Below are 72,089 nucleotides of genomic sequence, written 5' to 3' on the forward strand. Positions count from 1 at the left end.
ATTTTACTTATAGGATATGTACATCTAAATATAAATATATGTATATATTAACATAATATCAAAAACGTAATTTTGATTTTTGTTTCTTATAGGATATGGACATTGTACTTATAAAATATGTAAATTTAGATATAATGTCAAACTTCTAATTTTGATTTGTTTCTCTCCTTATAGAATTTGTATATAATATTTTTATGATATATACATATTATTTATAAGATATGCATGTTGTATTTATAGGATATGTACATCTAAATATAACTATATGTAAATTTCATCAAAATATCAAAATTTTAATTGATCAAATTTATGCTACCATGTACATTGAGCTTATGTTATATGTATATTATTATAAGAAACAAAAAAGAATGATCTAATGTTAGAAGTTGAGTAAATGGGAAAAACATTTTTTTAATGTGTTATTGAATTTCTTATGAATGGATTCTAACATCAACCTTATCATTAATGGAAAGAATAAAGCTTAAATTATATTGTTGTCATGTTCTTTGTTTATCTTATATTATTGTGTTAATTTGCTTATTTGCCATGATTCAAACATCACATTATTATGTTAATTTTGAATGGACGTGAGGAACATAAAAGCGCATTTACCTAGTTAATTTAGGTTTGTGCTCTTCATGTGTTAGAATGTAGGTGGATGCATAGAAATATCATATACAACTTACTGCGAATTTAATTTTGGATTTCCGCAATATTGAAAGACACGAGATTGTGAAGCTTATTTCAAACTAGTTATAGGAATTTCGTGTGTATTAAAAAATCTAATCTGTATGAAGACAATTCATTGCTTTTTGTACTACTTTAAACTTACTAATCTAATTCCCCCCCGCTTTTGGTATTAATCTAGTTCCAGTTTTGAATGACCAAAGCTGAGTGTAATGAAGTTGTTTTCCCCACTTTCGCCCCCTTGAATTGCAAGACTCCACTGGTTAATCATTGCTGGCTTAGTTCAAGAAGACCCTTACATATTTTCGACCATCTGTCTGCATGCATCAAGTGCATTTTGGGAACAATGATTGCATTAAGACGTTCTTAATACACTTTAAAACTTGAGATGGATTGTCCATTTTTAGAAGTAAAATTATCACCTTTTTACAATAAATTTCAACATTACCACACCCTAAAACCAAATAAAAAATTTTCTTATCGAATAATACAGCACATATATTATCCAAGTGCCCATGAATGTATTAAGAAACCTTCTACATTAAAATTCTGACTTTTGCCTATAAGACGGTCATTTGGCACTCTAAGCAATGTCTCCTAACAAAGTAACTGCCAAGCCTACAGGGCATGCAGTTCTAATGATGGTTTACTTTTTAGAAGGGCATTATTTTACATGACATTATCTAGATAAGCCACTTGCCAAATTTAAGGAATAATCCAAATCCAAGCATAAAACTACTATAAAGGCTATAGCTGACAGGTTCAGAAGGGGCCTCAATTTTATCAACAGCCCTGCTCTCCAATACCTTATCATGCGTGAACCATCACTGTGTTTGAAACCAATATCACTAGTTGTAACTGACAACAATGACTCTTCCTTGTTGAATTTTAGTCTGGGACTAGCTTGTAAAAGGATTAAAATGGACAATTGCAACGTCTGCAACTTAACTACTAGTGAAAAGATCATGTAGCAATTCTAACAGGCAACCCGCCATTAGAAAAAACTAAAATCCCACAACCGCGGTAGAAATAAAAGAAAATACGATCAGTTCTTGTAACGTAATGAAGCAGACCAAAAATTTAAGGCATTCCTGAAAAACTGAAAAGTTTCTCAAAATCTACAGCTCATTCTATTTTATAACTCTAAAAAACTATATACAACAACAACAAACTAAATTTTATATACCATAACATTGGATTCGGTTTTGTAAAAGGTCAAAAAAGAGAAATTATATTATGTCATAATTTTGAATTTTCTTGTACATTTCATTTTTATGAAAAATAATATTTTTATTTATTTTCTTAATTCTCATATCATTTTTTACTATTTACATTTATATCTTTCGTGATCTATTTTTAAAAATTTTGATCTCTCTTGAATCTAAAATTTCATTTCTCCTAATTGATGCATAAATATACCTATATTTTATATGTTCAAACAATTTCAAATGACTTTCTAATATTTTTCTCAATTGAGATTATTTTTAATTTTTTTTTCTAATCTCTTCATTTATGATTTTGTCTCTAACTCTAAAAACTTTACAAAAACATAAAACAAAAAACTCAGATAAGAAGGAAAGAAGAAAGCACCTCGTTTGATGAATTTAACTCTCAAATTTCCAGAATGATTAGTCCAATTAATCAATCAAATGGATCACATAAGTGCAATAAACATTAGGACTTATATTATGGAGTCTGGCAAAATTCAATTAATACAGTAAAAACAGAAGTGACACCTATCAGATAGGCAGCCCCATAAAGTTAAGCTCTAAAATTGGACCCACTAAAGATTTCGCTCTTGAGTGGCTGTATCTAAAAAGGCATTCCCAAACTTATATCCACTCGTTCTTAGGTAGTACTGCAACAATCTCGAGCAAAATTGTAACACCACACAAATGTTACTATCAACCTATGCATGTTTGTCATAGACATAGCTGAAATTAGATAAAGATGAGCTCCGAAAGCATCTGAACAAACACTAACAGATATGTCACGGGCCATAGCAAACCACAGTCTAAAAACTAGATTTATTTGAACCACCGATTAAAGATATTAACATTAGGAACTTGAAATGCTAAGAAGACTGCTAGGCTTACTTGAAAGAATAATAAAAACACAAATTGTCATTAAATTTCCTGAAAACAAACAACACAGTTTATAAGCTTCATAATGAATTTCATCTGCACAAAGCAAAGAACTTAATCTCAAAAATAAATTTATCAAATGCTTTCAAATACTCAAACTTAGACCCGAAAACCCTGCTTCCAAACCAAAACGTAACACACAGAACCAGTGCAAATCAAATTAGTAACACTCATAAATGTGATGGCAGTTAAGATCATAATCAACACATTTTGCAAACATAAATTAAGAATATTGACCTTGCATTTTATCTAGCTTGGTTTCTCAGTTGATTCAACCTTTTCCTTGACCTTGTTCTTGTCCTTAACAGCCTTCAAACATCATAATTCCAAAATACCCAAAATTAAAAAAGTCAGCACAAAACGAATAATTATAGGTAACACAAAAAATGAATAATTAACATATGAGCTGAGACAATCCAAGAGAAGTTATGAGAGAAAAAAAAGGGTAACTATAGCTCCCAAAACCCAATGCATATTTTTTTATAATTAGTTATGGGTTAGAAATTTGTAGGCTTTAGGAAAATAGCAAGACAAGGAAAGATTGTTGAGAGTCAATCTGTTTCTTTATGCAGCTAGAGCAAAAGATTCTAAAATAGCAAAAGGGTTGCACTTTGTTACATTGCTGACAGGGATTTAAAATACGGTATTATTGCATTTTTAGGGCGTTTGTAGCGGCCGCAGGTATAATAAATATGATAATGATAGATATATTTATTGTAAATTTTTTTAAATTTTTAAAATTTATTATAAAATAAAAAAATTAATATAATAATATTTGTTTATGATATTTAAAATAATATATAATATTTTAATTTTATATTTATAAATTAAAATAATTTTTTTACATATTTTAGTTATAATTCAAAATTAATATATTATAAAATTAAAAAATATATAAAAATACAAATATTAAATTTAATATTTTATTATGATTATAACTTTTTATTTTACCGCTATTTATAGAAGTAATAAATCATTATTTATGTTGACAATTCACATCTCCATTATAAATGAATAATGTTGATAGAAGATAATCTAACATTAAATAATAACTGCTATACTATTCCATATGGGGAATTTTATTTAAATTTATGTTTAAGATAAAAAGTAGTAATTTTTTTTATAAAAAAAAATTTTGAAGGTAGATAAGGTGTTTGATTTTTTAAGTAAAGATAAGATGTATCGTATTTAATATTTTAAAATAAATAATTATAAATCGTATATTCGAGATGATCTCAATAAATAATTATCAACTGAATTCAAATTTAAAATTTTTTCATAAAAAAAAATAACAATCGATTCAACTAATAATTTTAATTATGATTTCGGTTTCATTCACTTCGTGATAACCAACAAGAATCAATTTAAAACAGTTATATATGGATCTGGTGTACCTCAACCTCAATCAGAAGCAAAATTGCTGTCAAATCACTGCCACGCCCAAGGATAAGGGCGGAAACGGCGGGAGTAGTTTCGGAGATCGCAGTTTCTTCGTGAAATTGTAAATCCACATTTCAAATCCATATCCTGCACAAGCATAAGGATATTCTAAAATTGTCTGAAATTCTCTATTGGAATACGAGATTTCGAAACAAACAAAAAAAATAATATTTCCTCTTTGTTAAAAACCCGTGAGTTTCATAAAAAAAAATTAATAATAAATAAAAAAAGCCCCGTTAGTAGATAAGGCCAAAAAGGTAAAATCAATTTCTTTTTAGTTAATTTAATAACTTGTCATTTCCCTTTTAATAAATACTTATTTTTATAGTCGCAATTAATAAATATTTGTAATAGAGCCCCCTTTTTTGTAAATTCTCCAAATTTAAATCCAACTATTCTTTTTCTTATTGACCCTAATTTTACGAATTGATAAGGGATAAATGTTAAAGCCCTCTCCTCTTCCAAGAAAATAAAGACAGTCTCCCAACCAAAAATTACTATATATGATTAGTTGATTACCAATAAAGAATATGTGTGAAATAAAATTTTTATTATATATGTGAAACAAATATGTATAAAACAAAATAAAATAATAAAAATTTAATTCAAATTTCAGTTTTTTTTTTTTTTTTGCAGACTTCGATTTTTTATGAAAAAAAAAATGATGAATTGATTGAGACTTACAGATTTATCTTATCATGTATCTCCGTAAGCTTTGGTTTGCAAGAAAACAGAACACGAATGATCTTCAATGTTTATGTTTCGGAGGAATGTCTCATCAATCACTATTCACTACATACAGTTTTCCAATTTAATCACATCTCTTAAAAAATTGTTGTATAATATATTTATTATATTCTATATATATTCAACAAATTCATTTAATACCATTTACGCACATGTTTCGTTTGTGAGTGACAATATGCCCTACTTGCAAAATTAGTTAACTTTTAAGGTTTTTTGGCACATGAGGTTGTCTTTGAATTCTTATAATTGAAATTAAGAATACATGATTGTTGGCTTACCCAACTTAATTTACAAAATTACACATTAACCATAATATTCTTACTTTCCTTTTCATCATTTTCATTCATATGTAGCTGAATAATTAATAAAAATATTAGTCATCTTCATTTTTATTCTTTACCAAACAAAGTTATCAATTACAAAAAAATAAAATAAAATGTATACTTAATAATATTTTATAGGATTGTAGTTGAAGATATGGATATAGATATGCATAATCTCAAATTATATCCTAAAAATTTAAATTATAGTTGTATCACGTTATTGTAATTATAAATATAACAAACAAAATAGTGATAATTACACTTATCATAAGTATGAATTTTTTTAATTTTTGTACAACTTATTCAAAATGAAGTAAATAATAATTATAATCATAATAGCATTTATTTATGATATTTTAATTCTTTATTTATATATTAAAACTAATAATTTACATTTTTTACTTATGACTTATAAATCAATATACATATCTAAAATGTGGTTCACTAATATATTTATAAATTTTATGGACATAAATGCTATAAATCAATAATAATGAACATTTAAATTTTGTTTATAAGATACAATTATTGTGGCAAAGGAATCAAAATCTAATTCTTTGAGCATAGATACTTGTTCTTTACCTTTAAATCAAACTAGTATGATGTTCGTGCTTCACTATGGGCTTTTTATTTAGCATAATTGAACATTTAAAATATATAAAATTTTTATTTAATTGAAAAAACAATATACTAAAAAAAAATCAAAATAAAGTCAATCTAAGAATTTATGTATCAAAGAAAAGATATAATACAAAATTTATTGAATTGATCACAATTTGGGAACTATACATATCACATTTTTATAAGGAAAACTTTGTGAATCATAATCATGTCCATGTATTATCAACATGAAAAAAATTGTCTTTTACAAAACAAAAAATTGATTTACAATCTGGTGAGATGTATATTTAATTTTTTTCCAAAACATCATAACCTTACAATTTTATGATTCATTCATTGAAAGAAAAAAGATATTTTGATTAATTTTTTAAGAAATAATGAGATAATAGATTATTGGCATGCATTTATAATAAACTTTATTGAGTCATATATCAAATCTCTTTTTACTATTCATATATACATTTTTAAGTTCTTTTATCTCTAATCCCATTTGACTCAACTATCTATAGTAAACTATTGGAGCATACCTGATTGAGGAAGAGAATTATGCCTCGAACGTTGGCAACCTTCTAGATGCCAATACCATGATATCGCTGAACAAAATACTCATTACCATTCACATGTTTAAAAAGTTGTTATTCATCCTCAAATTCCAATTTCTTTAAATATCTTTTAATATCCATATCCCCCGTAAGCATTACACTCTAAGACACTGAGTACCACTTAGTATTTTATATAAAATTTGTGTGATTACATTAAAAAAAAAAAAAAGCTTAAAAACACTTTTCCAATATTAAATATCACTATTATCAAATTCAAGAAAATTAAATATTATACCAAATAAAGAAAAATCTGTAAATTGAACCTAAGCATTTTTTATGCTGCATCTATTAAGAAGATTAAAGCTATATGATAATATACATCAAAGATCAACTTGGCAGCTATTTCTATCTTAGTTTTTTTCTTGTTTACGATTTTTACTTACAATTTCTCAAGGAAAAGAAAAAACATAAAGGGACTAAATATCAATTAGTTAATGCAAAGTTACCCATGAAACCCGAATTTCATCAATGTTTCAACCTAGTCAAACATAAAACAACTACACATAAAATTTTTTCTATTTATTCCTAGTTCTTTTTCTAAATTGGAAACATTAGCACACACATGTTTTAATAAAACCAATACTGACAAAAGACTGAAAGTGCAATTTATGCTATAGCCACCAATCCAAAGCAAATTACTATTTGGACACATATAGGTAACAAAAAACTATTGCCAATAGTCAAGATTAGTATTTAATAAGCTATTGAGAAATAATCTCAGAAAAAAATATAAATAGACTAAGAAAGAGTTAAAAAATAGATATAGCTCTTAAAATCGACTGCATTTAACCATCAACTGTGTCCATATCAAGGTTCAACATCCAAGCCAATGCAAAACATGAAAGATATAACAACAGGAAATGAAAGTCAAATTGGATGGAGAATTTTACCTACTAGATAAGCATCTTGGTATCGGAACTTAGTTTCTTACATATCAAAGCTATCTTGAAAGATACAAAACTAAAATTAAAAGCATGTGAAAGACAAGTATTTGATTTTTTCAATGCTTACCATACATTATCTCTTGAACCAACAATCAAAGCCAACAAACTTGTAAAAAAATTATCAAATTGATTACTAGCCTTATGTTTAATTTCTTATATCCATGTGTGCATAATCGTTTGCAAATTGTTCGATCCTTTTCTGATAGAATTCACACACTAACGCAACAACGTAGAGAATTTGGACAACAATAAAAGACAATAACATGACCATCAGAAACACACAAATTCTAGCATTTAACTATATACAGTGACTCATAAGAAACATATTCATCTACATTTGTAAATGTGTTTGGTAATTAAAAATAACAATCTAAAATATATGAGATCTAAAGCATAATTAATTAGTTTTAATTCCTTATACAATTCTTGCAATAATGTAAATTATGACTAAGATAAAAAGATTTAGAAAATGAGCAATTTCTTATTCGAGAACTATGAAAGTTGCAATTGAAAACCTTAATAATCACTCTCTACCATAATTTTGGTGGAACATACAAAGTAGCTTGAAAGATTAGAGAGGAGAACTATTAGAAAAAATAAGTTAATAATTAAAAGATACAGATTTTCTCATTTAAAGCCACAAGACAAAAATTGCCGAATGGAATCCTTTCATTACATTGCCATTTCCAAAGCTTGTGGGCAACATTTGAAGCAAGGGCTAAAGAAGCAAGGCCAATTTAGTATTAAGAAACCTCATAACCTATAATTAAGGATTACTAGCCCTTCATCATAAGCATAGAAAAATCTAAAAGTTTGATAAAAAAATACAACAATTAAGTCTCTAAGAATACCAATTGTATATATATTCAGCTTAGAAAGAATAAATTTGATTTTGCAACAAAATATAAATAAAACTTACCAAAAGACAACAAAACCCAATCAAATCGAACATACACCAATTACATTGAAGCATTAATTAATTAAAACAAAACAAAAATTGAAGGACAAAAGTATCTTACAATATTGAGACTCAAAGAGCTCTCTGTTAATAGAAATTACCTTGAGCAAAACAAGAAAAAAAAAACAGTAATTAAAATAAAAAAAAAAAGCTCATATAGAAAAAAAAAAAAAGAAACATGCAGGCTAAATGTTAAAGTTAAAGGCAAAAGAAATTTTGATAGGGAGCCATGAAGAGTAATGATGAATAAAGGAACTGAAAGAGCAAAAGATTTAGGTAGTGTTTGATTTCAAAAAATAAAATCATTTTCTGTTTGCATTTTCTTGGAAAATGAAAAATATAAGTAAAAATGCATTTGCTAATTAAAAATGAAAACAAGCTTTTAGAAAATAAAAATAAAAATAGATTGAAAAATTAAAACAAAAATTTTCAATTGTGAAAATAAGGAAGTTACTACATTTGAACACCGTCATAATAGTTTTGGGATCGCTAAACGTAAGAAATTTTAAAATCGAGAAAAAACGAAAAAGTCACCACCAATATTTTTTAGGGTATGATTGGCCACCTAAAAGTTTATTTTTTTAATAAAACTATAAAAAGCAGGTTTAAAGTTTATCAAAAAGATAAATTTTGATCTACGAAAATAGATCTTGGGTTCAGGAGTCAATTACGTGTGGGAAAAGATAGCACCCCCACAATGCCCATAAATTGGTACCATTTAATCATATGTTATTTTTGTTGTTAGATGAAATGATTTCGATTTGAAATTTAATACTAATTTTCTTCATTTAAAAAAAATATTTTTTGCTAAAATTCTTTATTTAAAAATATTAAGGAAATATTTAAGTTAAAGAATTATCTTAAAATTCTCCAACATCTAGGCAAAATTTAAAATAACTCTTTTCATTTAAGATTTAATGCAATATTCCTTAAAATGAAAATAACATTCTTAGTGAAAGATAATTATTAGTAACTCTCTAACATCTAAGTAAAGTACTGAGAATTATTTCGTTCGAAATGTTATTTTTGTTTTATTTTATAATATCAAAATTTTAACAGAAAGTAAATTAAAAAAAATATTTTGTGTAAAAAAGTAAATGATGATATTATCAGATTGCAAGCAAAAATTAAGGACAAAGAAATGCAAACGAGTGCAAACAATAACAAATATATGCATATAAGCCAATAGGTGTTGTGTATAAAGATGAAATGCAAATTTGAAATTGGATTCTTAAATATAATGAGACCACCTTGACTCCCCAACATCTAGACAGAGCTTAGGTATGACTATTCATATTTAAGATCCCATTTTATTATTATACCTTTTTATTTATTGATTTTAATCCCATGGTTAAAGTAAATTAAGGACTGGCATGAAAACTTAATGAAATAAAGTTTCTTAAATACCCCATCATCTTGACGGCACTCGAGAACAAATTATTTCAAGTGAGATTTTCATACATATCTTTAAGATTTTGAGATAGTCTTAGTTAAAGCTTAGGTTGAAGTTTTAAAGATTTGGTGACTTTTGGGTGATGATTCAGAAATGCGTACCAAATTTGGATTTTTAGAATTTTGGATTTTAAGGTTTTGGATTTTAGAGTTTGGGATTTTGGATTTTAGGGTTAGGGTTTCAAGTTTCAAATTTTGGGGTTTAGGTTTTTTTATTTTAGGGTTTGAGATTTGAGGTTTTGGTTTTAAGGTTTGAGGTTTTGGTTTTAGAGTTTAAAGGATTTAAGGTTTTGATTTTAGGGTTTGGAGTTTATGGTTTTAGTTCTAGGGTTTTGATTTTAGGGTTTGAGGTTTGAGGTTTTGATTTTAGGATTTGAAGGATTTATAGTTTAGTTTTAGGATTTAAGGTTTGAGGTTTTGATTTTAAGGTTTTGGGTTTTAGTATTTAGAGTTTATGGTTTTAAAAAAGCATGAATATTTCTAAAAATCTCCAACATCTAGGTGGATTTTCGAAGCAAATTTGGTTTTTATAAAAATTAATTAAAATTTTTCATATATTTTCTTTTTATAAAAACTTATTATTATTATTATTATTATTATTATTATTATTATTATTATTATTATACTTTTTTTTATCTTCTTATAATTTCCAATATCTAGGTGAAATTATATTTTAAGGTTTGAAGTTTTTATGCCCTCTAATATATAGGATGGGAAAATAATAAAAAAATTTATTCTTATTATCATTATTTTAGATAATTATTATATTTTTAAGCATTTTTAATTTTTTTCATTTATTATCCTACTTGTTTTCATTTTTATGATTATTAAAAACAATCAAATATTTATTCTAACAAATTTAAAAATATTATCATGCATAAATATTAATAATAAAGCTCAAAATAACAAAAATAATAATATATAAAAAATTATAGAATTAAAAAAAATAAAAAAAATAAAAAATAGGTAAAAAAATACTTGAACCGAACTAGTCAACGGTCCAGTTAATGCCAATCTGATCGGCTTGATGGTTCAATGGTTTAGCGATTCTAACCGATTTGAACTGGTTCACTAGCGGTTCTTTTAGACCGATTGAAGGTTGGTTGAGGTGGGTTGCTGTGTCGTTTTGTGCGGATCTTGGGTTGGGTTCAGGTCCATGCATAGATCTTCTTTAGTCTAAATGATGTCATTTTGGGCCTTAGTGTTCTATATAAAGCCAAATTTCTTTTACTCTGTTTCAAACCCCCTTAAAAAAAACTTTAGAGCTCCAAAAAGAGCTTCAGAGCTCTCCCACCGTTCGACTTCCAAACCGCAGCATCAGTTGTCACCTAGGTCATCATTGACGGTCGTTGTTAGTGGATGTTGGTGGTCGAAAAATGCCAAATGCTCCAAAAAACCATCATTGATGCATTCTTTCCAGATATGGTGTCTTTTTCAGTATAAATAGCATCGATTAACATAGATTAAAGCTTAGAGTTTTGATCTTTTTTTTTTTAAAATTGATGATAATATTTTTGTTATTGCAGGCAACTCGGGGCTCGATTCTTCTTGCGGGGAGGACTGTATTTGTCTTTTTTAGGTTTTGTTTGTGTTTTAGGTATGGGTTTGGGATTTCTGGATGCAGGAAACTGGGGCTTATGGGTGGAGGGGAACTCGAGTTTCTGGGTGTGTGTGCTTAGAGTTTCTGAGTATGGGAGGGACTAGGACTTCATGGCACATGAACTTGGGGTTTTTGATGTATTCGAACCTGGTGTTTTTCGAGGTGTCTCCAGATCTATCCAAAAGTTTTGAAGGATGTTTTATAAGGCTAGGGTGTTTACAAGGTGGTGAGTATGAGGTAGTTGTAGGAAGGCTAATCGGGTGGCTGGTCAAGGGTAGGTTATAGTGGCTCATCAGTGGCGGTAAGAGCACCGTACACCATACCCCTACTTTTTGTTTTCTTTTTTTTTTAATTTTAATTTTTTTAAAAAATATTTATTATTTTATTATTTTATTATTTAACCAATATTATCATTATTAATAATAATATTAATATTATTATTATTTACTATTATAATTAATTAATAATTTGATATGCAAGACCTAATCCAGTGTCTACAGCTACCCCTCTTTGTACATTACTGAGAATCAAGAATAAGGCAAAAATAAAGACAACAATTTTGTCCGGAAGCAAATTGAGAATTTTTCAAAAGTTTTTTTTTTTTTTTTTGGGATTGAATCACAAGTCAAAGAACAATTGGGATAACAACGCAAGTTAAAAAATAAAGAATCAATCAAGATAACACCGCAAATCAAAATTATGCCCAAAAGTCTTAGAAATCATGCTCAGAGATCTTATAGAATCGACCAGGGCAATGCTGCAAGTTGAAAAATAAAAAATCAATTGGGATAATACTGCGAATCAAAATTATGCTAGAAAGTTTTAAAAATCATGTTCGGAGGTTTTACAAAATCAACCGAGACAATACCACAAGTTAAAAAATAAAGAATCGATTAAAATAATACTGTAAATCGAAATTATGCCTGAAGGTCTCAAAGAATCAACCGGGACAACATCATAAGTCGAAAAATAAAAAATCAATCAGGATAACACCGCAATTCAAAATTATGCTTAGAGGTCTTAAAGATTATGCTCGGCGGTTTTAGAAATCATGTCTGGAGGTCTTACAAAATCGATAGGAACAACATCGCAAGTCAAAAAATAAAGAATCGATCGGGATAACACAATGAATCGAAAAGTAAAGAATCATTGGGATAACACTGCGATTCAAAATTATGCCTGAAAATCTTAAAGATTATGCTCAAAGATCTTAAAGATTATGCTCAGATGTCTTAGAAATCATGCTCAGAAGTCTTATAGAATTGACCAGGACAACACCACAAGTCAAAAATTAAAAAATCGATCAAGATAACACCACGAATCAAAATTATATCTGGAGGTCCTAAAGATTATGCCCAAAGGTCTTAAAAATCATGCCTAAAGGTCTTAAAGAACTGATTGATACAATATTACAAGTCAAAATTATATCCAGAGGTCTTAGAAATTATGCTCAGAGGTCTTAAAGAATCAATCGGGACAACACTGCAAGTCAAAAAATAAAAAATTGATCGGGACAACATCGCAAGTCAAAATTATGCCCGAAGGCCTTAGAAATCACAAAATCTTGGAATGAACCTCTAATCAAAGGTAATGAAACTTTAAAAATTTAAGATCTTTTGCATAAAAGTCTTAAAAATTATGCCTGAAAGTCTTTAAAATTATAAAATCTTTGAATGCTCCTCTAATTAGAGGCCATGAAACTTTAAAAATTAAAAATTGAAAATGGCTTTTCCTCAATCAAAGTTGATAAATGCAATCATGATACAAATGTCTATTTTCATCAAATGATGCTAATGAAAATGTCGATGTGAATGCAAATGTCAATGCAAATGAAAGAATACAAATGCTTGATGCAAATACATTTAAGAATGACAATGTTCTTTTCATGTAAATGCTCCTATAAATACCTTTTCTTATGATGCATATGCCATGATGCCAATGCAAATTTTTCTCATGGTGCAAATGCAAATGCCTTATACAAGTTTAAATACAAGTGATGTAAATACAAATGTCTTTCTTATGATGTAGATGCAAAATGCAAATGTCCCTTTCATGATGCACAAGCGAGTGATGCAACTATGACTATCTTTCTTTTGTTTTTTTTTTTTCATTTGCAAGTCAAATGTCATTCTCATTATGCAAGTGATGCAAATTCAAAGACTCTTTTTGTCCCTTTTATTTTTTCGAAAAATCTCTGTTCAAAATTTTAATGTTTCATTTTCACCAAAAAAATGATTTCAATATTATGTACAAAATGCTCAAATAATCTCTAAAATTTTTAAAATTGATCAAAAAATTGTCCCACATAAAGTATCTTTGCAATCAATGAAAAATTTAAAATCCAAAACTTTCGAATCTCTTAGAAATTGATGACTACTATTTGGAAAGCTTAAGGGTAGGGGTAATTGACAATTCAATTCTTTTCACTGGTGGGCATATCTCATGGAAAGCTTGATAAGGCTTGGGCTCACAAAAGAGATAATTTTCTAAAATACTCTTCTTTTATTGAAAACGTGATACTTCAATGTGTGTCAAAACTAACCATTACTTTTTGAACAAGGTTTAGGAAAAAAAAGGTTGGCTTTCTCTTTTTTTTTTTTTATGAAATACGAAGTCTTTAATGGGTACTGATCTTTCAAAAGATTTTGCGTTGAGATCTTTTATTCTAGATAAAACCTTGAAACTCTAAAACTCTTTTGGTGCTTTAAGAATGATTTTAGCCCTAAACTGTCCTTTTGAGGTTTTTACCTTAGAGCTATATTTTTTATCAATGAAGAACTTGGTGAAATCTTACCAAATACCAACAAGTATATACAAATTCAAGGACATTACTCTTTAATCCAAGTGTTTACATTTGATCAAAATAAACATTTCAAGGTATGTAATGTAGGCCGAGGTTAGAGATTCCGAAAGAATGGATAACTAGGCTTAAAATATATTATCAGTGTAATTAGATCAAGGATCCCGAGGAGCATTCTCTGACTTTCTTTCTTTGCTTTTTTTTTTTAAAATATCTGGCATCAATTTCAACAACTTTATTCACCCTTTTTTTTGCCCTGAATTTTTATTTTCAAGGTAAATCTTTTCTCTTTTTTTCTTTTTTTTTTTTTGAATTTTTTGGATTTTGACTGAAGCTTCAGACCCTTATCTCCAAGATGCATTTTTTTCTTGAAGACACCTAACTTCATCTTTTTTTTCTATTTACTTTCTTGAACTTTTAAGATTTCAATTGAAGCCTCAGTCACTTTTTATCGGGACTCTCATTTTCGAGGGGTGTGTTAGATTCTTTCAATATCAAACACTTTCATTGAAGTTGGTTTCTTGAAGGTATCCTTATTTTGCCCCCAATGTAGAAAACGATCATTAATCGAGGTACATTTTAGAACAAAAAAATTCAATAGGCTCAAATGGGTAGCAAGTGGATAATTTTTATATATGAAAATGATAGAAAAAGATAACCATTTATCATTTCAAACATTATCACTTAGTTCGATGAACGAATCATTGAAGAATGATATAAAAGAGATTTTTTTTTACTTTTTTTTATTTTTTTTTGTTTTGCTTTTTTTTTAAGCCCTATCTTATTTTTCACTTAAGGTTCTAATGACGATCAATTAGTATAGGATCGATTGCATAGTTCAAAAAGGCTCTTTGGGCTCTAAATTTTTTTTTCTTAGTGAAAAGAAGAGAAAAAAATATAAAAGTATGAAATAAATTGTCTTAGGCAAAAACAGATTTTGTTTTTTTAATTAATGTCCTTTAAGACATGAAACAAGGGTTCCTTAAGAAAAAGGCTCAAGCATTTTTGTGTCTATAGTCACAGTAAAATTTTGACACACATTAAATTATCAATTGAAAATTTAAAAGTGTATCTGATTTTTGAAATTCAAAATGAACTTTCAAAATTAACCTTTTTTGTTCTTTGCCCAATAAAAGGTTATCATCTCTTTATGTCAGAAATCAAACTCACATTCTCTGAAGGGCTATGGTTAATGAGTCAAATCATTTGATTGATTAGAGACATAAAAGTATTCGAACAGAGATGAAGGAATTTGATGACCTTTTTCCTAATAGTAATCACCATTTTCTTCAAGAATTCTCCCATCTTTATTACAAAAGAAAACTTTTTTTTCTTTTTTCTTTTTATCTTAAAAGTTACTTACGTGGGACTTTTTATTCAAACAAATGCATAAAAAAAACTTTTTAAAAAAAAAATCCAAAGCAATCAATTTTTCCAAAATAAGTTAGACAACTTTTAAGGATACTATGCACATATCATACATAAATAGTGAACAAATTCAAAAGAAAATCATCCTATCTTTATTTTTTAAAAACTTGAGACCTTCTTCTTCATCTCAACTCCTCACATTCGGTAATTGAATGGAGTCAACTTTTAATATTCTATCACCTTTAAAGTCAGAATATCATTCTCGATAAGATCTTTAACCTTTTTTTCAGCTATCTGTAATTTTTAGTTGAGTGACCAATTGCCCCCATATAATAATCACACTTGCCATTGGGATCATAGCTTTTGGCCAATGGATTTGGTGTTGTTTTTAAAGGCACAAGAATGAGATAATGACCTTCTGTTAGCAAAGGTAAAAAGTGAGAAATAGAGATTGACAGTTTTTCTCGATCATTCTTTGGTCTCTTTCGATTCTTTATTGGTCGGGTGTTAGGTTCAAATGTAAGGACAAGATCACGAATGGTCATTTGAGGATGGGAATTTGTTGGAAAGCCCAAATGCTAACTTGGTTGGCAAAGATGTGGGCTTTGAAAGATATTGCTTTTGACAGGATAATAAGGTTAATGATAAAGATATGGATTGTTTGAGATGAAGTTGTTAGGAAGATGTCCTTCCATTGTGACTGCTTGCACTTCTCCTTCATTTTTTTTATATACTTTTACTTTTCTCTTTAACATCTATTACATCTTTTAACTTAATCCTACCGCTCTTGATTGTATTTTCTATAATTTCATTAGAAATCACCATGTTAAAAAAGTTTTTGGAGACATTCCCAATCATTCTTTCATAATAAGGAATGTTCAAGGAATTGATAAACAGAATAACGATTTTTTTTTCTGACAGGGGTAGTTGTACTTATTATTATTATTATTATTATGCTTTTTTTTATCTTTTTTTAATTTTCCAACATCTAAGCAGAATTATATTATAGGGTTTGAAGTTTTTATTCCTTCCAACATCTAGGCAGAAAAAATAATAACAAAAAAATTTTATTCTTATTATCATTATTTTAGATTATTATTATATTTTTTAAGCATTTTAATTTTTTTTCATTTATTATCCTACTTGTTTTCATTTTTATTATTATTTAAAAAAATCAAATATTTATTCTAATAAATTTCAAAATTTTATCATGCATAAATATTAATAATAAAGCTAAAAATAACAAAAATAATAATATATGAAAAATTAGAGAATTTAAAAAAATAAAAAAAAAAATAAAGAAGGTAAAAAAACACTTGAACTAGACCGATCAATGGTCCGATCAACACCAATCTAATCGGCTCGATGTTTCAAACTGGTTTGAACTGGTTCACTAGCGGTTCGTCTAGACCGGTTAAAGGTTGACTGAAGTGGATTGCTCGATCGGTTTCTATGGATTCTGGGTCGGGTTCGAGTTTACGTGCAAATCCTTCTTGGTCTAAATGGCGTTGTTTTGGGCCTTAGTGTTCTATATAAAACCAAATTTTTTTTACTCCATTTCAAACCTGCTTCAAAAAAAAAAAAAAAAACTTCAAAGCTCCAGGGAAAGCTCCAAAGCTCTCCCACCATCTGGCCTCAAGATCGTTGTGCCAGCCATGGCCTGGGTCACCACCGACGATTGTTGTCAGTGGTCGTTGGTGGTTGAAAAATGCCAAAACTCTAAAAAAAAAAAATTAATGATAGTATTTTTGTTATTGCAGGTAGCTCAACGCTAGGTTCCTTTATACAGTGATGACTGTGTTTGTCTTTTTTGGGTTTTGTTTGCGTTCTGGGTATGGCTTTAGGATTTTTGGATGCAAGAAATTGGGGCTCTTGGGTGGAGGGGAACTCAGGTTTTTGGGTGTGTGTGCTTGTAGTTTTTTAGTATGGGAAGGACTAGGACTTCAAGGCACGTGAACTTGAGGTTTTTTATGTGTTCGAACTTGGTGTTTTTCGGGGTGTCTCTAGATGTGTTCGAAAGTTTTAAAGGGGAGAAAGTTGGGCATTTTATAAGGTTGGGGTGTTTACAATGTGGTGAGTATGAGGTAGTTATAGGTTGGCTGGTTAAAAGTAGGCTGTAGGTTGGTTAGTCAGGTGGTTGATTAGGGGCAGCAACGGCGTTGTACACCAGGCCCCTACTTTCTATTTTTTTTTTTTTAATTTTAATTTTTAAAAAAAATATATATTTATTATTTATTATTAAACAATATTATCATTATTATTAATAATATTAATAATATTATTTATTACTATTATTATTTACTATTATAATTAATTAATAATTTTAATATGCAGGACCCAAATAAAATCCAATGTCTACAAACACTTTTTAATATCATTAATTAATAAATATTTATTATATTTATAATTAGATGACATTAATAATACTATTATTGATATTTTATTTATTTCTTATTTTTGCAGTTTTAGAAAATAATTTTTATTTTCGTTTACCAAATACATATTTTAGAAAACAAAAAAAGAAAATAAAAGCTATTTTCTAAAAAGTAAAAATAAAAATATTTTCTCAAACCAAACAGGGCCTTAGACTTCCAAGTCTCAAAAGCTACTTTTAGTTTCTTTTGATGTTGCTATGAAAAATGTTTTATAGAGTACATAGGTATATCAAAACCCTTCTTATCCTTTTTTCTAATCTTTGATAAAACACCTAAAAATGAAAACTTTATAAAAGAAAGTCGGCAATGATCTATCCCTTCATTATAATAAGATAGTTTAATTGTGAGTAATATATATTCAATTTAACACCATCACTTGTAAGTCTCACAGTCATTTTGGTTTTCTTGATCACAAATAACTATAAGAACACTAGACTATTTTGTTTAATGACATTTATACTTGAAATAATGAATATTTTGGTAAGGAAATTTATACCTTAACCACCATACGGAAAAACTCTTTATGAGCATTTGCTTGTTGGATCTCCCTTTCCCTATTAACTGTGAACGCCTCACTTCATTTTAACTTTGCCTTGTGATGCTCACTGATTACCTAAATGACATAAATATAAAATAGCAATATCTGAGACCAAATTGGAATTTATAAAAGACAAATAACTATCAAAACCTAATACTAAAATAGAGATAAGGAAGTTAAGTTAGTTGCATTTTAGGGCTTGATGTCCAACAAACAATTGAGCTACAAGACATGCTATAGGTCAGCACCTTAAAACTCATGTTTATTGAAATGTATTCAGTTTCATCTCTACATGGATGGTGATTATAGTCATTACATCACCGTAACATATCCTCTACAATCATTTAATAATAATTGCATAGACTAACATGACTATAGCGTCATAATAATACCTAAACCAAACAATAATAGGATTACGCTACTCAAACTTTTAGTATATATAAATCCAAAAGACAAAAGGGTTAAAGAGAAACCTGGAACTAGTAGTTCGCTGTTCAACAATGACTTTTTTTCAGCTACGACACCAAAAAATATAGTCATGTTAGGTTCACTATGTGAGAGACCAAGAGAGCAAAACAAAGAATAAATAGATCAATAAGTTAGAAATTTATAATATCAAATTATAGTATATATTTTTCCTAGACAATGTTCTCGGCAATTTAGGCTTGAAATCGCAAGATGGTGTCTTTCCCCTGCATTTTTCATCATTAGTGGAGGTATATCCATCCTATCCTGATACCCTTCACCACCAAAGACTCCCACTGCAGTTTGCATAGTCCTATAATGCCAAAATGTCTAAATCCATTATTTCTAGCTGGAGCATAAGAAATCTCAATAAAAACTAAAAAGAAAAAAAAATAGGTATTCATTATAAAAGTAGCACGAATCTTTCGTTTTTTTTTTAACGCAATGAACATTTAGCACTAGACGATAACTATGGTTCTTACATAGATTTAATTAGATGTTTTCAATCTTTCCCAGGTATTCATTATTGATTTTGCACTGAACTTGTTCTTTGAAGCATATCTTTGGTTTTATGATATAGACTATAAATGTATACACATAAATGTAGGCAACTTAAGCATAAACATTAAATTCTATTTGCTATCCTAAAATGTTGTTGAATAAAACTTGGCAATGGAAAGCAAAAGGAAATAGATTGAATATAATTTGATAAAGGATACACCAGTAATGGGGTTCACTAATTAAAATAAGGATAAGACGACAAAGACAGGTCAAAACACTATTATATATATTATAAAAGGCCGCATTTCAAAGATAAAGGAAGGGGTTGCAGAAATCTTGAAAGAGAAACAAACTAATTGAAAAGTTATATACCTTAGCAAAGGGGAAACAATGACCAAATCTATTTTCTTAAAAAGTCCCATTTCTTGAACATGCTTGTGTAGTTTATCAACCTGTTATAATAATATTGGTACAATTACAATTATGCCAAAGCGTTATTCTTCCTACTAGTGCCTAAAAAAGCCTATTTAAAGAATAAAACCAACTTTGATGCACATTCTTTAAAACTCCGAGAAAAAAAAAAAAACTCCAAGTTTAGATTTTTTTTTTTAAGAAATTCCTCATAAACCCAATTGCTGGATATTTCACACCTTTTTGAAAGACCAATAATTTATTTTAACCAATGATTTTCTATGACGATACCTTTTGCTAGCTAAGACGCGTGAGATGAACATCGAAAATGTCTTCAGATAAATAAGTGTTATGATATTTTTCCCTGAGCATGTATCACCTTCATTCCATAACTCCAATATTAAAATCATATTGGCCTATTATTTTTAATTCCAAACCAGTCAAAGAAAAATGATTTTAGAGCAAGATCACAAACCAGATGCAGAGTTTTATGGCATAATCCTGTACTGCTTGTTGCTTCCATATCTGCACTCAATTTGAAAAAAAAAAAAAAAACCTTTTACAAACAACACCTGCCGCATGAAGTTTTGCCACCCCTTGTGTAATGTCTACTCCATATCTACATTTGAAAGCACTCAATAAGTCATAGCAACCTAAAGACAAGCATAGATTTGGTAAAACAGAAAAAACTCTACGTGATTTTCAATTACACAACCAATAGGATTCAAATGCAAACAACCTTAATCAAAAATAAGAAAATTATATTCATGCATAAATAGAGAAGTGAATGACACTTGATAGTTGTAAAAATTAACTCTAATATCAAATTTTAAGAAATTTTATAGATAAAAACATTAAAAAAGGTTGGGCAGGATGCATAATAAATGTTGCATTAAATTTTCTAAGGTCAGTAAAAATGTATACTTCATTTGTAAAGTCAATCCACAAACTTTAACATATCATATTGATGATACCCAACGGCAGTGAATTAGAAGGCAGAATTGTTTTTACTGAACTTGATTCTCTCCACTTTCTTCTTTTTTACTGCGTTTAAGAACTCATTGTACCTTCATTGATTGGCTTCAAGAAGATTATAGAATTGAGATTGAGGCTTGGTAGTTGTTAAAAGGAGGTTTTGAGACAAGGGTGATAAGTTCAATGGGCTTGGCTTGGTTGGCAAGGCTTTGATTTACGGGTGGGGGTGTGCTTGGGATGTTATCAACGATTAGTGCTTGTGGGGTTATTAAAGAGAAGAGTAAGGCAGCTAAAGTGCCATGAGATTTGAGGGTTTTTAATAGGTTGTTTTGAGTTAGATTTCTTGTCAAAGATAGATTGAGTTACTTAGAACTCTCTTCTTATTTTTGGAGTTGGGGTAGATAATAAGAGTTTTGCACAAGCTTCTTTTTTCAAGCTTTTAGAAAAGCTTTCTTCCTAAAATTTTTTTTACATTCCTTACTTGTCCTTTCAAAGCATGTTAGGGGGTAACTTACATATATGTTATAGATACAGAAGCGCAACAATTTAAATAACTAATTGATAAAAATAGTGTAATACGTAATTAGTAATCTAACCTTAATCAAACTCACAAAAAAAGAAAACCAAATAAACAAAAACATTATAATATCAAAATTATATAACAAAATTATTTTTTTCTAAACTATATAAAAAAATTAAATTCACTAATTAAAAACCAACATCCCTCTTCAATTTTGATTTAAGTCATAAAAAATTCTCATGTACCCATTTTTCTCCAATTATTTATTTTTCCCTCCCAAATTTCAACTAAATAAGAAAAGCAAAAATTAATTTTGAGAGTCCAAATACCCCACCTTGACCACATTCTCTTTGGTAAATTAATTTTGACTCCACGTGATATAAGCCTTCCAAATCCCCCACCTTGACTTCCACCCCACTCCATCTCTATTTCTCCTTTCTTTTTTTCTCCTCTATTTTCACCGTTTTCCCAAACCCACAACAAAGCCATGAGTCACCATGATTCAACATATCCAATCATTATATGCCTTACCCAAACCCTCATGGTCTCTCCTTAAGGGAAACACTCAACATCTATCCATCCCTATCAAGGTAAGAAAATGAAGACAAAACTCACTTGAAGCAGATGGGCATAGAATCTAACTCTCTCTTCACACCATCTACAACTCAAATTTTAAAAAAATGTGAAGAAGAAAAATGAGTAGTTGTTTCTTAACATGAATTAAGTTTGCCTTTTGAGGTTTAAATTTGTTGCATTTTGGTTGAATTGTTTGCAGTTGGGCTGGGTGATACACAAAGATTACAATTTGCTATTGATTACGACATCTTAAGTTTTGGTATGATTCTAAATATATGGTTGCTTTAAAGTTTTGAATTATATGCATAAACACAAGTATAATACTGTGGTTGTCTCGATTTTGTTTATCTATTTATTCTGCCATGGTTTTTCTCTATACATACGATATATGCTTCTCTGATTATAGTCATGCATGATGTTGAGACATACCAACAATCTTTTCTCTTAACGTTAAAGGACAATGAAAACGGAGGTAGAAAGCAAAAAGAAAAATTGTCATGACATGGAAGAGGGGAAAAAATCTTTTGGTATTATTTGCTTTGCCAAAGGGTGAATCTTCTCCGAAATTGGCAGTCGATAGCTGAATTTTTTCCCTAACCAAAAAATGCACCATAAACATACAAAATCTAGAAAACTCTTACATTTTACCTTGCTATATTGGAAGATGATCGTACATGGATGTTTTCTGACTTCTAATCACTTTTAAAATTAGCACTCATCCATTTGCACATGATAATGATCAATTTGCAATTAGTACAATGGTATCCTATCTATCAAAATTATTTTACACGTGGGTGCCTTGATTGGTTAATTCACTACCTACCAAATATTGAAATACATATAGGTGACTAATTGATTAATTCACTATCTACCAAAATAAATTTCATCATCCAACATACATTTGTTTGGTATTTCATACTCATAGTGTTTAAAGATGAAAATTCAAAGGACTCGAAATATATAAAGGCAATCATAGATTGGAGCTGACCTACCAACGTTACAAAAATTTGAAGTTTTTTAAAGTAAGTTTGATACAATAGAAGATTTATGGTGAGATTTTCTAGTATTATAGTCCTCATGATACGATTAGCCTAAAAAAGGAGTAAAATTTCAATGGACTACGGAACGTGAAAAAGGTGTCCAACAGTTAAGGAAATGTTTAGTGACAGCCCCTATTCTAACAATACCAAATGGAAATGGACGATTTGCCATATATAGTGATGCCTTTAGGACAGGTTTGGCTTGTGTTTGAATGCAACAAGGAAAAATGGTAATGTATGCCTCTTGGCAACTAAAACCATATGAGCACAACCATCTTATACAGGACTTGAAGCTTGCAAAGGTTATGTTTATGCTTAAAATTTAGAGCCATTAATTATATAGTGAGAAGTGTGATATATAGTTAAAAGTGTGATATCTTCACTGATCATTGTCATAACATTTAGATTTAGAGATCTATCGCTAGATTTAACAAATGAATGGAGTCACCACCAATCTTTTTTATCTAAGTGTGATTAGTCACCTAAGAAATCTATCCTCTTAAGGATCTCCTAAGATTGACTAAGGGTCCCTAAAAGAATAGGTTCATTTCTACTAACTAGAACAGGGTTCGGGAGTTCGGTTACATGTGGGAAAGGTTATAGCACCTTCACATGCCCATCCAAAGGATGGTATCGTATTATTTTGAATTTATCCTATGGTCTTGAGTCTAATGGTTTTAATATTTAATATTAAATATTGAAAATAATTTATAATATTCTCCATCAATCTGGTAAAACTCTTAAAAAATATTTTCTCATCTCAAGAGTATTCAAGCATCCCATTTAATATCTTGAAGAGGCTCCGTTGTCGGAAAAAAAGTTTATTTATATTATTGCCATTTTTTTGTTGAAAATAAATCTAATTATTTCACCATTTGGGCCTATTTAGAAATTTCCTTTTTTTTTCTTGGAAAGAAAATAATATGACAATTATTTCTATTGAAATTTCACATAAATTATTCTACCATTAGGGTCAAATTTAGAGAAAATTTTTTACCTAGAGATTTATTAAAAATTTACCATTTACAATTTCTAAGAATCTCATATTGGATAATTATCAAATATTTTCAAGCCAAATTTTTATGTGGAAAAAAGAACACAATTATTTTTATTGAAATTTTCATCTAAATTATTCCACAATTTGGAACAAATTAGAAGAAATTTCTCACCTAGAGAATTCTTAAAAAATTTACCATTTGAAATTTCTAAAAATCTCATCATTGGATAATTTGTATTTAATTCCAAAATTTTTATATTTTTTTCATTTTTTATTTTTTTAAAAAATAAATATTAATTATTGGTATTGAAACTTTATCTAAATTATTCCACAATTTAGGACAAATTTAGACAAAATTTCTCACCTAAGAATTTTATAGAAATTTACTATTTGAAATTTCTATAAATTCCATCATTGGATAATTAATATTTATTCCCAAAATTTTATTTTTATTATTTTATTTCTTATTAAATTAAATCATGCAAAAATACTCCTAAAATAACTAAACACATAAATTAAAAAATAATTAAAAAAATTAAAAATTAAAAATACAAAAGGAAATGGAAATGGCTCGGCTTGCAGCTATGAACAGCTCGGCTTAAGACAGAAACCACGGCTCAAAAAACGCCTCGAGGGCAATCGGCTCGGCTCAGTAGCAGGGTTTGCGAAGCAGGTCAACGCGACAGGTCGGGTCGCCCGAATGGAAACGGGCGGATCCTGGGGTCTTATTAACGCTGAAGCGACGTCAATTTGTAGAGATATAAAAGGCTAAAACCCGGTCTCCCTTCAGATTTTTCTTCTTTTCTCTCTCTCTTCTCCATTTTTTTCTCTCTCTCTTCTCCCTTTTTTTCTCCCCTCTCTCTAGAACAGAAACTTAGAATTCAATTGAATTTTCACCGAATTTTGGAAAATCATGCCAGAATATGGAAAAACACGCTAGAAATTTTAAGTTTCACCAAAAAAATCACCAAAAAATTGATCGCATTCTAGAAAATTTTTAGAAATTTTCTAGAAAAAAAAAAACCAAAAAATTCAAAAAAATTCCTAAACTGCTTCTACAATTACTACTAACACCTTTGAGTTTTTTGCTTCAGTTTTCTTCTTTCCGTGTCTTCCTTGTGTACTCCAGCATCTATTTATAGGGATTGATCAGAAGAGTTTATGATCAATCCTAATTCCATCTGGGATTGGGATTCAATCTTTGAATCCAATCCCAACTCTGCCAACCCCTAACTCTACGACCAAATCCACTCCATCATTTTTTTACTATTTTTAATTAATCTAATCATTATCTCCTAATTAATCAAGAAAAGAAAATATAACAAAAACTAATAATAAAGATAATAATAATAATAATAATAAAAATAAATAATAAATGGAAAAAAAATAAAAACGTGATAATAACACTAATAATAACAATAAATAAAATAAAACAAAATAAAAATATGGGCTCATTTAGGCTAGGCCAAATTGATCCGAGTCTAGACGAAATTGGTTATTTACAGCAGCCCCTCTTTGCACATTTTTCGTGAAATAGAAATTATGCAAAGATGTAGACACCCATTCAAGACTCAACTCGACACTTTTTGTCGTGTTTTTTTTTTATTAAAAACTTGATCAAAGCTCTTCTAATCAGAGGCTCAATGACTTTTAAAAAATAAACAAGGCTCCTCTAAACAGAGGCTCAACAACTTTGGAAAAATAAACAAAATTCCTCTAAATAGAGGCTTGATAATTTGAAAAAATAAACAAAACTCCTCTAAACAGAGGCTCAATAACTTTTGAAAAGTAAATTGCTTTTTTAAATAGAGGCACCACAATTTTTGAAAAAATAAATTGCTCTTCTAAACAGAAGCACCACAACTTTGAAAAATAAATTGCTCCTCTAAACAGAGGTAATCACAACTTTTGGAAAAATAAATTGCTCTTCTAAACAGAGGTACCACAACTTTGAAAAAATAAATTGTTCCTCTAAACAGAGGCACCATAACTTTGAAAAATAAATTACTCCTTGACAATCATGACCAAAAGAGTTATAGATCATATTTGAGGGAATTTTGTAATGAAAACTCAAAGATTCACAATTTGAGTTCAATATTCAAAGGTTTAGATTCGCAAGAACCTTTCAGCTTCGCAAGAATTTTACTGAAATTTGATTCTCAAAATTTCAGTTTCATAAAAATTCAAATTTACAAGATCTTAAGATTCACATTTGCGACTTGCAAGACTCGCATCCAACATTTAAATATCATCATTTAACTTGAAGATTCACATCCAAAAGTTTAAGGCTTTTTACTCGAATTCAAAGGTTCACCTTTGGCAAACTTGAGATTCACATCCAAAAAGTCTAAATCTTTTCGTTTGAATTTTGGAGATTCACATCCACAAGCTCAAAGCTTCTCATTCAAGTTCAAAGGCTCACATGCAATAAAACTTAGAGTTTCACATCTAAGTTCAAAGGTTCTTACTCAAAAAATTTAGAGATTTGTATCCAAAAGTTCAAAACTTTTCATTCTAGTTTGAAGATTCAAATTCGACTAACTTTAGGGTTTCACACCTGAAAGATTCTCATTTGAGTTCAAAGATTGACAAATTTTGGACTTCACACCTCAAAAATTCTTATTTTGAAACTCAAAGATTCTCATTTGAGAACTCAAAAATTTTCATCAAAATATTCACAATTTGTTTTTCAAGTGACTCAAAAAATTTGCATGAATGAATGATATGATCAAATATGCAAATGCCTTTTTAATGATGCAAATGTAACAACTTAGATTCTCAAAGTGCCATGCATGCCCAAACAAAGCTTTAATTCATCAAATTATGTGCATGTACTATTCAAGCAATGATGCCAACATGATGATTGTAATGCGGATATCAATAATGTCATGAAATCCTAAATAATTATAGTAATATGGCTCTCAAGACTCCATCATTTTGAGTTTCTTAACACTATCCATCTCAGAATAAATTTTATCCTCTGTCACTTGGTCTCAAATCATAGGTTTCTTAGCACTAACCATTTCAAAACAAATTTTATCCTCCATCATTTGGTCATCGTTCATGGCCTTTTAAGCACCAATTTTATCCATTGCCCCATACTATTTTTATCACTCAATCACAACTCATAGGTTATGTCAACCCAGTCATCTCCATATTCATCACTTGGTCATATCACTTTTTTTTCAAAATTTGCCCCATCTCCATTTTATTGACTAATCCATCATTATATTCCTCATTTAGTGACATCATGTGTCCTTTCAAATCATCTTTTTTTTTTAGGTTTATACCATCTCTTCCCTTTTGTTTTCTCTTATCATATTGGATTTCTCTTCAAAAGAATGTAAGACTTTTGTATACACATTGTCATTCATTCATCATCATTTCAAATAATGACAAATACAATGCAATCATTCATTTTCTTGATTTATTCTAGGGATATAATAATAAGAGAACACAAGGTGAATTATGAGAAAGGTAATCAATGAAAAATGAGTTTGGTACAAAACAAATGGGGAAAGAAACAAATTAGATGCATGTCATTGGGATGAATGGTATATCCAAACAATGAATATTCAGACAATTTTGAATATTAATCCCTGATTCTTTTTCAAAAACTCATTTCATTGACTGTTAAAATCATTTTGAGCTCATCAAAATTTACCCCAGTTTTTAAAAATCTTAAGATACCTCGATCCTCCATACGATAGAACTCTCCATCAAACTTTTAGCTCAGATTTTTTTCTATCTAAATCACTCTTTCGGGTTTTCAATTTTCGTCTTTTTTTTCTCTCCTTTTCATTCTTTTTTTCTTTTTTATTTTCATTATTTTATATTTTTCCATCCATTAGTGGTATCTTTCACACTTCAATCTGTAAAACAATGGAGCATGATTCCTTTGTTCCATCATGAGCATGCCTTAGTCCAGCATATGATCCTTCAATTCGAACATTCACACTTGATCCAAATGGACTTTTAAAGGTTGTAATGTAGGTCATGGTGAGGGGTCATAAAAGAAATGGATAAAATAGACTTAAAACCTATGTTTAAAGGGTTTAAAACCAAAGGGCAACTTGGCATTTTACCTTTTTTCACTTCATTTCACTTATTTTTCTCTTTTTCTATCTCATTCTTTACGTGATTCATTTTTTCTCTTTTTTTCTTTTTTCTTGCTTTATCTTGTTTTTTCTTTTTTTCTTTTTTCTTCTTTTTTTAGGACCTTTTACAACAATTTTTTTGCCTTTTTTTTTTTTAAATTGCCCCTTAATGTAAAGGGTGATCCTTAGTCAGGATTCGTTAGAAAAAAAAATCACAATAGGCTTAAAGGGGTAGCAATGAATGGTTTTTCAAATGGTAAAAGAAAGATGGCCATTTTTTGTCTCAAATGTGAATGCTTTCCTCGAACATAAAAAATAAGCTCATGGATCTTTATAACAACAAACCACATATCTTCAAAATATATTAATTTCACATCCGCTAGTAGTTGGCTTCTTTTGTTCAAATAGTCTCTTTAGATCAATGTGAATGAATTCTCAAAATTAAATCCCAGAATTAATGTTATCATTGTCTAAATATTCATCATCTGAAATTTAAGAATGGGAATGAAAAGTTATGAAAGATGACAAAGTATGGAACAATTAGTTGAATGAAAGAGAAAATGTAATGAAATGCATTAACTTCATCTTATTAAAATGATAACAACAAAGTCCTATTACATAAAAGAAATCCTAGCATTACTCTAAAGGAAATCCTATAATGATAAGAAACTTCCAACCAACCTTATCTTTATTTTCCAAAATCATGCCCCTGTGCAGTCAAGTGAAGGATCTTTATTGATATTTTACCCCTTGATTCATTACATCTCTTCAGGCTTTTTCAGATCAACATGTTTTTGATTCTTACTCAAAATATTGACATTGTGATTAGGCAATGGATTGCCACTAACATTATGTATTATTTTTCCTCTTTGATCAAAAATTACCATTCCATCTTTGATCAATCGCTGCACCTTATACTTTAGAGCAGTGTAATTTTCAGTAGAATGGTAAAAAATTTCATAATGGTAATCACAGTGGGCTGTAAGATCATACCATTTAAGATAGGGTGGCTTGAGTGACTCCACATGACTGGGGGTAATCAAGTGGCTATTATAAAACTCTCGGTATAACTCTGTATAAGTCATGAGGATTGGATCAAATATAGGTTTTTCTCGGATAATCCGTTGCTTTCGTGAACCACTTGCTGGGTTAGTAGGACTGGTTAGCAGGACGAGTTTGGAATCTTGCTAGAAGTTGAATGTTAAGGCTGTATGTGGGAGCTTGAGGGCTAAAAATAGGTTGATATATAAATGGGTAAGAGATTGTGATATAAACTAGATGAAGAATTATTCACAGCTGGATAGTATGAGGAGTAACCATGTGGTGGATAGAATTGATAACTCCTAAACTGTTTGCCAAAACTCAGAGCTTGAGTTTCAGTCTCTTTCTTGTCAAACTTCTTCTTGGGTTCTCCTCATTTCAACTTGCCATTCTTGATGGCACTCTCAATAATTTCTTTCGAAATCACCATGTCGATGAAATTATTGGTTGAATTCCCTATCATCTTTTCATAATAAAGAGATTTTAGAGTGTCGATGAACAGTACTATAGTTTTTTTTCAGTTAAAAAAGGTTACATTTGAGTAGCCATGTCCCTCCACCTCTAGGTGTATTCTTTGAATGATTCAGTCACCTTCTTTTTCATATTTTGTAAGAAAAAGTGATTAGGAGCTAAGTTTATGATATACCAGTATTAATTGATGAAGTCATAGGCCATATCACTCTAAGACGAATCCGATTCCTATCCACTTGGACATACGACCTAGCAGTAGAGCCAGTAAGGTTATCTTGGAAGACATGCATTAGTGGTTTTTCATTGTGAGCATGGGCTACCATTTTTCAATAGTACATGATAATATAAATCTTTGAGCATTTTGTACCATCATATTTCTCAAACTCTGGTACCTTGAATTTATGAGGAATGACCATATCTGAAACCAGACAATGCCTAGCAGCATTGACAGAACCATAAAAACCAATTTTTTTCATAGCCCGTAATCTTTGTTCAAGCATACTAATCTTCAAATCTTCTTAAGATTCCACCACATTTGCCTTTTCCTTCTCTTTTTCTTTTAGTTCATCCAAATCTAGAACTTGGATTGGTTCTACTGCCCTTTCAGTAAGACAGGATTCACATAGCTATGGTAATGTCTTGGATTAGAGGTAAATGGCATTCCAGGATATGTAGAATATGTAAATTATTAAGATAGGGCCTCTTGTGTAGGTTGAGCTTGAAGTGGACCAAAACCAGGTAGGTATAGGGGGTCAGTCACTTCTTGTGATGTAAAGCCTTGTTGGCTTGTATTCTCTTCTACTTTTTTCCTTTTATTTAACTTGTTGAGAGCATCTAGAATTTTACTCAACTCATTATCAATTTTTTCCTTTGCTTTTTCCAATTTTTTAAATTGGTGAGAATTTTCTTACTTCATTTGTCTTGCTCTGGCTCTGGTGTTGTATGAATGAGTGAGGTTTCTGCTGGATGGAGCTATTCTTGAACCTTGAGTACCATAATTATATGATTATTAGAAATTATGAATTCTATGTATGATATGCAAATGTATGCATGAAATATACTAATATTTGCCACATCGCCAATATTGATAAAAGAAATCTCCATTTGAAACTTTATTAAATAAAATTTCAAAATTACATCCTAATAAAGTCAAAACAATATTCTAAAATCCTAAACATCCTTCCTTATTTCTAATGCCTTTTTATAAACTTCCTAGTTTGCTGGTAATGATTTTGTGCCTCGTCTAAGAAATCTAGCAATTGTTGCCCATGAGCTCCCACTAGTTGCACTATAGCCTTCAAATCTTTCACTTTTTCTTCTATTTCTGATGCTTTGTCTGCGACAATGCATAATTGATCAAACAAATGCCTTAAATGCATTTGTTTTTTAATGCACATGTCTTTCCATAGCTCACTCGCCTAACTTGCCTTATACATTCATTAGATAAGGTTTTTATTTATGCTGTGCGTCGATCCACTACCTCTTGTAGCATCTGACTGTGTCTGTATGCCCTAGCAGTAGCTTTTTCTTCTTCCTGTACCCTCACTTTTAGTAATTCATTTTTCTTTAAGAGTCGAGCAAGCTCTGGTATAACTGATGAATGTGTCATATCTAAATCATTAAATAAGGCTTTCCACTAATTATTTTGCTAAATGAGGCTATGGATTTTTAGCTCTTGAAGTCATGAACACTTCCATTTCTAACTTCAATCGCTTGTTTTCTTGTTCCAACTTGTCTTTCTCTGATTGGAGTTTTCTCTTAGCTATTTCCATTTTAAGTAAAGGATCTTGAAGAATGGGTTTTGGGGGATGCCCTAACTGTTCACTAGGAATCACAATGTCTTTTCCCCTCATCGCGTGCCACACACTATATTCTTGGGTGACGTCATAAGTAAGCCTCCTTTGGTTAACCCTAGTGGTTTGCTTCTATGCCTTTTTAATCCTTTCAACCATTCCATATGCCCCTTTATCAGTGAAAGAAATTCCCACTAATTAAGTCCATAAGTTTTCGGAATGAACTGCTCACATCTGGATTATCTTCTTACTAAAGTTGGGGCATAAGTAACAGCACCCCATAGGCCTAATAAGAACACCCACGGTTGATTCCATAACTGTATAGTACTGTATCATTATGCATCCAAGGTGCTCTCCAAACTATTCTTTGACTATCTAAGGCTCAAAAGTAAGAAATCCATTATTCTTTTGACTTTGTTTGAGGCCATATGCTGTAACAAAACTCTTTGATTATGATGCTAGAATGAAGGTATGGTTTATGAAACTGACTTTTTTTGCATTTCATATGACTCTTCATCCAAACATAAAGTAACGGTAAGCATCCATTGAATTGACATTTACCATTTCTGTGACAAAAGTTTAGAAAACGAGTCCATAAAATGGTTGGTGCTGCATTGACTTGGTATGCTAACTGATCCATAAAATCTATTACTGTGACATCAACATACCCGATGACTTTTAAAAAGATCACCAGTCCATATAAAGTTATAGCCATAGTCATTAAACCCTGATCATCATCTATATGTCTCTAGATGAAATCTTATAGAAAACTTCATAGAATAGCCTTACTTTCACCTTTTATGAAAACAATCGAAAATTGGTAAAGCAATTTACCATGAAAAATTATATATAAGTGGAGAATATATGCAAAAAAATAAGATTTTGCTACAAGATTAGTTTTATTTTTAAATCACAGCACCAAAATTGAGATAATAAGTTGAGTCAAGCTATGATTCTATCTTCATTGATCATTTATAAATTAAAGGTTGGTATATATTTTTTAAATTTATTATTGGTTCAAATTTTGACTAGTGTTCAATTTTCATGAAAACCAATTAAAATTAAATTGGTTTATGTGAATAATTATTATTAAGATAAGGTGTTTCATGGATTAATTGATGGATAATAAACCAAATAATTATTATTATTAGAAATATGGGTAGAGTAACATGTATTTTACTTGCTGGGTGTATTACACTAGAAGTGATTTTACAAAGTGAAATTTTCTTGTGAATAATCACAAAGTGAAAATAGCTATCAAAGAGTTAATCAATGGTTACACAAAAGCATTGTTGCTTTTCATATATGGGATATTGATTAAAAGAAAAGGCATGTCATTAAAAATATTGAAGCATTTGTCGGTTACTAGCATTTTGAAGGATGCTCAAAAATATCTAATTAGCCATGTTTATAAATTAGAAAAAAAACATGCAAATTCAATGTTCCAAAGGCACCAGTACATGTATGTGTTTAATTCTATTTTGCGATGGCATGAAGAACATTGGTATAGTTTGCCACATATTATGAAAATGCAATAAATGGGATGGAATTTCCCTTCTTATACATATAAGAAAGATATGGATTATAGAGATAGAATGTTATCATCCAAGTAATACATTATTGGTTAAAGATAATAAAGATATTTTTGCTTTTTGTACCCTAAAAAATGGTCTTTTGTAGGCTACTAAAATGAAAAATGCACAAGCTTTTGAGGTTTTCAATAGTTTCATGACAATGGTAAAAATGTGATTGGTTATATATCATATTAATAAATGAGCTTAGATAATAATATTGGTTTGTGAAAGTTGTAAGCCTTGGAGTTAGCCAATCAATGATTTAACCAATACAAATTCCTCATAAGTTTTTGCATGAAATATGAGTAGAACTCATATTATAATTAAATTTTACTATTTTATGAAAATGATTCTTCGAATTCTTGTATCTTGACTTGTGTTGAGTTGACGATCTAGATATGAACATATTGATCACGAAATGATTGTGAAAGTATTTAAAATTGGAGTTACATATGCTATGGACTCTTATTGTACATAAGCATATCAATCCCATGAGTAAAGTTTGAATTTATTATATATCCGAAAATCTTATGACCAATTAAAAGTGATAAATAACAAAGATATATATAGGTTGCACAATGGTGGAGAAATAAAGTTCTCATTAAATTTTGAAATCAAGTTTAAAAGTTTCAATAGTCATGAACTTGGAATTGGCCATTAGGCAATTAAAATTTGCATTGAAAACTCATGATAACATTTGAAATAGTTAGTTTTCACTAAAAGTCATTACTATAATGAGATAACTTCAATAACCAAATCTACATGATTTATAGGTATAATGTGGATTATTATGGGTGATTTAGAATAGCCATAAGCTAAAATTAATGCCACAATCTTGATCATATTGTGGTAATTTTTTATTATGTATATGGTTTAATTCATGGATTATACAAATGATTTATCATTTACGATTTTATAAAAGTTTTGAAATATAGTGAAAATTTTAAAATATATTTACTTTGGAAGCTATAAGTGATTCAAAGATCTTATGAATATTAAAACTTTTATAATAACAAAAAGAATGCTATTTGATCCATTTAGGTGATGGAAATGATTTTGTTCATTGTAATAAAAATTATTAATAGTGTCCATTATAAAATAGATTCATATAAGTATTTATGAATTGACATAAAAAGTCTTAAAATAAGACTAAATAAGCATGATTATATTTGAAATATGCTTATTGATGTAAACTCTTGCATTGAGTTAAAATATAAAATTTTGGAACTTTTATGAAAAAATTAAGATATAGAATATTTGCTAGGTATCTTTCACAATGAGTGGATTTGAAAACCTCTTACTTTAAAAAAAAAAAAAGAAAAAATCACCAAATAATGAAAAGATATATAAAATGGCAACTTTGTTGAGTATACATGATATCTTGATAATTGAATGAGACATTCTTTAATAAAAGAATAAATACTTGCACATGGTGTGGGTGATAAGAATCCAAAGAAATGAAAATTGCTACCATAGTGTTGTAAGATTTTAGTATAATTTTATAAGTAAATTATACAAGCTAACAAGTTTCGTACACTTATTAAAGTAAAATCATAAAAAATCCTTAAAAATCTTAAAATGACTAAAATGATTTGATTTATTCATTAAGTTTATCCAATTGTACTAGAAGTACAATTGTATTAAAGATGTATACGAGTATGAAAATAGATTGAAATTATGAGTATATAGTTGTGGCCACAACTAAAACAAACTATTTCTTAAAATGATAAGAATAAGCAATAATGTCTAGAGCATCTAAATTATATGCAAAATGAAAATTTTGTACATGTTAGCCTGAAGTGATTATACTAGAGATTCAATCTTAAGTGAAGGTAATTATCATAAAAAGAAAATTGAATTCCAAGATATTTGATTGGTAGTACTACAAGTAGAATGGATTTAAACCCCTTATTATTAGACACCAATAATGGGAATCCAACTTTGAATTAGTAACCTTTAATTACAAAGTTTAATGGGTAAAAACAAGTTATTATTATGTCCCTGTTAGGCACTAGTAAAATCCATTCAAATTTTAGAAACTAGTGTGATCCATTGCATAGGAAGAATGAGTTTTTATACTCTTAATGGAGTTTTAAATATATAAAGCAATGGAGATATAATGGAAACTTTGCCTATATAATCATAGAAGTAGTGCTGCTTCAACAAGAAAAATTTTGATCTCTATTATAAATGTTTATGAATAGAATAAACATTTGACAATAATAGTACAAAAAATAGTTATAAACCTCTGACAAAAGAATAAATATGTATTATATGTATTATATCTTCAATTCTAATGTTAGGAGCTTTAATTTGTAGAAACCATCAACTTTAATAAAATTTTAAAATATATACGCTAATTGAAGGTTTAAATCGAAAGATACATTTTTGTATTCATAATATTTATTTGTGTAAAAATTTAAAAACTAAGCACCAACATTTCAAACTAGTAAAAAATTATTAGTAGTTTAGAATATGATACGTCCCACATTAGATAAAAAATTTTAATTATTGATGAGTAAAGTTAATTTTTGTATTAATTTTATTCATATTTTAAATAATTATACTTGAAAAGAAATAATTATCATATAACAAATGGCTATAACTATTTGAATTTAAATAGATTATTGTTCATAAAAGTCATGATTATACAAAAGATCATAACTAATTGAATAGAAGTATATATCTATTTATTCATTATAAATAAATCTTTTCGTATGCCATTTTTAATTATTTTTAATTAGAGATTTAAAGACTTTTATATCCTAAAAGCATAATTACCTTTAAGAAAGTATTCATCATGCCTCAAAGCTAAAATTTTTTTCTATTATTTTTCTTCTCTTATTTATTTTTTCTACCAATTAATTCTTTGAAGAACTAAAAAATTAGAATGCTAAGAATTCTTTGGAGAAAGTACCTAGAAATAGCGAACAAGAAGTCTTTGTCATGAAGGAAATTTTACTTAGACTGATTGAATTGCAATATGTTCAAAGAAGCAAAGAAAGATTCAAAATCATATTTTTTTTTTTTTAGCTAAAAGAATGAAGAAAGATAAAGGATATTGTTGTTGATAAAGCAAGAAAGTGCAAGAAGAAAAAAAAAGCAAGGCAGATGAAAAAAAATAGTGAACACTTGAAAGAATAGCAAGACCTTTTCCTTGAACTTACTAAAAATTTCTTCTTTTATTGCATTGTCAAAAAAAAAAAATCAACTACATTGTTTCTCACTTTCCAACAGTAGCAAGCCTGTGATAAAATGGTGTAGCAAGTTTTGGAATTGCACCAAAACCAAATAGTAGTAGATGCTTGGACCTACTAGTAGAAAAAGCTTGCGTAACTGTTTGCAATGCCAAGATATTGTGTGAAAAAAAAAAAAAGACATGCATGGGATTTCAAGGTGTTGCCCCGTGATTGTGTTGCATGATTTTACAAGATGAAAAATCGGTGGGGATGGATTATATGGGATGCGCTTTGGCTAATCAATTCCATAGAAACAATGATGAATTAATTGACATAAAAGAATTGGCAAAGAATGCAATGAAGAAAGTGGTGGCACAAATTAAGAAAAAAACAAGTGGCAAAGTGCCTATAATACATCTTGAGACTTTAATGTGTTGCATCATGGTTTATAAAGGATGATACTCTTTACAAGCAAGATAAGGAAATGAAACGGTGTCAATAGCATTGGATGTATGTGTTGCATGCTTGATTTTTTTACAAGATAAAGAAATTAAAGCATTAAAAAAATTTATTACTTTAACAATTTTAACCTAGCTTAGAGAATTTTCCTAGGCAAAATATATACATAAATATATACATAAATATATATAAATAACATAAATGGCAATCAAGAACTTTACTTGGTGAATTACGATGAGTATCGGCAATCTTGCATAAAATCCTGGAGATTATTTTGATATTGATGGAGGAAATTAGCAAGAGCGGTTTTGATAGCACCAAAATATATAGAGATTTTACATGTCAAAATGGTACTAAAATTTAAAATTTTGGATGATTTTTGGTGCTTTTCATGTTGTTTTTATAGCTTTAGGTTTCTCAAGTTCAAGACTTATTTTCATATAAGCCATGCATATAACCATGTAAAGCTTACATTCGACCCAACCATACAAGATCACTACCGCCCACCACTGGTCCATATTCAAGTATCTCCAAGGCCATTTGGAGTTCTTCATATTCGACAAATTTCAAGATAAGTACGCTTTCTTTGCTTAGCCATGAAGAGAATGACTTGCACAAGAACTTTAGTACATTCGGCCATGCAAAGGAGAAGGAAAATTTGCAAGAATTTGGACTCTCTAAGCTCAATCCATTCGGCCAAGAGGAGAATGAAGTTCATCATTATACTTGACTCAGTCTTGAATAGTTTTACTTAGAAGAAAAGTTTATCTCTTCATAAGATGGATAAAATTCAAATTCTAAGCTCTTGAATCCTATACTAGCCAAACCTAAGGGAGGAAGTTGATCAAGACTAGGGATGTGATGAAGGGCCAAGATTACTCCACCAAAACCCCATTCAGCCAAGCCTATCCAAGGGAGAGAGTTTCATGCAACCATGCCTCTTTGGAAAATAAAGATTAAGCCTACTCTAAGGAATTTGAATTTGAATAAATCACTTGTAATCTTCCCCCCTTGGCTGAATCCCACCCTATAAATAGGGAGGTCATTTCTCTCATTCCATCATCCCACTCTTCTTTTCTCTTCTTTCTTTCAGTTTCCAAATTTCTTTTAAGTTTTTTGTTTCTTTTAGTTAAGTTATTGGCTTAGCTGATAACTTGCTCTTTAAACTCTTTTCAATCAAGAAATGTTTCATTCAAGATCTTTCTTTTTTTTTTTGTTTTTAAAGTATTCAAATCTTGTTTCTTGTTTTCTTTACTATTCAACAAAGCATTTTTTTTTTCCAAGATTGATCCAAGTTTCTTTATTTTCTTTGCAAGATTCAGCTAAATTACATTTTCTTGTTCTTTAATTTCTTTCGTGCAATCTTTACTTCTTCAAAATCAATTCGACATTCTTAAGGATTTCTTGTTTACAATCTTTTATTCTTTTACTTTGAAATCTTTTAATTCTTTGCTTAGGATTAGTTGTTGGCATTAATCTTTTACTTTCAAAGTGATGATGAAGTTAAGAACCTTACCATACATTACCTATCCCTATAACCCCCAAACCCTAAATATTCATTTGTTTAATATAAGATCCTAGCCTTTCGCATTTGGTAATTATGAGCAACCCAACATTTTTTCTATAATTCCTGAAGAAATGATACTTGAAATACTCCACTTTATTACTTGATTTGTGCATTTGAAGGCTTTATATGAAAACCAACAATCAAGCTTTGCTTTAATATAAACACAATCCTATTCCTAAACAACTTAAGAGTACATGCCTTAGAAAATATGTTATGGACTAGAAGTCAAAGTCCAATTCTTCTTTGAATACACCACTTTCCAAGAGAGATTTGGTGATTATAATAGTTTATTGGCTAGCTAGCATAGCTCATAAAAAGTCGAGTCATATTCTTAATTCTTAATTGGAGGGAATGCATATGTCTCTAGCACTATAATTCTAATAACCTTTATAATCCAATTTTGGTAAAAACAAGCCAAGGTCAAATTGGATTTATAATTTTTTTTTTCAACGACATTAGAATTATAATTTGACCTCTTCATAGTGAATCAAGGTTATTGGACTTCAAATTCTACTCCAAGTGCAAAGTGTATGCAAAAGTTGGTGCCAAAGCAAATTAAAGTTCAAGACTTGCTCACTTGTTGCAAGAAAAATAATGTGTGACCAAGTCTTAAACGGGCATTTGTAGAAGAGAAAATTTTTATCCAATAACGAAGTGCCACATGTCCAATAATTTTTTTAATTAATTAATTAAAGAATTTTTAAATGACAAATCATTTATCGTCATGTGGATTAATGATATTATTTAATTTCATCATATAATAAATTAATTAATTTTATGATTAATTGTCAATTAAATATAGAACACTTAGTCTAACCAACTAGATTTCACCAATGAGTCATCAGTTTTTATCTCTAATTAAACTATAGTTGTTTAAAAATAAAATCAAAGAGGTTGAGTTTTCTTAAAACTCTCTTATATGGTAGGCTAGCACTATAAATACAATGCCTCCTCTAACCATATTCATAATTCATAATTCTGAAAAGAAAAAGAAGATCTTGAAGACCCAAAGTCTCAAGAAGCAAGCTCTAAAGAATTGAAGAAATTTTGAAGAACTTGAAGAACAAAGCATTTACGTTCCAAGAATTGTCAAGATATTGCTTTTCGTTATTATTCCCTCGAAAGGAAGGAGATCGATTTCATTTGTTCAAGATCAAATCAACAAGACCCTTGAAGCATTCAAGAACAAGTCTCAAAGACCCTTAAAGCATTCAAGAACAAGAATGTCTGACCCTCAAAGTGGATTTTTGCTAAAGAAAAAAATTCGAAGATTTTCTCTGTAACAAGAATTTTTAGTAATCTTAATTTCCACAAGTCTAATAAATAAATTTATTATTGGTCTTCAATTTTCCTTATCATATTTTTGACATGAAATTTGTGTGTACAGCTATATTGACACTAGTCTGCAACTAACCCTAACTCTAGAAGAACCAGAACTCGTAGGTAAGATTTCAATATAAATATATATATATATGTATGTATGTATGTCAAAGACTCTTAATACAAAACTAATAAACTTGACTTTAAAACAAAACCTAATAAGATAAAGAAAACCAACATTAAGATACTAAACCCTAATATAAATGTAAAAAACCAAATATATTCCTTGATCTATTATTACAAATAGCTCTTTAGATACCAAAAGAATAACAAAATAAATTCATAAGTAAGCTAATCCCTCAATTACCTTATTAATGTTTAGCATCACCCTTGGGCTATTTATTTCTTATCTTCTACAATAAAAACACTTCAAATGATCGGTTCAACTTCCTCATATCTGGCATTTTTATGTCATATATAACATCAAATTTCTAGATACTTAGTACATGACAAAAAGGCCGTGAACTATCAACAAGGAGAACTTGCAGGCCAATATTACAGCTTTAAGGTTAATAGAGGAGGATACCAAATTTTCCACTAAATGGTTAATTCTAATTATTGAAATGACTGACACTGAGCAACACAGTTTCAACAATCCTTGTAAATAGCTACATGCTAGAATAACAAAAATGATTGAAGACCTTGATTGAATAGATTACAAACCTTTATAAGCTTAAAAGACTATATAGCTAGCTTTGAAACGACCTTCCTAGACATCAAGGTTTTAATGGAAATTATGGGAAGCAAACGAAGCACCTAGGCAAGAAGTTCAAAACAATGGTTCCTTTTATCTCCTCCCATTTTGATTAGCAACAAATGCTCAAAAATGAAGAGGACAAAGGAACAAGAAAAGGCAAGACAGAAAAATTATTCAAAATTAGGACCTAACATGATTCTTATTTTTAGCCTTTTATACAGTCAACTCTAAAGCTATGAGATATAAACTTAGTTTGTTTTTGTTGTAAAGAGAGCAAAGAAGGGATACAGGATCAGTACAAGGAGGAGCTTAAAAACTGTTCATAACTCATTGACATGCATAATCTGACAACCGCAGAGACAAATGAGACAATTAGAATGCGTAATAAATATTATTATTAAAACAGAAGGAAAACTATAGAATATAGAAAATGTCAAATAATTCTAATCCTAGAACAATTATAAAAGTTGGAGCATATGCACGAGTATTTAGTACCTGGGAGAATTGTTAAGCTTTAAACTGATCAGTAATAGTAAATTTCCCAAAGAAGAAGTCTTATCAATTTCTAGGACATCTGTTCCAACCTCTTTAATGTGCTTATAAAGCTCCACTTTATGAATCTTCACCTTCATAAGGTATCAATACATTTCCCGGATAACCTCCAAAATGCACCTATAGGCAGGCAGATCAAAATTTTACCTCCAACCAGATAATTAATTAATGGGATAAAAGTAAGAAATGACTGCACATTCGAACATCTATCCTACAAAACATTCTGTTCTATAAATTCCCCCGGAAAAAAAAATAAAAAAAGCTCTCTATCTCTTCAATCTCCCCGCTCCTTTTTTTCTTTAATGCTGATTGTGTTGGGATAGGTTTAAATCATATAAAGTTTCACAAAACATGAGTAATTTAATAATCCTTGTATTTAAGGTGTAGAAGCTTTGATCCAGCATTGGTGTAGTTGGGCAAATATTCACAATCAAACTGGAATACAAAAGTAGACACTAACAATAATAATAATAATGAGGGGACGTACAGTGAGATTCCAATGCCTTTCAGGCTCGGCATAAAGATGGTCAAAAAGAATTCCAGTTGGCTTGTACCTTCAACAACAAAAAATTTGTTCTAAGGTTTTAGGTATTTGAGAATAATTAAACGATAAAAAACCAAATTCCCAGCAAGTAAGCTTTGGGAAAGAAGAACAATTTAAGGGGGAGGCCATTGTAGTTGAACCAACTAATAATGGTATCAACAATGGGAGGAAGTGTGCTGCGAAAATAAGGCTTAATCAAAGGAGCTAACAAACGGCGGATAGCCGATTTGTGTAGCTAAGATCTGAAATGATTTAGAATTAGCAAAGCAATAGTAATAAAAGAAAAATAAAAAGAAAAGACTTGACCAGGGCAGGAGGAGGAAGAGGCAGAGTGGTGACTTGGGATTCGTGGTCATGGATCTGAAGAGGGATTGCCCCTTCCCTTACATACTTTCATGCTTCCATTCTTTTATTCATCGTCGTTTTGAACCTTAGTTGATTATTGGTGTGCAAAAATCGACACTCAGCTCACAAAGTTTCCTTCCTATGAATCTTTTAATAATTATGAGAAATGTAAATACCTTAAAGCAGGGAGGAAGAGGGCTGCAACTGTCAAACCCAACAGGTTTGCATCGGTGAGTAGATTTAATATTTGTATTAATTATTTATAACTTGAATAATTATATTTAAAAAATATTTTTTTAAAATAATTATGTAACAAAAGAATTTGGAAAGAATTGTTTATTTATAATAATTATATAATAAAAGAGTTATATTTATTTAAACAAATTGATATGATTATTCATCAAAAGAATATATTTGGTTATTAGCTATAAGTAAATTTTTATGCGAAATCATTTTGACTATTTTTGTTTAAAAAAGTTTTGAAATTTTATTGTATCTTAAAGATATAATTATCTTTATTTACATTTTAAAATCAAATTTTATTTTTTTTTATTTTTATACTCTATCGTGATATCAGATAAGTTTTTTTTTTTTTAATTTTATTCAAAATCAGGATGCAATTTATTTTATGTACTATTGTTGGTAAGAAAATTGGCCAATTGTAGTAGATACTTATATATATGGTCAAAATGCTATTTCTAATTATTGGTTAAAATGCCATAATTCTCTACATATTGATTGAAATTGGCTCATCAATTGAATTTAATTAATTATAAACCTAATGTATATAAAGGTCAAGATAGGAAATTGTGTAAACACAAATGTAAGAGTTAAGATCAGTCAATAATTTTCATGAAAACGAGATTCGAAAAATTGAAATATATATATATATATGCATGGAAATCGTCGTTACTTTTAGATTGAATAATAAGTCAAGAGTAGGTTTATGCATCAAGTTATAATGTGATTCATTGAGATTGGCTTAGAATAGCCATAACCCGAAATGGGCTCTGTATATATGATAAAAATGGATTTAGACATGATAAATAATTTTTTTGTTCAATGTTAATGAGAATTTGGAAAAGAAAATGAGTTTTAAGTAAATTTGAGATTATTGATTAGGATTTTTGTTCCTAATACAAGTGGACAGAAGTGGGACAAAAATGGAGTCTCCCAATAAATTTATTTTTAATTATTTGTTTACTATTTTATTTTTTCTGCTTATATTGTTTAATCATGCATGTATTAACATGTTTTGAGTTAAATGAAATGTTTATATAGTGGAGAATAGAAATGGAGTCTCCCAATAAATTTATTTTTAATTATTTGTGGTTAATCAGTACATATATTAATTAGATGCTTATTTACTATTTTATTTTTATACTTATATTATCTAATCATGCATGTATTAACATGCTTTGAGTCAAATGAAATGTTTATATAATGGAGAATTTGATTAATTAAGCTGTATTCTTATTATTAATACAATTTGTTAATAACATGCAATTAATATTTGCTCAAAACACATCATTGAAATCTTAGTTCTTGAATAAGCATGATTTATGTTTACTGTGGCAATTGTTAAATAAAAGAATTATGAGAATATGGTTAAATTTATTAAAACCATGAGATAATATCTTAATTAGAAAAAGCTAGAGAAGTATTAATATATATTTGCCATTTTATAATTTTGCCCATATGAGATTTATTTAGAGTATTGATTATATCTTTTATAATTTGGGTAATAGGTGCATGCATTATTAATATAATGATTATGGCCATAAATATATCCAACTTGAAATGCATTTTATATTTAATATATCCACCATGCATATAGCATTTGTGAGAGATCTCCAAGGAAGATACTATGAAATTATGATAGAAATGCATATAAAAAGGTCATGTTCAATTGTGGTGTCATGTAAATCTTGGCAATGTCAAGAATATAAAATATATTTTTTTTTATATTATATGTATATAAGCTAAAAGTGGATATTGAGTTTTTCAAGTCTTTTAAGATAATTTTAATGAATGAACAAAGATCACTCAATGATTCATTTTATGGTTCCATGGATTTTAACATTTCATGGCTTGAATACATGTTTTATTAATTTTTGTATATGGCAACAAATTGAAACATTTATATACCTAAAATTGGACATAGAGAACATATGCACAGTTAGCCATATATTAAGAAAACGAAAATGGATGATTATTTGAAAGAAAACTCAAATTATCTTTTGGTTAGCATATATGGTATTTATGTGCATAACATTGAAAAATAAAAGTGCTCAAGTACTTGTGGTACATGAGTTTCTATAATTTTATGGCAAGGGAACCAACTTAAACCGATATATGCACCATTAATGTATGAACTTGATAATGATGTTAGCTTTTAAAAAGTCTTATGCCTTGAAATTGACCACTAAATGTGTTATCTATAGATAAGGTGGTATGCCTCTTAAATGATCCCTACTCTCCGTAAGTGTGAAAATTATTTATTTGTACATAATACACAATTTTTCTTAGTGATTTTTGCATAAATTTGATATTTGTGCAATTTTGTTTGATAATGTGGCTTGTATAAATGATTTATCATTTTATGATTTATTTAAAAGTTTTGAGATTTTGTTAAATTATAAAATTATATTCACTTCGAAAGCCATGAATGATTCGAACTTTTTGTGAATATGAAAATTTTAAAATAGCAAGATGAATGCTATTTGACCTATTTGGATGATAACATGGTTTTGCTCATGGTAATTAAAAGGTTAATAGTGTCCATGATGAAATATATTCATAAGTATCCATGAGTTGTCACGAAAGTCTCAAAAGGAGACTATAGAAGCATAAGTTTACTAAAAGAAAATAATTTTGAGGGTGATTGTTGTTGATAAAATACTTATTGACGTACACTATCATATTGATTGAAATAAAAGTTTTAGAACTTTTATGAAAGGAAATATCAAAATATAGAATATTTGCTAATTATCTTTAACTAAAGATGGATTTGGAGGTTTTCTACTAAAAGACCAACAAAATAGTGAAAAGATAAATGAAATAGTAAATTAATTGAAATATATATGATATCTTGATAATTAAATTTGACATTTTTTAATAAAAGAATATATATATATATTCACATGACATGGGACGGACAATGTTTTTTTATAATTTTTAAGAAATAAAAGAATAAAAATAATGCCATCATAGTGTTATGGAAGTTAGGTATAATTTTATTGTGTGTAAATTATACAAGCTAATAAGTTTAGTACAGCTTATTAAATAAAAGTTACCAAAAAGATGTTTAAATATCTTAAAAGGACTAAAATGGCTTGGTTTATCTATTCAAAATTTCAATTGTACCAAAAATATAATTGTACTAAACATGAATAAAAGTGTGAAAATAAAATGGTTGAAATTTATATTAATGTGTATAGAGTTTGGGTTACAACGAATGCCAACTATTTCTTACAATGACAAGAATGGGGCAACAATGTTTAGATAATATAAATGATATGCAAAATGAACAGTGTTGACATGTTAGCATATGAAGTAATCATATTAAATATTTAATTTCAACTGAGGATAATTAACATAAAAGAAAATTAAATCTCAAGATATTCAATTAGTAGTACTACTAGGGGAATGAGCTTAAACCCTTACTAGTAGACACCAAATAATGAAAACTCAACTTTGAATCAATAACCTCTAGTTACAAATTTTAATGGGTAAAAACAAGTTGTTGTTATATGTTTATTAAACACTAGTAAAACTCATTAAAATTTTAAAAGATTAGTGCGATTTATTACGTGAAGAATATAAGTTCTAAGTTCTATACTCTTAATGGAGTTGTTTTGTAAATGTCTAAAACAATGGAGACATCAAGAACACTTTACCTATATAAACATAGAAGTGGTGTCATTTCAATAAGAAAAATTGATCTCTCTTGTAAATGTTTATAAATAGGTTATGATCATAATAATGTTAAACTTGTTAGAAATCTCTTATAGAAGAATAAGTATTAGTATGTTATATCTTTAATTTTAACACTAAGAGTTAAGGTTTTAATCAACGGACATTATCAACTTCGTAAGAATTTTAAATTATATATAATAATTGAATGTTTAAATCGAAATATATTTTCTTGTATGCAAAATATTTATTTGTGTGAAAAGTTAAAAACTAAGCACCAACATTCCTAACGATTAAAAGATTGTTTGTAGTTTAGAATGTTGTGTATTGATGAATAGATTTAATGTTCGTATTAATTAATCATAGTTTAAATAAAACACATTTGTTTGCAATAGTTACTTAACGAAAGAATTATAACTATTAAATCAATAATTATGTTTGAATAAAAGCATTTATATAAAAATTAACTTTAATTTATTATTTTTAAAATATTATTGTTTAACTTTTATCTTTAAATAAAATTATGATAAAATCTTACTTGAATTCAATCAAATAAAATATTTAAAATTAATCTAATTTGATTCTAAAAATTAATAAATTAAACCTAAATGACCTGAATCTGAATGATCCAAACCAAATAATTCGGGTATCAAATCCGAAATACCAAAACTGAAATAAGTTGAAATTTAATTGGCCTGAAGCCAAAATCCCCGGAACCAAAACAATCCAAAACCAAAATGGTTCAACTTAAAATTAATTGGATTTCTTAAAAGCTGAAATAATCCCTAAATTGACCCAACCAAATTGAATCCAACCCGCCCAATTTGCAGGTCTATCTAAAAGAATCAACCAATCATCAAGCCTTCAAGCCAATTGATAACTCAATTTGTCTTATATCATAAGGGTCAATAGTCTATAGGCATTGTTCCTTCAATGTTGCTTTTGGCTCGGAACCATTTGTTTAGGTTTTATTAATGATTGGATAACTTGATCCTTCAAATTATAACAAAAAAAAAAAAGGATTGGATAAGTTGAGAGTATAAAAACTGGAACTTGGATTGTGACCTTAACAAGCTGAATCGTGCCTGAGTTTAAACAGACATAGCCATGACTACAATAGGATGATTTACGCCCTACTTGGACAAATTTAAAATTTTATTGATTAAAATACTAAAAAACCCTTCAGCTATTTCTTTTTTTTTTTTTTTTTGCACGTAAGCCCTTATATTTTTTCTATACAGTAGCAGCCAATCCTTCATTCTTCTCCAGAAGTCTTGTTACTTATTTGTCCTCTAATCAACGATCACATTCACTTGCCTTAGAACCTTGAGGTGGCCAAAATGGCATAAAGAAAACCAATCCACTTTAGCCATGACATTTCAGGGATCTGTTCCATTACATTCTTGGCATTCATGAAACAATTACATCACTTAAATATCAGCCAACTACTTTCTTCTCAATAAAAAAGCTACCACTTTTCACCCCAATCAGTACCAAACAACAGAAAACAGAATTGAAGAAAGAGAAGGAAAGAAAAGAAAAAGAATAGTCTCGTTGATGCTGATCTTATGATTCGAATTGCTTTCCTTGGAAAGTCTGCCCAAAGTTCCAATTCTTAGGAGCAACATTGTATGATGTAACGGTAAGCCCATCACTACTGGTGACCTCAAAAGACAGTGGCTGATTCTTTAGATCAGAATTAATATGCCAATTTTGTCCCCAATTCCGACCCATTTGCAGCCACCCGGTTTTTGAACCCTTAATCTTGACTGCAATTATATCTCCAGCACCAGCAACATTGCTGATGAGAACTGAAACAAAGATACCTGAACCATCAATTGTAAATCGAACACCTCCTTCTTTTCTGCACTTGATCCTGTTTAAACCAAGCAAGAAATAATCCATTTAAGATGAGAAGATAGGTATTTAAACATTTTCAAACAATAAATCAATCAGACAACATACAACACCCTAAAAGGCAGAATTTAGGAGTTATGTCCATAAGATAGCTTTCAGTTTGTCTCAATAAACCCAAAATAATTCCCTGTTTTAGGGTATATATTACATTGTAGTTTATGAACTAGTCACTCAGAAACACTTTGACATTAGTGAAAACTCAATGTTCCCACTTCCCACCCATGTGCTTTGCCTAAATTGCAGCTTTAGCTCATGATTTGATTTTGTTTCATTTGTAATAAACCAATGGTTTGAACAAGGAATCCAATCCAGTTTGCAAATGGTACCAATCTAGTTTAGCTTAAAAATTTTAGGGTTTATGTTTAGCAGAATTTTCGTTTCAGAATTGAACTTAATTATCTCTTTCAACATTGCCTTTGATTCTTTTTTTTTTTTTTTAAATTGTTGTTAGTAGAACAAACGGTTGGCACATAAAGTTAACCTTCATAAAACTGAGAGCCCATATTAATTGGTTTATATGGTCATCTTTAAGAGCTGCTTGCATTCAACAAGTCTAGAATTCAAATCCTAGAGTTCAAATCTCATCTCCGGCAATCCCTTCTCTATCCTCTGGTTATTTATTAAAAAAAAAAAAGTTAACCTTAAAAAATAAAATAGGCATTATTTAGTTCCATTAAGGGTAATTACTAACTTCCGTTTTCATCAAAATCAAATATTCTTAATAGGGTAAATTCGAAATGCTACTAAATTGAGGCGTAGGTAAAGTTGAAAAAGCAGCTTAAATGAAAGATAGGAAGAGTTAGCACCTTCGATACTGAACAGGCATGTTGCCAGCCTTCCAAATGGCGATCTTCTCAAATGCCTCAATGGGAAGCACAAAGTGCTTGTTGGGAGGATTACAATGGCCTCCGCCCTCCGCCGTAAACCCATAATTCGGAGCACAGAAATTGGTGGCTGTCACAATGATAGAGGTCCCTGGTACGCACCACCGCAAGTCGTCCACGCACCTCAGCTCGAAGCACGCGCCGCAGATCTGACCACGCGCAAACAGAGCCTCACTTAAACCCACCGTCGCCATGCCGTACCCAGCTTTCACCAGGTCCCCATACCCGCACGCCCCACCCACCGCGTCCCGAGGATCAGACGCTGCGTAGTAAGTGGCGCGTGCCGAATGCCACTGGGAAGATTGAGAAGGCGGTGGGGAGGAAGAGTAATAAGAAGTGACTGTTGACGTTAGTGTAATTAGTAGGATTGAGAGGAAAGGGGCTTCAGTTTTTGATGGTGGTGACATTTCTTAAACAATTCTTAACTTGAGGCTGAGAGACACACCAAAGAGGAAAGCCAAACATTAGTCAATTCACTTCAATCGATTCTTTCATTCATTTTAATCCAATGTAAATATGCTGGATACAAACAAATACTAGTTCGGGTGCTTTTTCGTTTTCTCTTCTTTTCTTGTTCTGGGCCCCTCTTTTACTTTTTTAAAAATATCAAATTATGCCAACAATATTATACTCTTTCAAAAAAAAAAAAAAAACATAAAAACTTTACCATTTGAAAGCATATAATGAAAATTTTTTATTATAATATACTTTTTTTTCTTTCCATAATCCGTTCCTGTCATTTTTTTTTTCAATTTCGCTTTTAATTATCTAAACAAAAAAATAATGCATCTTTTTCTTTCCTGTAAAAACCTTTTTTTTTTTATTTTTTTCTTTAAAAATGCAATATTAAGCCTTATGATTATGGAATAAAACATGTATTTTTTGTTACTCTTCCCTTGGTCCCAAATTTATTGTTTCGATTTTATTTTCACAGAGTTTGATAAAAAAAAACAATTAATATTTATGGTACTTAAATTTTGAGATTTTGGTTTTTGTATTTTCAAAATTCACTTGTTTTTATATTTTAATGTTATATTTTAATTTAAATCAAATTTAAATTTAGAAGTACGATTATATATGAGAAATATTATAACATCTTCATAATATTCATTCAAAAGATAATATCAATATGATTTCAAGGTATCCAAATCTTAAAATATGTTTAAAATTTAACAAATAATTTAATATTAAAAATTTTTCTTAAATTACTTCAACATATTGATAATAATTTAAGGATATTTAGGTTTCATAATCGAATTCATTTAATTTTGCTTCTAGAAATAAACATCTATAAATCAAATTTATAGTAAAAATGTCTTCAAATCTGTTGGTAAGACTTTTCTGTTGAAAATTATCTTTCAATCTGTTGATAGGATTTTATGCAAAAATATAGAAAATATTATTTTATTATTTTTTAAAACTTTATTTTTTAAAAAAATTATAAGACTTTCCAATATGTTGGTAAAATCTAATTTTAGAAATAAAATATTGACCTTCCAATTTGTTAATAAGGCTTTTATTTTTATTTTTTTAAAATGAAAAAAAGGTTATAAGGTTTTGCAATATGTTAGTAAAACTCTATTTTTTTAAAAATGATTGCCTTTTAATCTATTGGTAAGCTTTTATTTAAATATAGTTTTATAAAAATATATTTAAAGAATAATAAACAATCAAACAAATAAATAAATAAAACAATTAAACAAATAAAAATAAAATAAAATACTTGAAGTTGACTCGGTTAAGCGATTGAACTACGTCGCTTACTAATAAATCCTCACAAATCCAGATTATGCAAAGAATTTAAAAAAAAAAAAAAAAAACTACTACTAGAAATCGTATATTTTTTTTGAATGATTTTCCTCTTTTTTTTTTCTCAAGAGTTTTCGTATAATCTTTTTCTCCATCCTTGTTCTTTTTTTGCTTTAGAACAATTTATAGGGATTTTTTAGTGAAAATTTTTAGTGTTCCATTGATTGTCAAAGATTTTCAAAGATTTTTTTAAATCTTTTAATTTAGGTAAAATGAATTTGACAAAAACCCTAGTTTGATGCTTTGTGATCCTTTTTTTATTTGATTTCCTATTTCATCCAGGTTAAGAAAAAATCTCAAAAATTCCTCTTTGCTCGATTCTTATACAGAATTTTCAAAAAATTCTGTTTGATTTTTTTTTCTTTCTTTATTTATTTATTTATTTAGTTTTTATTAAAGAATAAACAAATAAATAAAATAAAATATTTGTTGAGGCAAGATCCATATCAAAGTAACATACATTAGGCTTAAAGCCCGACAATCTCGATAAAATCAAAATTGGGAATTTAAATGCACGCTTCAAATGAAATGAGGTGTTTACATACCATCAGGAGTAAGAGCCAAAATCAATTGGTGTTTGGATCTTAATCCATTCAATGTGTTGTGCTTCTCCATTGTTTTTATTATTATTTTGAATATCAAAAAATAAATTAAAAAAGAAAAAGAAAATTGAATTTATACTTGAGATAGCGATAGACAAGGATGATGAATCCTCGTTGTCATTGAAAAATCATCAAAGATTGGTGTTATTATTATTATTATTATTATTATTGTTAATTCAAGAAAAGAAAAGAACAAAAAAGCTACCTGATTTGAGAAAAAGAAGAAATGGAAGATTTTGAAGTGTTTTAGCTTTTCCATTAGACTGATGATGATGAAAACAATAAGTACAGAAGAATGGAAGGAAATGTGAAAGGAATAAGAAATATGCCCGAATGAATAGCATGTAATGCGTTATTCTAAATAAGAGTAAAATGCATGCAACGCATTGATCTTATAATATACATAAATATTCACTCAATTTTAGCGTCTTTTAAAATGCTTATTTAAATATTATTTTTTAAATTTAATTATTTAAATTTGAATAAATATTTTTTGTCATTCAACCATTAATGTTTAATAGCTGCTAACGTGACAATGTCATATTAGTTATTAGGTTTCACATATCACTACCACTTAATTTGATAAGTCACGTGACATTATTGACGTACATTTGTAAATTTTGAAAATAAATAAATAAATTTCATTTACTTTAACTTTTTAAAATTTTCTGTTTTGGATACACAACCTTTAAAAATTTACAAAATTACTACCAAAGAAATCTTCAAATTTTATAAAAAAAATAAAAATAAGTATTTGATATTTTTATTGTAAATAAGTAAATTATAATTTTTTTTTATTTTAGTGTAATTATACCATTTAAATTTAAAAAATGAATGAATTTTATCCATGTAAAAATTATTAAAATAATGTTACTTCAAATCTTTATTATTTAACTCATTCAAGTAAAAATCAAATAAGTATTTAATATTTCATAATGTCAATATTTAGTTTTAATTTCATGTGTTTTAATTTCATGTAATAAAATATTATAAGAAATATAGATAAAAATAAAATAAAAAACTTTATTATATTAAATTTTACAAACTATTGGTGATTAAATTGTTATAAAACTATGCTAAGGATGACATTCAAATATTAATAATTTCATAAACCCTAGTGACTAAAATGTCAAAAATTAAAATAAATGCTTGAATTTATTTGAATTAACTATATGACAAATATTTGAAATAATAATATTTTGGTAAATTTGGCAATTGATTAATATTATCTATCTTTTAAATTTTTAATAATATAATTATAAAAAATAAATAATTTAAAAATTTAAAAGTTTGTTACTATTTTTTTAAAAATTCAATGACTTATTTGAGCATTATTTCAATATATTTCAATAGGTAACATAAATAATAAAATAATTTACTATATTAAATTTCATAATCGATGGTGATCAATTTATTATAAATTCATAGTGACAATGACAATGAAAACCAAAATATTATAAATTTTACAAATGTTAGAAACTAAAATATTAATAAATTTAATATTTTATGGTATCAAGGTTATAATCACAATAAATTTATGTTGCCTATACTTTAATAGTTTATTGCATGAAATTAAAATTATGAACTTTTATTGTAATTATACTTTTTGACATTATGAAATATGGAATATTTATTTGAATTTATTTCAATGGACTTAATCATAAATATTTGAAGCAATGCCATTTTAGTAATTTTAGTAATTGAATAATATTCATCCATTTTTCAAATTTAAATAGTATAATCAAAATAAAATAAAAAATTTATAATTTAATTTTATGCAATAAAAAATATCAAATGTTTTTTTTTTCATTTTTTTTTAAACTTGAGAACTTATTTGTTGTGATTAAATTATGAATTTTTAAAATTGAGTGACCAAAATAAAAATCTTAAAAGGTTAAACGATCAAAATTTATCTATTTTTTAAATTTATAAATATCACATCAATAATATCATGTGACTTTTCAGATGATATGGTAGTATCGCGTGGCACCTAGCAATTGACGTAGCAATGCCACATCAATATACTATTAGATATTAATAATTAAGTGAGAAAAAAAAACTTAAACTTAAGTGATTAAATTAAAAAAAAATTAATACTTTAGTGATTATTTTAGAAGAAGCTCTAAAATTGAGTGACTATTTATATTTTTTACCCTATAAATAACACCTTCAAAACATCTACCCTTGTAAAATATACATCTACATATATCAATTTTTCTTTTTTTGTTCTCTTATTTTTCTTTTATATAAATAAATAATACTACGAAAGGATAGACACCTAATCTAACTGCACCGACGAGTGATGTTTGTGGCCTTTAACATAGTAATAAAATTGACATACGGCATTTTTCGTAAAAAGTCATAGTTTGAAAATAAAGAAAAGTGTTGCAAGTGTTAGCACTACATGATAAGTTTGTTTTAGTGAGAATTTTATTGATGATTGTGTGTTGACCATCATTAGAAGCTCTTGTGTAGTGAGGACCACCCCTACCTTTCATTAAAAAAAATTTCTAATGAGAGATGTATTTTTACTTTCACTAAACATGATTCAGTTGTGAGGTTCATATAAAACTTTCACTAATTTCATATGGTTTGTGAAGATTCAAAACTGACCCTCACAAATATGTCTCATTTGCATACAATTTTATTTTAATTATTGTTAAAGAGAGATGTGAAAATGAATATAAATAAATTTAATGAGATGATATTTGATGATAATGAAATAAAGTTTTATGAATTCTATAAATATATATTTAAAAATAAATATAGAAATATTTAAATACATAATGATATTGTGTATGTGATACATGATTTTATTGAAAGTAGAATAAATAAAATTAAACCCGACTTTCCATAAACCACTTACCTTTTCTTTCTTTTTTATTTAAAAGGACCTGAAGCCCAACAAACTTCGTGCCTGAAAGCCCAAGCTCATATTCACCTTTCCTCCACCCCAGTCGTTTCCAAATGACCAAATCCAATTCAGAGACCCAAAAGTTCTCCTATTCTGGCCATAGCAGCCGATCTTCCTCACTCTCTAAGCCCACTCTTTTCGGTTTGGAAACTCCGCCTTTCTCCCAATGTTTCCCTTAAATTTTCAACATTTTTTTTTATTATTTCTGGACACAATCAAAACGTTGCTACTTTGAAATCATGATTTTTTTTTTTTTTTTACACAAAGGATAAATGTTGTTGAGTACTTCGAATCAGAATTCTTTCATATTTGTTCTATTTTCTACAAAAAAATGTTCTTAAACTTTTTGAATTCAAAAATTTTCTGTTACGATCCGAAATCTGAATTGCAACAAAAAAGTTTGCAGATCGATCGAGAGTTTTTGATCGGTAGGAACTGGAATTCCATCAATCAAATCCATAAATTAGAATTTGTTATCATTTATTGATGATGTCTTGAGCTTGTTTTTGTGTGATATTAATATTTGTTAGCATGAATCTTTATTTTGATTTGAATATATTAGGATGAGGGCTTATTCCATTATAATAATATTTAGTTTCTGTACTTCCATCCTCCATAACCAACCTGCACTGCTTCATTCCCTCTGTACAATTCAAAATATGTGGGTTCCTACATGCTAGGTATAAGGGATCATTTCCAGCCATTGTTGGCTAGGAAGATAGGCCCATCATTGTTTAGCTTAATTCATTTTTGGCACTTATTTCTATCTACCGCTAGTTTCTCTCATGTTCTTAGAATAAAGAAGATTTTACTATTATTATTGCTTGTAATTGACTTGCTTCCATGGCTGACATGAAGCATAGAATTCTTATGGTTTCTGATTTTTTCTACCCCAACTTTGGTGGTGTCGAGAATCACTTTTATTATCTGTCACAATGCCTACTAAAACTTGGTCACAAGGTCTGAGAATTTTAGTAAGTTTGTAGGTTTTAAATCTTGTTTGTAAGCTCTGTTTGCTATTTAGCCATGAGCAAAGAAATGGGAAAAGAGTAATGATTTTTTTTTTCAGACAAAAAGGGGGATTGGTTTTAGGTCTGAGTTGCTTAAAGAGGAAATTTTCTTTTCTTTCAAAAGAAGGGAATGGTTTTAGATCTGCCATTGCTTAGGTAGAAAAAACTATTAATGTCTCTCTGGAGGTTTCTGGAAGGTTTCTCTCTATATTTGTTCCGCCTTCCTCATCTCTGCTATTCTTTTTAGTGATATTTGATATCTTGTTTTTCTCTTTTCTCTTTGGTCAATAAGACACAACATATTTTAAAATTCCTTGGTCCTTTTTTCACACCATTTCCTTTTTACATTCCTTTCCTGCAAACCAAATGTTTTTTTTTTTTTTTTTTTCTCTGAGTCTCAATTTAATAGGTACAATCAAATTTTAGTCCTTTTGTTCTTATGCAGAACACATTACCAACTTTTTACGGGACATTTCCAATAATAAGGACTATACTTCTTCAGGAAAAGATATTGCTTATGCATGGTCATCAGGCCTTATCGACTCTATGTCATGGGGCTTTGATGCACGCACGCACTATGGGATACGAGGTTGTATTTAGTGATCATTCATTGTATGGTTTTGCTGATGTGGAAAGCATCCACATGAACAAGGTTCTGCAGTTTACTTTAGTAGATGTAACCCGGGCCATTTGTGTTTTTCACACAAGCAAGGAAAATACAGTGCTACAGTCAGGTTTGCCGCTAGAAAAGGTTTTTGTGATGCCTAATGCTGTGGACACAGCTATGTTCAAGCCTGCTAAAGAGCGCCTTGGCCATAATGAAATGTTATTGTTGTGATAAGCAGGTTGGTTTATCGGAAGGGTGCAGATTTGCTTGTGGGAGTCATTCCGGAAGTTTGCCATTTGTATCCCAATGTGAGTTGCTTAGACCATGGTATTGCTAAAAGAATTTCTATTATTGGTTCTGTTATTTTTCAGTTTTCATGATATTAGTTATAAACTTCACTTGGTCTTTTCTGTGGCTTCCTACCAGCTACTGGCAAGGGTATGAAATGATCAGATTTGTTTTATTACCATTGTTCTTTGGTTAGATATTCTACAACGAGGGTTAGTGTTGTTGCTAATTCAAACTAAGCAGACAATGAAACTGGTATTCAGGCGATTTGGCATATAATTCCTATTTACATGCCAAATATCTGGTTATGTAGAATAAAAAATCATAGATCACTTGCTGGGAAAGGCATAAAAACTGCTAGAATGAGTTCATCTTAGATCACTTGATTAAAATTACTCAGGATATTATTATTTTTCAATGATAAATGATATAGGTAAACAGCACCATCCCACTCTTCTTTTTAGAAAATGTACAACATGTTTATTTTCTTGGTCTGAGCTTTTTAGTATTCTTCTTTTCTTTTTACATTGGATTCTTGAATATTTATTAGGCACATCCATGGTTCAATGGTGTTCAATGGGAAAAGCCCAAAAGTTTCCTGAAGTGAGTACTTTGAATGCTAATGCATCTGATTCGTACTCTTTTAATGGGTTAATAAAGTGTTTACAACTCTTAAGACTCATTATACCCTTCTACCTTGGAGTGCTTTTAACTCAATAAAGCCTCTTTTCTAATTGTGGATGGTAAGAGTTTCAATAAATTGATAGCTATCTCCTTGTTTTTTCTTCTCTTTTATGTTTTCAGTAAAACTTATTTTGGTATTTCTTGCTTTTTGCTGGATTGATGGCCCTCCCTCCACAATACCACATGGGACCTTGGAGGAAGGTAAAGACCTTTGCTCCAATTTTTGTTTTCTTCTAGAAAGCTGTTGTGGTACTGTATCATACTAGATTGATTCTGAAATTATGTGATATGATTTTGTTTATTTGATGGTGCAGATGTTGGCATCAAAAGATACCAATTTCATAGGATTTACTTTTAAGAAATCAGACGTTATTAAATCACTTGAAAGTTCGGGTATACTTTTTACACTTAAATATGTGGGTTTGTATTTGGAATTGTCATGTAGTATTATATAATTACTTTTTGGAATTCATCAGATTGATGTAAATCAATTGCGTATCGCTAAAGCTACATGCACTTTCCTTTGTACCGTTAAGCTTTAATGCTCTATGGATTTTATATACAAAAAAAATCACCACTAAGGATGCCTACACAGTTTGCTCATCTAGATAAATAAGGCCTGATGTATTTCTATAATTTTTGGCATGCACTGTTTTCTTGATAGTCTTCCTCATTGTGTACCTTTTTGAGAAATCCTTGCATGTTTCACATGGTTTGTTGAGGTAATTGAAAAAAAAATTCATATGGCTATTTTAAGCTTTATCTATATAATTTCATTTTTGTATGTCGCTTTGATTATCATATATTTGTTTTGCTTGTTTTTTATAAATTCATAAATGTTTTAGTATTTATTCATTCTCGTTTTGTTATATATATTATTTTTTTTCTTTTGTAGTGATTTTAAACTCAATGGAGTTATTACTATGAAAAAGGTGTTTCTTATGAAAAAGAATATTAGATCAACATCAGATGATTTTGATTATTTATTGCTTGATTGTCTTGCTAACTTGTCTAAGTTTTTTGGATAGAAAACAATAGAGTATTTAAAAAGAATTGATATTTTCAAGAGATGTTTGTATATTGTTTGCAATTAGTGTATGTGGATGCTTATTTGGTTTTATGCAATAGTTATTTATTTATGTTTTGTCTAGAGTAAGAATTACAAATAAAAAAATATATATGTCCATTAACAAATTAAACGAAAATACATAATTAAGTATTTTTTTGTTAGGGTTTTAAATCTTTTCACTAAATGATGTGAAGTGTTATAGTGAAGGTCATAATTCTCAAGAAAAGTAATTTTAAATGAGGATCAATACAAGCCTTCACTAAAAGTAAAATCTTTAAGTGAAAGTCAATAAAAGCCTTCATTAAATGCAAAAGATATAATGAGAGTCAAAATTGATCTTTACTATAAGTTTTACATTTAGCAAGTGTTAGAACTAACTTTGACTAATCATTTATATTTAGTGAGAGTTTTTTAACAAACACTATATGATAGATACAGTGAGGATCGCATTTTATTTCTTATCATATATAATTAATTAGGGAACTTACAACAAGAGCTTGTGAGAGTCACATTGACTTTCACTAAAATAATGAGTGATGATTATATAGACTTTTAGTGAGAGTCATAACTTTCGTTAAAAGACTATATTCTTATAGTGTAGAATTTGAACTTCAAAACCATTGGATGCCATAACTTAAGAGTAATTATATGAACCAATTGAGTTAAATTTCGGTTTATAGTAAAAAAAGAAGCTAGAATGGCAAAAAAAAGTTTCCAAATTGTACTAATTTGCTTGAATAAATTCTTATACTTTTATTGCACCCAAATAATCTCTTAACCTTTAATTTACATCCAAATAAACTTTTAACCTTTAATTTGTATTCAAATAAACTCTTGATTTTCAATTTATATTTAAATAAAGCTTTAATATAAATCAATTTTTTATTTGAAATAAAAAATTATTTAGATACAAATCAAAGAATAATAACTTATTCACATACGAAAGAAATATAAAAATTTATTTAAAAACTAAAATAATTTAAGAAGGTTTTTTTAGTATTTTAACAAAAAATTGGAAGAATATGAGGGGAACACTAAATTATGGATGAGAATGAATAAGTTGTCTCCAAGTCTTTGGCTTAGTAGCTAAAGGCGTTTAAGGAGACATCAAGGGCCTGGTTTTGAGCCAGGTCTTCTCTTTCCCCCTTACTTATATTAGGGCTTTGCTCTCCTGATGTAACAAAAAAAAAGTCTAACAAGTGGCGAAAGGTTTAAGTAAAAGGGACACCTTATTTGTAGTATCTTGGTTGGTCTCTATTTTATTTATGATTATTATTTTTTTAAGATTCTAGTTTTTTATTTTATTACAAATAATAAATAAAATTTTTCTGTTTTAGTCCTTTCTTTTCCTTCCATTTTCTCTTTCCTTTCCCTTTCTTTTGTTTCGTTTCTTTTCTTTTCTCTATCTAAAGTAAAACAAAAAAAAATTATTCTGTGGTAATTTATTGTTTAAGCACCATTTAATTGAGAATTGTGTCTATTTGGAAACAATTTTAATTGTATTGGCATTGTTATAACATATAAATTCGTGGACTTATTGTTAAATATATATTTATTGAGTCATCATTATGTTTTTTTTTTATGTGTGATTGGTCACTTAACTGAATTTATTCTTTTGAGAAAAATCTTAACTTTGACTAAGAATCCCTAAAAAATAGGTTATAGTTTACTAATTAAAACATGGTTCATGTGTTCGATTACGTAAGGTTATAGCATCTTTACACGTTCATATGTAGGATGGTAACATTTAATTTCAAATTATTTTAAGGATCTTGGTTTTAATGATCTTTTATTTTATTCTAATATTTAAATATTGAAAATAATTTCTAAAATTTTATCAATCTAGCAGAATTTTTAAAAATATTTTTTCAACTCAATAGCATTTAAGAATTTTATTTGTTTTTTGGAAGAGGTTTTATCATCAGAAAAATATTTAATCACTTATTTTTATTAATTTTTTTTGGTTAAAAATATATCAAATTCTTCTATCATTTAGGCTAAATTTAGGAATATCTTCTCTCATAGAAATTTTTTAAGTAATTATCTATTTGTAATTATTAAAAATTTTATCATTAAAATTTATTCTTTATTTTGGGTAATTTTTTTACATTTGAATTTCTATTGTATTGAGATATGTCCAAAATTTTCATCATTTAAGTCAAATTTAGAAATACATTTTTCTAAAATTTAGACTTTTATATTGAATCTTATTCATTATTTTATTTCTTAATTTTTTAGAATGAAAACAAAATGATAATTATTATTTAAAATCTTATTTAAATTCTTCCAACATTTGGGTTAAATAGGTAAAAGACTTTTACTTAAAAATCTTCTAGAAATTCAATCATTTGTGTGTGTGTGTGTGTGTGTGTGTGTGTGTGTTTTTTTTTAACATTTCATAATTGGATAATTGTTATATATTTTCAATCAAATTTATAAGTTATAATTTTTATTTTTTTGTTTGGAAATTAATACAATTATTTTTATTAAAATTTTATCCAAATTATTGCATCATTTGAGTTAAATTTAAAAAAATTTCTCACCTAAAGATTTTTTATAAAATTTATCATTTTAAATTTTTAAAAATATCATCATAGGATAATTGCTAACAAATTTTCAAAATTTTATAAAGTTTATTTATATTTTTTTGTAATTTGAAAATAAATATTAATTATTATTATTAAAATTTTATTTAAATTTTTTCTTCATTTGAGATAAATTTAGAAGAATTTCTTACTTTAAAATTTTTTAGAAATTAATCATTGAAATTTTTAAAAATTTCATTTTTAGATAATTATAATTTATTTTTGAAATTTTATTAAAGTTTTATTTTATATTTTTTAAAAATAACTTCGTCTAATTTTTCTAAAAATTTAATCATGCAAACAAATATATTTCAAAAAAATAAAAATAAAAACCATAAAAAATAAATAAAATACCAAAGAAAAAAAGTCAATTCGGTTTGATAAACGGTTTGATTGCAGGAAGGAAATCAATTGATGTGGCTTAAAATCGCGGCTCGACTTAGCTTAAGCATTGGTAATCGAAACGGGTTGCAAAGTTGGTCAAGTGACACGGGTTGGATTTGAATTTGGGGCAACATGCGGATCTTGTAAAATTTTAAAGGCCAAAATCATATCATTTCGCTATTGTATATATGACCTAATTTTTTTTTTTTTGGTTCTTAGACCACTTCTTCTCTTTCTCTCATTCTCTTTTTTTCTACTTCTCTTTCTAGAACTTTAAAAAAAAAAAAATCCAAAATTTGAATTTGAAACTTTTAGGCATTCTAAATCCTTTAAATACATTGACTACTTCAGATTAAATTGAATAAAATCTAACAAATCATCCAATTCCCATAAAAAAAAAAACAAATTTCTTCCAATTCAAAACCATTATGCCAAACTAACTTTTCTTATTCTTTTGCTTTCAACTATTTTTTTGTTATTGCTCTCTTTATCGTTATGTTTTCTTGTGTTTTGCTCTAATTATTTATAAGGGAGATCGATAGAGTTAAGAATCATTTATAATTTAGTTTTCAAAATCCCTGCATTATCATAAAAAAAAGGCACATTTATTTTTAAATTTCAACTCCAATCCAATTATCATGAAACTAACTTTATCTCCCAATTTACCAATTACTCCCCCCATTTGGTCTTCAACCATTTAATTATTTCTCTTATTTCTTGGTGAATTAATCAAACAATTAAAAAACATTATGAAATTAAACTAGAGATAAACCACACAAAAAGTTTAAAACAAATAATGAAAAGAATAAAAATAAGTGTAAATGAATAAGTAAATAGGATAAATACAAAATAAAGTAAAAAAATGAATAAAACCCCAATAATTAGGCTTAGGTCAACTGTAAACCCAACTAATTTGGATTTTGGACTAAATATGATATCTATAGTTGTCTCTCGTTGTACAGTTTATGTGAAACATGAATTACACAAAGACATAGACATTTATTATGTTTAGGTCCAAATTATTTAACATTTTTTTTCTTTTTTTAAAAGGTCTCCTTCAACGCATATAGGCACACAACTTTAAAAATGAGGAAGATACTTGAAGGTTTTAACGATCATACTTGAAGTTTTTATAAATTGTATCCGAATAACTAGGAGATTATGTCTAGAACTCTTACAAATTATTCCTAACATTGAAAAATTCATTTTTAGAACAAAGGCTCCACTATTTTAGAAAAGGTGCACAGAGATTTCAAAGATCATGCGCAGAGGTCTTATAGATTATACTCAGAGGATTTGGAGATTATGTCCGAAGGACTTAAAAGATCATGCCTGGAGACCTTATATATCATATCCGAAGGATTTTGAGAAAAGTATTTTGAAGCTGGAAAGATGTACCTAAAGATTTTAAAAAGTATTAACCTGAGGTTTTCAAAATTGATACTCAAAAGTTTTAACAAATATACCTTAAGGTAAAAATCTTGTTTGATCTCCATACTAAAGTTTTCTTTTTCATAAAAATTTTAAGTCAACATTTTTTTCTCTTGAAGAATACGAAATGAATGCAATACATGGAATAAATGCGATACATATAATGCATGAAATGTATGCAATGAATGCAATGTATGAAACCTATACCATATATCCTTAATTGTGATAATATAATAGTCTTTGAACTAGTTGACAAGTTCTTTCACAATCTGAAGCAAACATTCTCATAACATTTTCATTCTTGAAAACCAATTTTCACTAGTTGTCCCTTTCATTGTGCATTTTCCTTGTCCTAGAAAGATCATAGCATTCATCTATTTTCCCACAATAAGCATTGTGATTCAAAAATACTTTTTGAATATTAATCAAGATTTTCAAAAAGAGCATTGGAAATTACCCTACACAAAGTCTTTTTGAAAAATGAATCAATTTTTCTCATATTATCATATCTTTTACAAACTGATGATTACTACCTAGAATGAATGTAATGCATCTTTTCAAAAACATGCAATGGTTTGGCATATCTAATCTTAGTTACCAAAGGAGATTTGGAAAAGGATCATCTATTCATCTAAGCTCACAAATGAAAAATGGTTTTTAAAGTACAATATATTTTTGGCACTTTTTTTAGTTCTAAATATATGGTATTTTAAATAAATGCCAAAACTAGTCATGTAAAGCTTAAAAGTTTTTGGGAAATAAAAGAAGGCTTAGGTTTAAAACAATTCATCAAAATGGGATTGATTTTAAATTTTCAAAAGTCTCAAAAGGATAAAGGATCATTCAAAAAAGCCTTTATCTAATGCTTCTCACATCAATCATGAAATTTCATGATTTGCTTTCAAATTTTCACTTTTGCACTAGACTATTCTTTTGAGTTTTCACCTTAGAGTTTCATTTTTTTTTTTATTGTTCCATCATGCATTTGTGTATTCAAAGTTCATCTCAAACCAAATAGTTCACTTCGTAAGGAACAAATCTTCCAACTTAGGTATCTATACATGATCAAAATAGACTTTTTGAAGGACACAATGTAAACCAGGGTTTGAGATTATGAAAGAAAGGATAAACATACCGAAAATACATGTTTAAGGGTAATTGAACTAATGATCATTTCTTCTTCAAAGGACATATTTCTTTTTTTCAAAACATGTATTTTCATATGTTACCCTCTTTTTCTCTTTTTTTTTTCTTTCTTTTTTTTTTTATCATGAGTTCAAAATCTTTAGAACTTAGTTTACTTTAAACTACCCCATTGACATAAAACATTATTTCTTAACCCTTAGCACAAGATTAAATGCCATCTTGATGAGATCCTTCATGTTTTGAATTTTCTTCCAAATTTGAAGGGTGAACCTTAGTTAAAGGTACATTCATAAAGAAAAATCAATAGACTTAAAAAATGTAGCACATGGATATTTTCTTTTTTTGTGAAAGAAATTTGAAATATGGTTATTTTTCATTTCAAATATGGCTTTTTCCATTGAAAAATAATTTTTAGCAGATGATTTTTTTTCCTCATTGATTTTAGATTCACTTAATTATCTCACATGCATGATGTCACAGTCATCTTTTTTTTTTTGTAACTTATACTCATAATGCATTTTCTTAACTCTCTACTCAAGTGAACCCTAACATATTGATTTTTCTTATCACAATCTATTAGGATGTTCATCAGTCAAAATAGTCAAAAATAGTTATTTAGGACATTAAGTAAGTTTGGCTTTTTCAATAAATTTACCCCAAGATAAAGTAAGAGGATCACTTGTTGAAGCACTGAAAATGAGAAGAATGTTGCACAAATCAAGATATTGAACAATTTGAGAAAATATGAGAGTTTGAGATTTACGAAGGAATTTGGGTGGTAAAGTGTTTGAAATAGCTTTGATATTTATTAAATCACTAAAATCCAGAAAGCTTAGGAGAATGCCTTAAAAGATTTACAAATTCATTGACCATTTCATTGCTCATAGCCTAAATGAAGATTGATAGTTTTTAAAGTTCATCATGGTCAAGTGGGGTAAAGTTCTAAAACTTTCATCCTTAGAAATTCTCAAGGCTTTTTAATCTTCCAATTGAAATGAAAAAAGAAATGTTCAATGAAATGGCTTGGGATGCTCATTATTAACAATAATCACTAAATTTCTTGAGATTTTTTACATGTATATGCAAGAACTCAAACAATCAATTTGTAGAAACCAAAACTTATTACAAATTTATAAAATTTTCATGTTTAAGACATCAATACAAAAAAAATATCATTGTATATTAAAGTAGATTTTCATTGCTCTAAATGCTCTTGGGTCAAAGTGCCACTATTGATGAGATTTTCAATTTTTTTTTCAACTACTTACATCTTTCAGTTAAGTGTCTAATTGCGCTATGTGATAATTACATTTATCATTTGGATCATAACTTTTCATTGATGGATTTGGATCTATTTTCAAAGGTACTGGGGTAATGTATTTATGCTTTACTAGCAAGGGTAAAAGATTAGGAATTGGAATTAAGATTTTTTCATGATTATTTCTTGATCTATTTTGATTGCTCATTGGTTAAGCAATAATAGGTTGGGGATACAGACTTGTATAAAAACTTGACTGTTGGACTAGTTAGTGAAAATAAGGATTTTAAGAAAGATTATTTATGGTAAGGTAATAAAGTTGGTAAGAATGGTATAAGGTAAAGCCTCTAACCTGTTTCCTTTCATAAATCACAGCTTGAATCTCCTTTTTTCATTCTTGGTGCACCAATTTCATTTGCAATAGCTATATCATCACTTTTAAGCTTTTTATTTTTTATGACATTTTTTTATTATTTTCTCAGTTATAACCATGTCGGTAAAATTCTTAGTTACATTTTTTATCATCATTTCATAATATGGAGCTGTAAGAGTATTAATAAATAGAATTATAGTTTCTTTTTTCATTAGAGGTGGTTGAACCCAGGCAGCAGCATCCCTTCACTTTTGAGCATATTCTCTAAAGCTATCAATATCTTTCTTTTATGCTTTGTAAAGACAACTGATTTGGGGCCAACTTTACAACATGCTTCTATTGGGTTACAAATGCCTTAATCAGTTCTTTTTATTATGTAATACAAGTTTTGTCTAACTGAGCATACCATTTAGCAATGGATCCTGTAAGACTATTTTGGGTTCATGAGTATGGGCAACCATCTTTTTACAATACATAGTGATATAGGTCATTAGGCATTTAGTCTTATCATACTTTTCAAATTGTAGGACTTTGAACTTGAGTGAAACAATCACATTTGGCACCAAGCAAAGCTTCGACACATCCATAAATTCAATAAAAAAATCTTTTGGACACTTACCTTTTTTATTACTTCAAATGAACTTTCCTTTAATTTTTCTAGCCTTTCAAGATTGTCAGGGATTTGGATTGGATTATATTTATCTCCGTTAAAAACAAGAATGGTGTATCTTTGGGATTGTTTTTATGTAGCTACTAAAGGTATTTAAGGATCAAATTATGCCCTAAAAAGTGGGGTTTGTTATGATTGTGCTCCTTATGATGTTTGAACTTGATGTGAACTAAACTTGTAGGGTATGAGGAATATTCGATTCTTCGAACATGGGCTTCCTCCACTTCTCCATTTAAAATTTACACTATTTCTATTACCTAGGCCAAGTTTCTTTTTATTTCATCTTGATTTTTCTTAATTTTCTCAATTCAACTATTTTTTTTCTTAGTTTATGGGTGTAAGATAAGTAGCAAGTAGATTTTCTTAAAACCCTTTAACAATCAAGCCTTTGAACCGTTATTACCATGTTTAACAATTAGGACAATGGCTAGCTACAAATTTATGCAAATAGAAAAGATTTATATGAATGAATAGATGCATGCATTGAGGGTTATAATAAGAGAAAAAAAGAAAAAATATTTAATTAAAAATTAAAAATTATTTTGAAAAAAATATCCAAAAAATATTTTTTAAAAAAAAATCTTAAAATTTATTGCTTGGTCCTATATTTCAATTTCAAGATCCTGGTGTTACTATGGATAAGTTCTTTAGCTACCATAATTAGGTAATGACCTTTTAAAAATCTTGGGCTTTCCATCATTCACAAAACTCAACAGACCAACTTTGATTAAACCTTGCACCTTATGTTTGAAGATAAGCCAATTTTTTATCGAATGGCCCATATTCTTAAATTGATAATCATACCTAGCATCAACATTAAATCATTTATAATAAGAAGGTTTTAGTGGCACTAGTGGAACTGGTGCGATCAAATCATTTTTAAGGAATTATGAAAATAGTTTAGTGTAAGTCATAGGGATTAAACTAATGATGGCTCTCTTTCTTTTTATTCAATGGTTTTTTGCGTTTAGCAATTGTTGGATTTACAGGTGCAGGTCTTAAAGTAGAATTAGGTGAATATACTTGAGGGTTTATTAGGAAACTTGGTTTCTAGATTGGTTGATAAACAGCAGGGTTTTGGAAAGCATTGTTCATAACTAGGAAATAGTATAGACTTGAGCCAATCTATTGAGGTTGAATGGGTGCAAGTCTTGTTTAGGATGCCAAAAAAGGAGCTTGTTAAGGAATGATCGGTTAGGGATAAAGATTTGGGAATAAGTCAATCTAAGGAGTCTACATGAAGTTAGAAGGCCTTATCTCTTCTACTTCTTTTCTGACTTGATCTTTTCTTAGGTTATCTATTGCATTGGCATGACTTGGACAGGCATCAATACAGTGAGAGGCTTTTTGATCTTGATTCAATGATTGTTTAATACACAAACACAAACCGAAAGTGATGAGGACTTTTGGGAATATACCACTTCATGATTTTCCACTAGTTTGGTAAATTGCATATTTACTTTTTGTAGGTCATGCCCAAATTCTTTTTGATTGAGTTCCAAGGCTTGAATCCGTTCTTTTAATTGATCACCCATATCTTCCAAATTGTTGCCCCAAATAAAGTAAAAAATTGCTATATTTTGCGATGATAAAATGAATGTATTACTTGAATGATGATGATCTATGAATAAGTGAAATGTATGAAATGAATGAAAAATAATTGCAATCCTACTAATGTTAACATGATGCATGTAAAAATGAGGTAACAAGCAAGAATAGAGTTAACATCCAATATAAAGAAATGTAGACACCTTATTTCATCCAAGGTGTGCATCCAAATTCTCGATTTTGATTTTGTCAAGATTGTCAGGCTTTGACCCAATGTATGTTACTTTGATGAGGGCTTTGCCTCAACAAATATTTTATTTTTATTTGTTTGTTTATTCTTTAATAAAAACTAAATAAATAAAAAGGAAAGAAAAGAAAAAGAAAATAGAATTTTCTAAAAATCTTGTATAAGAATCGGGTAAAGAGAAATTTTTTGGAGTTTTTCTTAACTTGCATAAAATAAGAAATCAAATAATAAAAGATCATAAAGCATCAAAGCTAGGGTTTCTGTTAAATTAATTTTACCTAAATTAAACGATTTTAAAAAATCTTTGAAAATCCTTGACAATCAATGAAACCCTAAAATTTTTTACTAGAAAATACTTATAAATTATTCCAAGGCAGACAAGGAACATGGATGGAGAAAAAGATTATAGGAAAACTCTTGAGAGAAAAATCATTAAAAAAAAAGATAATTTCTGGTAGTAGTTTTTTTTTTTTTTGGAATTCTTTGTAGAATATAAAATTATGAGGATTTATTCTAATAAGCTATATAGCCTAGTTGCTTAGCCGAGCCGACTTTAAGTGTTTATTTTATTTTATTTTATTTATTTAAATATTTTATTTATTTGATTATCTATTATTCTTTAAATATATTTTTATAAAAAAAATTAAATAAAATCTTTACCAACAGATTGGAAGGCAATTATTTTGTTTAAAAATAGGGTTTTACCAATATATTGAAAAATCTTATAACTTTTTTTTATTTCAAAAAATAAAATAAAAGCCTTACCAACAGATTAGAGGACCAATAATTTATTTTCAAAATAAGGTTTTACCAACATATTAGAAAACATTATAATTTCCTAAAAAAAATCAATTTTAAAAAAATAATAAAATAATATTTTCTATCTTTTTGCATAAAATCCTACTAACAAATTAAAGGATAATTTTTAATAAAAAATCTTACCAACAGATTGGAAGATATTTCTGACTACAAATTCGGTTTATATGTATTTATTTCTGGATGCAAAATTAAGTGAATCCAATGACAGAGCCTCTTCAAAACATGACAAATAGTTTTTTTGAATACTTCTGAAGTAAACAAATATTCTTAAATTATTACAATACATTGGAGTAATTTAAGAAAAATTTTTAGTATTAAATTATTTGATAAATTTTAAATATGTTTTAAGACTTGAATAACTTGAAATCAAACTGGTACTATCTTTTGGATGGATGTTGTAATGGTATTATAACTTTTTTCACGCATAACCATACACCCATACCTAAATTTTGGATTTGTGAATTAGAATATACTATTTAAAGATACCTAAGTTAATTTTGAGACTCCTCTTTAAATGGTACAAATTATGTCAAGTAGTCAATCGCACTTTAACAAGAAAAAGATGGTGGCAACTCCTTTAATCTATGTTTAGTGGTAGGTCCACTGATTTATACGTTATGATATTTTGGAGACTTTGTTAGAAAGATCGAGAGTTAGGCTAATAAATAATTTTTTGTTATCCAAGCCTAACTTAATAAATTTAAGATTTTTTTCTCTTGCTTGTATTTTATTTATTTATTCATTTTATATATTTGTCATTCATTTGCATATGCATAATATGAGCTCTACAGTCGAGTTCTGTCCCTTAGAAAAGAGTAAAGTACATACGCTTTTGTAAGATTTTATGTCTCCGCATGAGTTCACAAAAAATTCTCACTCAAATTGAACCCTTTCCACTTGTAACCTATAATGTGTAAGGATTGGGCTACCTTATTAGTCTATAATGGATAATGATGTAAGGAACAATTTGAAAATCCTTAGATTATCAAATTTTTGAACTTAGTAGGTAAATAAACCTTAAAGGTCTGAACCTATGTTAGAGCCATGCTTTTCCTTATATTAGAAATTCCTAAATAGGACATATGAGGGAAAATTTATTCTGCTTGTAAATTTATATATTATTTTTTTTGTATATATTATTTGCATACTAAACCTTTATGTTGTCCTTGGTATTTATACATTATTTTTTGTATATATTATATGCTTATTAACTCTTTTCTTTTACTATGCATGTATTCATATCATTAGGTTTAACATAAGGAGTAATTGTTACAAAATAATTTTAACAAAACAATCTTAGTTACATTTATGAAAAGCCTAGCAAAGCCCTTTATTGGCTTGAAAAATAAGTTCGAAGAGTTGAAGCTTGCAAACAAAATGCTATAAAGGAAAGTTCAAGCACTTGAACAAGAAAAGGATGAATGAAAAAATTTATTCACTGACCTTAACACAACATGGTCATCTACCAATTGAGAACTGTTTCAACTTTTGAAAGAAAATAGATAGTTGCAAGTAGAGCTACAAGAAAAAAAATGTGCTCTTTGAAGCACAAAGGCACATCTAAATACTAAATGGAGTTGTGGTTGAAATTGGAACACAAATAGGAGCTATAAATGAAGATTATAAGCAATTAAAGGAGGTGTATGTGAGAAAACATAATTAGTTGGAGTCCCTACTTAACCAAATCACTATGGCTACTTACAAAGCTAATGACATGGTGGAAAGATTTAAGAATGAAAGACAAGAGTGCTGCTAGTGGGAACATATGACCAAGAATTGCTAGATTTCCTTAATAAAGTGCAAAGCCAATATCAACAAATTAGGGATTTTTTTTCTTAGCAAATTTTAGACTTTTCATAGATGTAATATTGGATTTGGTTAGAAATAACTTTTAATTCAATAAAGATTTTCTTTGATAACAATTGTTATGTGATAAATTCTCTTTATTGCATTCATTCTTATGCATAATTTGATGGTTCCATAAACATTATTTTAAATTTACACTCTAATTGTGAAAAATCAAGGTTCAAGGATAGTTTAACATCAGTATTACACCTGGGCCCAAGCTAGAAGAATGGAATAAGATAATGCAAACTGTGTTGAGAAATTAGAAAAGGCCTAAGTGGAGATTAAAGGAGAGTTGAACAAAATCCTTAAGGCATTGGGCAAGTTAAAAAAAAAGAAAGGTGATGGAATAAAATGTTTCATATAACGTTGTTGATCCTCTATATCCTCTAGGTTATGGCCCATATCAGGTCCAATTTACTCTAAGCTTTCCATCACAATAGTTAGCATTTTTGATAGGCTATATTTATTAAAAAATGCCATTTACACCCAGTAAAAAGAATATCCAAAAATATAGAAACCTTATTTTTATTGAAAAGGCAGTTGAACCAGTCCAAGTTCCTAATTTGGACATCCCAAAAGAGAAATTGAAAATGGTTTGAAGCTTTGGAAGATTCAAAAGCTGATTACAAGATAAACATGTTCAAGGAGAGGTTGCAAGCTATTAAAAGGATAGATTGTTATGGCTTCATGAATGTTGCAGGCTTTTATTTAGTCTCAAATGTTGTGATCCCTCAAAAATTTAAAGTTTCAAAGTTTAAAAAGTACAATGATACTAAGTGTCTAATAACTCATGTCATCATGTATTGTAAAAAAATGACTACCCACAATATTGATGAAAAGTTTTGATGCATGTATTCCAAGATAACTTTACTGGCTTAGTTGCAAAGTGGTATGTTCAGCCAAATCAAACTCACATCCACTCTTAGAATGAGCTTGCTTAGGCATTTATCAACCAATATCTCCATATCATTAACTTGGCTTTTGATCACTTTTATTTACAAAGCATAGAGAATAAGGCAACAGAGTCCTTCAAAGAATGTACCAAATGGTGGAGGGACATTGTTGCTTAGGTCCAGTCACTATTGACTAAAAAAAGAATAATTTTGCTTAGAGTATTTTAAAGTCATCTATTATAAAAAGATGATAGAGAACACGACTAAAAATTTTATTGATATGGTAATCTCAAGGAAGATTATTGAAAATATCATCAAAAGTGGCAATTTTGAAGAAAGAGAAGCCAGTAATACCAAGAAATGAGGGATGCCCAAAAGAAAGAAGCTAAGACATAGGCTATAAGTTTTGAAAGGGTAACAGTTTAGAGGTTATACTTTATATCCACCATATGTTTATCTTGTTTACTAACCTGTAATCAATAATATTGCACAACTCTCTTACTAGCCTCATTACCCAACCATGAATAACATCTCCCTAAGCCCTTATCAACCAACTTTTCAATCACCTATATATGAGCCTAGTTTTATCGGTACACTAGTTTTAAGGCCTAACAATCAAGCGAGTGGTTTGAAAAGATCCAAGGGTAACCAAAAGAGAGCTCACATTGATCTTATCCCTATAACATACACTGAGCTATTCCTAGAATTGGTTAAGAATAAGTTGGTTTAGGTACAATGTTAATGCCACGTGATTACCATAATGAGAATATGAGTCACTTTACAGATGCCTACCCTGCTTTCAAGCATAAGTTGTAAAGTTTGATCCAAGTAGTCTTGGAAAGCTTCAATGAATTACGGGAGCTGAATGTCAACAAAGGCCTTTTGCATGACCACCCAAGGGTATAATTATGGGAATGTTGATTTAAGCTGCGTATCATTTTAGGATTTCTTTGAAATAATGGACTTTTTTATGTACTTGAATTTCATTTTATTTTGTATCATTTTAATAAAAGTGACAGATATGATGCATTTTCATGACACTTCTTCTTTTGTGTAAATCATCATCATATGCTTTTACCTTTTTACATTTTTCCTATATTTATTCTCAAATTTCAAATAACGAAGGTTCAGATAATCATGACAACAATTCAGGATTCGATTTTGAAAACATCACTTATGTTGATAAATTGATATTATTGATTCATTGGGATTGATGAATAAAAAAAGATAAATTTGGCAAAAAATTTTACTCACTGAAAAATAAAGTTGATGCAGAACACAATATTTATTTTTTGGTTAATGAATGTTTTTCATTGAGAGTATTCAAATTTAAGATGAGAAATGA

General features: G+C 28.6%; 2 protein-coding genes and 1 long non-coding RNA gene across 14 annotated transcripts; 1 reads left to right on the forward strand and 2 right to left on the reverse strand.

The window, feature by feature from the left end:
- Positions 1-7,906: 7,906 nt before the first annotated feature.
- LOC111314682 (uncharacterized) lies at positions 7,907-41,983 on the reverse strand. 2 transcript variants are annotated; one of them, XR_016332591.1, is made up of 8 exons: positions 41,805-41,983; positions 41,442-41,508; positions 40,898-41,074; positions 20,512-20,655; positions 19,998-20,077; positions 19,133-19,174; positions 18,618-18,734; positions 7,907-8,567 (listed from the first exon to the last, which is right to left on the reverse strand). It is a non-coding gene; the product is annotated as an uncharacterized LOC111314682 (long non-coding RNA). The 2 variants fall into 2 exon arrangements; XR_016332590.1 differs by having other exon boundaries at positions 41,442-41,983.
- A 5,121-nt stretch (positions 41,984-47,104) lies between these two features.
- Positions 47,105-49,079, reverse strand: LOC111313614 (expansin-A13-like). The gene is made up of 2 exons (XM_022914287.2): positions 48,482-49,079; positions 47,105-47,634 (listed from the first exon to the last, which is right to left on the reverse strand). The coding sequence occupies exons 1-2, from the start codon at positions 48,964-48,966 to the stop codon at positions 47,325-47,327; spliced, it is 795 nt and encodes a 264-aa protein (XP_022770022.1). The 5' UTR covers positions 48,967-49,079; the 3' UTR covers positions 47,105-47,324.
- Positions 49,080-53,923: 4,844 nt separating this feature from the next.
- On the forward strand, positions 53,924-57,054 carry LOC111313222 (phosphatidylinositol N-acetylglucosaminyltransferase subunit A-like). 11 transcript variants are annotated; one of them, XM_089752770.1, is made up of 4 exons: positions 53,961-54,312; positions 55,397-55,645; positions 55,740-55,809; positions 56,340-57,054. In XM_089752770.1, the coding sequence occupies exons 2-4, from the start codon at positions 55,412-55,414 to the stop codon at positions 56,507-56,509; spliced, it is 474 nt and encodes a 157-aa protein (XP_089608896.1). In that variant the 5' UTR covers positions 53,961-54,312; positions 55,397-55,411; the 3' UTR covers positions 56,510-57,054. The 11 variants fall into 11 exon arrangements, 9 of the variants coding, with proteins under 9 accessions (XP_089608896.1, XP_089608895.1, XP_089608892.1 ...); XM_089752769.1 differs by having other exon boundaries at positions 53,962-54,312; positions 55,340-55,645; XR_016332652.1 differs by lacking the exon at positions 53,961-54,312 and having other exon boundaries at positions 54,319-55,628; positions 56,340-56,532; positions 56,788-57,054.
- The last annotated feature ends 15,035 nt before the right edge of the window (positions 57,055-72,089 follow it).

The sequence above is a fragment of the Durio zibethinus genome, chromosome 23, assembly GCF_047325235.1.
Source record: "Durio zibethinus cultivar Kanyao isolate XHJ-2024 chromosome 23, ASM4732523v1, whole genome shotgun sequence".
In the NCBI taxonomy this organism is placed as follows: Eukaryota; Viridiplantae; Streptophyta; class Magnoliopsida; order Malvales; family Malvaceae; genus Durio; species Durio zibethinus.

Excerpts from the sequence above, each read along its gene's own strand:
- LOC111313614 (XM_022914287.2), bottom strand. The coding sequence starts at position 48,966 with ATGTCACCACCATCAAAAACTGAAGCCCCTTTCCTCTCAATCCTACTA. Across the intron at positions 47,635-48,481 it reads ATGCCTGTTCAGTATCGAAG|GATCAAGTGCAGAAAAGAAG; the intron begins GTGCTAACTCTT and ends TGGTTTAAACAG.
- LOC111313222 (XM_089752765.1), top strand. The coding sequence starts at position 55,334 with ATGCAGAACACATTACCAACTTTTTACGGGACATTTCCAATAATAAGG. Across the intron at positions 55,646-55,739 it reads CAGGTTTGCCGCTAGAAAAG|GTTGGTTTATCGGAAGGGTG; the intron begins GTTTTTGTGATG and ends TGTGATAAGCAG. Across the intron at positions 55,810-56,339 it reads TTTGCCATTTGTATCCCAAT|GCACATCCATGGTTCAATGG; the intron begins GTGAGTTGCTTA and ends AATATTTATTAG.